This window comes from Ptychodera flava, chromosome 16 (assembly GCF_041260155.1).
Source record: "Ptychodera flava strain L36383 chromosome 16, AS_Pfla_20210202, whole genome shotgun sequence".
NCBI classification, from domain to species: domain Eukaryota; kingdom Metazoa; phylum Hemichordata; class Enteropneusta; family Ptychoderidae; genus Ptychodera; species Ptychodera flava.
The window spans coordinates 22,538,715-22,610,803 of NC_091943.1; the positions used below are offsets into that span (position 1 = coordinate 22,538,715).

General features: G+C 38.2%; 3 protein-coding genes across 4 annotated transcripts in view; all 3 read right to left on the reverse strand.

Annotated features, from left to right (window-relative positions):
- Nucleotides 1–16,124: 16,124 nt before the first annotated feature.
- Nucleotides 16,125–32,213, reverse strand: LOC139114323 (organic cation transporter protein-like). 2 transcript variants are annotated; one of them, XM_070675973.1, is made up of 12 exons: nt 32,075–32,213; nt 31,472–31,563; nt 28,605–29,047; nt 26,811–26,914; nt 25,750–25,904; nt 25,015–25,183; nt 24,402–24,561; nt 20,704–20,798; nt 19,956–20,176; nt 19,642–19,756; nt 18,639–18,848; nt 16,125–18,246 (listed from the first exon to the last, which is right to left on the reverse strand). In XM_070675973.1, the coding sequence occupies exons 3-12, from the start codon at nt 29,040–29,042 to the stop codon at nt 18,156–18,158; spliced, it is 1,758 nt and encodes a 585-aa protein (XP_070532074.1). In that variant the 5' UTR covers nt 29,043–29,047; nt 31,472–31,563; nt 32,075–32,213; the 3' UTR covers nt 16,125–18,155. The 2 variants fall into 2 exon arrangements, with proteins under 2 accessions (XP_070532074.1, XP_070532073.1); XM_070675972.1 differs by having other exon boundaries at nt 31,472–31,755; nt 32,075–32,190.
- Nucleotides 32,214–64,173: 31,960 nt separating this feature from the next.
- On the reverse strand, nt 64,174–69,757 carry LOC139114319 (organic cation transporter protein-like). The gene is made up of 7 exons (XM_070675966.1): nt 69,638–69,757; nt 69,160–69,318; nt 67,338–67,432; nt 66,595–66,815; nt 66,285–66,399; nt 65,324–65,534; nt 64,174–64,939 (listed from the first exon to the last, which is right to left on the reverse strand). Exons 2-7 carry the CDS (start codon nt 69,295–69,297, stop codon nt 64,919–64,921), a joined length of 801 nt encoding a protein of 266 aa, XP_070532067.1. The 5' UTR covers nt 69,298–69,318; nt 69,638–69,757; the 3' UTR covers nt 64,174–64,918.
- Nucleotides 69,758–70,269: 512 nt separating this feature from the next.
- The window catches only part of LOC139152853 (beta-alanine transporter-like), a 3,442-nt gene continuing 1,622 nt past the window's right edge, over nt 70,270–72,089 (reverse strand). Inside the window, exons 2-3 of the mRNA XM_070726205.1 lie at nt 71,454–71,557; nt 70,270–70,534 (exon numbers count right to left, since the gene is read on the reverse strand). Of these exons, the coding sequence (XP_070582306.1) occupies nt 70,270–70,534; nt 71,454–71,557 (369 nt within the window). The remainder of the gene's footprint in view (nt 70,535–71,453; nt 71,558–72,089) is intronic.

Genomic DNA, 72,089 nt, shown 5'->3' on the forward strand with positions numbered 1-72,089 from the left:
TGGTATTTCATAAAAATATGGTGAAAGAAAACGTTTTCTCAAATCAGTGTAAACAGTGCACACCATACAGAAGTGAAACTGATTTTCAACATAACAGACATAGTCTGTCTTCCCTTGGCATGTTCGTAAATCGACCACTTTCTATGCGGAGATAATGGTTTAAAACTCTGAGTTTACAAAGTGCCCTCCTAAATATATCAATATTTACAACACATAAATATTTCTCGACAACAACGTTATTTTTATACATTCGACAAGTATACAGCCTGGCGACACTATCAAGATTCATTTTCCATCTCTAGGAACCAATATCAGGAGATCTTTGTTTGAAAACAGAAAGAAAAGTGACCTCATTACCTACGGTTTGCATTACTCAAACAATACTAAACAGAAACGAAATAAAAGGTCTCTAACGTTTTTAGCCCAGAAACAGTACCCCTTTTCTGCCAAATCAAATGGATAATTATAACATTGTTCAATATTATGTAGCATTGTAACTACGTAACCATTTAAGCCAGTATTTAATAATACGAGGTAATCTCACCAATTGTAATTGCCATCGACCAAGTTCTTCCCAAATAGCTCGAGTTACATGTTCTTGTACTAACTCCAGGGCCGGGTGTAAATAGCTAGCTGCCCCTGTTGGAGTTTGTTCATGCAAAGCGTGGCTTAGGTAGCGTCACGCTCGATCGCTCCGTAAAAACGATGCCAAAATGGTCACAGGCGAAAAAACTTAGGTGTCCATGCACCTATACCTAACTATGAATGTTTAGTGATTGAATGTATCAATAAAATTTTATGATTTGAGCATAAATAAAGCTGATTTTGATCAATGAAGGTATTTCTCTTTGTCTTCAACTAGCGTGGCAAGCGGCCATAACAAAGGTCTGCAAGCTGTCAATCAAAAAAGGACGCGATACAGGTGTGAATTGGTAAACGTTTGCGATGTCAACATGTTAGATACGGCACAGCATTGTAATTAGATTGAGCATGGATGTAAAAACATCTATGGATGGAGCGACTGCAGTGCAGACCCGCAAGCACAGGCGCTCTTTAGCTTGGTAGTCTGCTAAATAGATCGATTTTCGACTAGATCTATCGATCCCGTAGTCGATATGTCCACGACTGCAACCTAAACACTCATTTAGGTTGTAGTGCGGGCATGTCGACTGCGGGATCGATAGATCGAGCCTAGACTTAGTTCAAGTCTGTGATTTGTGAATGTTTGAGTGGAGCGAACGCGATGATTTGTATTTTGTTTTCATGTGAAACGCGTGAGTGGAGTGGACGCGATGAGTGGAGTGAACGCTATACAGCGGAGTTTCACCCGGAATCACAAGTCTGTGATTTGTGAATGTTTGAGTGGAGCGAACGCGATGATTTGTATTTTGTTTTCATGTGAAACGCTTGAGTGGAGTGGACGCGATGAGTGGAGTGAACGCTATACAGCGGAGTTTCACCGGTGAATCCGGCAGAAACTAACTCACTACTGCGCAGACTCAAACGTGACGCATTCAATCGCTGGGAAAACCTGGCGTGAGCTGCCAAATTCCGGATAGGTTTGTACGAAATAGGAGAGACACAAGAGAAACTCTTATAAATGAGTTTTTGGGGTTTTTTTTTTTTTTTTTTGGGTTTTTTTTAAATTCACCGACTTGAACCAAGTCTAGATCGAGCCGAAAAGCGATTTATTTAGCAGACTACCCAGCTCGAGCATCTGTTTATGCTAGTATGTCACTCAAGCCATAGGGCGTTCTTGCGTAGACGCCGTACCAAGACACGCCACTATTTCCAATCTTTTCTTCCACAGAACTGTCACGTAAAGTTCAGATACAATTCTTTTTGATTTTGCTGTCGTGAAAAGTATTATTAACGTCTTGCCGTTTTAAAAGTTTTTTGAGGACCTAAACGACATCGTGTGTTGCTCAATTGCCATGGAATCCGATGTCAAGGAAAAGCGGTGACTTTTTTCAAGTTGAATAAAATTTCCTTTCTGTTTGCATTTGTCAATTAATCGAAATACTTTTGTTCACAATTGATTAAACTATAGACAGTGGCCTGTCTCGATTCTTCTGTCTATGATTCGATATTCACTGACTCATTCTTTCTCTTCTTTGTCGATCGATGAAAGTAATTTCATCTTCAATACTCTGTCCTAATTTGACAGATGTAATATCCAAACCTATATTGTCATTTATTTCTGACCAACGTACAAAAACTTGGTCCGTTCGCTAAAGCACATATCTGACGAGATGTTTTGCGAAACAGTGAATAAATATATTGGATGAACAGCCGTACTCTATGCATTAGGAGATATTCATGTTGCAGTCTCTCCGAAAAAACCGGGGATGTTTAGGCAGTAACAAAGGCGATGACTCAGTTGAATAAAAAAACTTTTCGGACATATTTCATCTAAGCGTACACTTGTCGGTTTGATGTGCGACCGCACGCAGATCGCCCATATTCTCCTTAAAACTAGTCAAAACAATTCTGCGACAATGATGGTGTCTCTTCGTGAACATCCTTGAACCCATAGCCGTGACCATTGTTTTTCTATGTGTTTCGTGGTTGTTGATTGGTAGAATTCATGTATCAAAATTGAAGACACACGTGATTGAATCCTGTAAATGTTAGGCAATCGACGCGGTATGTAGGGACGGCAACAGTCCATGGACCATGGGAGTATCAGCAGTACGCAGTACATTGCATGCTTTCTAAGAATGAACAGCGTGTTTCCATAGCTACCATGCGAAATCCGGCTTTGACCAATGTTACTGTCCTGTCGGAGGATAACTTTCGAGCTGTGTAGCTACTGTTGAGGTTCAGATATCCGAATATTTCGTGTTCGAAAGGCTTATCGATTTACAGAGAATACTAAACTTTTGTTATTAGTTTACATGTACATAACCCAGCACACGGAGCAAAGCTAAATACTTACCAGGTTGGAAAATTTCTGCGAGTCGCTCTCACCCGCGGGCGCGAGGAAAAAATGCGTCGGTATCATTGATCCGCCATGTTTATTGTTGTTTGTACGACTAGTTTGAAAGTCATAGACTTTCTCAAGTATCTTGGCAATGGCACGACGTCTACGCTATCGTTTCGACTGTACAGTTGCAGCCCGCACCCGGGCCACGGGTAGGCCTAATTTGGAACGTAATAATGCCGTCAGTTGCAGCGGCGTCGTGCTGTACCTTTGTCATTACTATTGAAGTACACCTGTTATTGCTACAAGCATCGCAGGCCGCTTCATGAAACGTTTCTCAGTGTACTGGTCTCGCCGTTATATTCAGTTTCGTATAATCTGTTGTTTGCATGTCAACAAATTGGCCTGTTTAAATATTAAAGAGGCACTCCCACTTGGTAACATTTTTAAAACACATTATTTTAATGCCAACGGTCGATATTTGACGCGGCGACTCCGCACGGTTCGCGAGATATCGATAAAACATGTTATTTCCCGAGCGTATTTTTCACATCCCGAAGTTTTACGATCGTTTCTGGTTATGACCCGAAATCCCCCGAAAGTGTGTTGTTGTGCTGATTGACGATATTCTAAGGAGTCCAAAAACGTTCGAATGACGCAATTAATTTACCTCCTACTGCGATGACTTTATATACATCATTATCAATGCCTTTACCTCTGGTAATTCTTTTTTAAAACTTCTCCTTAGTTTTTGTCGTTTTCATTATTCTCAATCAGTTGTATTAAATTTTTAAACAATATCACATAGATATCAGTTTTTACGTGTAAAATATTAGTTGCCTCTGATGACTACATTTTGTCGTCTGCCACACAGTTACGCGTGGTTCGATACACAGCGGCGGCCGCGTGTGGTATGCGCGCATACCACGCGGCGGCCACTATGCATACTATGTATCAACCGCACCTATCTGTGCTAGTCACCTATGCGAATTCTGGTGGAATCAGCAAACTTTGTTTTTCGGGTTTTTTTGCCGAGTCAGTAGGATTCGGCTTTCTCCCATGGGACATGACCGCTCACCGACGAGAGTGGTACTGTGGCATACAGCAACGTCAGCGTAGACTCGTACTCCATAGCTAAGTTGACAATGGCCCCAGTGCCGAACGTTCTATGTTCGGAAGCTGAATTCAGGTGGGCCACCGGAATTCAAATAATCGCAATCATACCAATCCATAATCCAATAACACTAGGTCAAAATTCGCAAGACAATAGTTGTAAACATAGACACAAAACAGCACAGAACAGACAGTAAATAGACGGTACACAAACAAAGTCAAATTCATGAAAGAAAGATATATGGACCTCTGGCCAAAAGACCAAGAAGTGATGTCAGGGTGTTTCGAAAATAGTAAGCGCATCCTGCCCCACATGTGGCACCCGCCATATATCAATCTGTAAGTCAGATAGTAGTGGTCACTAACTAAGGCCCCATGTCACCGATGCCATCAGTGATCATTTGTCGATGAGAGATATCGTATTATCAACCAGCTTGCGATACCTGCCAAAAAAGCGTTTGAATGTAGAGACAAGTCTGCTCTGGTGTAACCTTGATTTAACAGTTTTGAGGACTGTTTTTATCGATATCTCGCGATCCGCGCGCAGTCGCCATGTCAAATATCGACCGTTGGCATTAAAAAAATGTGTTTTAAAAATGTTACCAAGTAGGAGTGCTTCTTTAAACCAAGGTAATTAAAATAAGAAACTAGTAACTTCCACCTGTGTTCCTTCCAAATACCATTTTTCATAATTTTTCAACCTCCCTCCATTTCTAAAAATCATAATTTTTGTCTTGCTTGCATTAATTTTTAACTTCAATTTCTTACAGTAATTGCTAAGTTTATCTAGTTGTCGTTTCAACCCAATTACATTACGGGAAAATAATTAAATCTTCAGCAAATAATAAATACAACAGCTTTAATATTCAACATACACTTCACTATATAGAGACCACTATTCAGGGCTACTCCAATGTCATCAACAAAAAGATTATACAAGAGAGGAGAAAGTACAGAGCCTTGCTTGACTCCAAATGTGTAGTTAATACTATGTTGTGTGCACCAGATACTATCACGTGCGCACGAGATAGTATCTGGTGCGCACGAGATAGTATCTGGTGCGCACGACCAGATAGTATCTGGTGCGCACGAGATAGTATCTGGTGCGCACGAGATAGTATCTGGTGCGCACGACCAAATAGTATCTGGTGCGCACGAGATACTATCTGGTGCGCACCAGATACTATCACGTGCGCACGAGATCCTATCTGGTGCGCACCTGATACTTTCTGGCTCGCACCAAATAGTATCTCATACGTGTCAGTCTGTATCGGCCACCATTTTGGTTCCTACATTAGTACAGAAACTGTCACTGTAGCTTTCATAGCTCTTTCCTTTCCGTGTAATTTCTGAACTTGATTGACAGACATGCTTCTTAACTAATCTTAAAATTGCCTTTTGAACTTTGAGATCATGTTGCTGGGCAATTTTGATGAAACCAGTGAGAAAACATTTATTAGAGCCAGAACACTATACCTTTGAAGTAGTCAAGTCTACTGATGATTCCTGAGACTGACATTTTTTTATCAACAGATTCAAAAGCTCATAAATTTGAACATCTTCTATACGGTATAATATTGGTCGAAAGGTACGTTTTTCTGGATAAAATGTGACATCGGTGATTTCTCTCAGTGTCAAACATTCGATATGAATAACATATATTGCCATAAAGGACGGAGGAAGTATACTTTCATTTAAAAATCCGACATCGGCAATGTGTCGTTTAATGGGGATTGCTCATACAATGTTAACTGAGTCAGAAAGCATAGTTTCAACATGAAATAAAACATGCATCACATCGATAAATTTTTCAGAAACCAGACGTAAATTGAATAGCTTTGTTTTGAATTAAATACACGGATAAAATGAGTTTAAAACTTCAGTACAATTATTCTTGAGCACTAAGGGTGATTGCTACTCATTGAACAAATTGCAAAAGGAGAACAAGAAAGAGGTTTAACCTTCAAATCGGCAAAGTGTGAACAGGTGAATAAATTGAACTGTCAATGAGATGCAAGCTTGATGAGATGCAATTATCAACATCCGATTTGCTCTGGCAAAAATAAACTAATACAAACTCTACAGTTCCCATTGTTTACCGTCTTTACTTTCTTTACTTTGTTTAGCATAAAGGCAGAGCAAACCTTTCAGTGAGATGATAAACAAGCGGTAGAACAAAGTTCAATATTTGCTTCAAAATTTGCTGCCAATGCTTAAGAAACATAGAAGAAAACCAATATGGCCAACGAATGACCAACCAGAAATTTGGACACCTTAGCTAGGATTTAGAAGGTTCAATAACTATCACGTGCGCACCAGATACTATCCCGTGGCCACGAGAAACTTACTATCACGTGCGCACCAGATACTATCTCGTGGCCGCGAGATACTTTCACGTGCGCACCAGATAATATCACGTGCGCACGAGAAACTATCTCGTGGCCACGAGAAAGTATCTGGTGCGCACGAGATACTATCTGGTGCGCACCAGATACTTTCACGTGCGCACAAGATAGTATCTCGTGCGCACGAGATAATAATTTTTTTTTCTCACAAAAAAATGTCCCTTATGGGCTTTCATATATAATACACGAGCTCTGATAGAATTATAAATAGCCTTTCGTTCTACTAACTAAATGAGGTCAGAGTACGGGGTCAGATGACAGCGTTGTCATGATTTTGAATAACGTTGTACGTTGTTTGTTACCCCGAGATGGTGACAGACTCACAAAAACCAGGACGAATTTTCCAAATAACTGGTGAACATAGGCTACTTGGAACATATGGCTAATTTATTTTTTCTGTTGGACATCTCGTGCGTAGGAAAAGTTGAAATATCGGCACCGGAACTCGCCACATAGAGTACGCGTGTAAGTGACACGGAATACTGCAGATGGCCACGAAGTAGGATAGTCGCCTATACAGTGAAACATTCAATGTTTCCAGTATGAATTTAACGCATTTTGTGGTCATGTGAGAAAAAGGATCTCACACAGATTTCTCACACTCGTTTGGGATATTTTGTCTCACACTCGCCTGCGGCTCGCGTGAGACAAAATATCCCCAACTCGTGTCCGAAATCTGATCCCAGGTCCTTGGGGTGAGATTCTATTATTATTCCCTCATATTCCCTCGAAGCGCTCCGAGTCCGTCTAGAGTAGCGCTAATCACATAGAGGGACTGTGCGCTAATATTGTCAATATTTATGAATATGTCAAAAAAGGCAAATTTACATTACAGGGCTCTAAATACCGACAGGGGCACTCCACTATGCACATCCATGGTACGTTGGTGTAGGTAGATTGTCAGACCACAGAAAAATAGAAAACACCGACTGGCAATGAGGCAAGGCTTTTGTTCCATGGTCGTCTCGGTAGACTATGGCCTTTTCATATTTAAATGAGCTTCACAGGTGTTAGATTCTTTTGACAATTTGTCCGTGGTTGATAATTGCACGAGATTATGCAAAAAGTACGACGAGATGGCATCGTGCTGCCAGTCGCGTAGCAACCATACTTACTTTGTGAGCTCTCAGGGCAGAAACACTGCTTCACGCCAATCAAAACATAACACGACTGCAGTTTCATAAACACGTCCTTCAATGACCAACTTTTAATAGACGATATGACTGACCGTAAACCATTGACTAAAACCAGAGAGTATCGATAGAAGATTTTCAGATTTGGTTGAAAGACACTCATTATATATTCATAAAAATGTGAGAGGAATTTTTAAAATGGTAAAATTCACTCTCCCGAAGCTAAAAACTTCCCCGTTTTCGCCAGCACGCCGATTCCGCCAAGCACCACATGACAACAACAACACAAACTTTGCCGAACATACTTTCGCTTAAAAATTAGCGAAAATCCGAAAACTACCGAAGGGTGCATGGTCGGCACTCTTCGGAAAGCGAGGCGAGAGCTACCTGAGGCGAGGCGAACATGGATGGGTTACGTAACCGCTTCACGCCGTGAACAATTCCCGTTGCAAGTCTGTGTCTATTTGTCTGTGGTCAGACCAATGTGCACACTGTGCAAGATAAAAAATGCAGCATTTATTCTGGTCGTTACCAGAACATGTTGAGTCGTGCAGTTAATTTGATCGTTTAAGGAAGAACGTGCATGGAGAACAGACATTCGGACTCTCAAACTTTTATAATATTCTTTTGGCACACCACTTCGTTAGGGCTCATCTTGAAGCTTATTTGTGCTAATTGACTTTTCAACAACTTGGTTTTTGTGAAAATCAGGAATTTTATTTTCACAGGGATGGCGGCCGTTTTGAATGTCATATGTCTATGTAAATGTTGGGTAATTGGTTCATTGAGTACCAACATTTGCACGGTGATCCCCCCCCACGACTTTTATTGATTTTGAAAGAGAATAATTTAAACTTGTTTGCGGGAAGTTTGAGAAAAATTTTCTTTCATTTTCGAGGCGCAGGCTACCTTCAAACGGCAAAATTTACATTATTATTTAAAATCAAAATAACTGACTTAAAGCATGAGGCCAAGTATCATTTCTGATGAAGAAGTCAGCTAAAATGCGGCACTCGTTTAGCGTACCTAGCTAAGATTAATAATCACCCACATTTCATGGTCCATACTGCGCTTCGGGTCTAGTTAAATTGAATTATTTAGGCCTAAAATCTACGGTGCCGGCTGAAGTTTAGTCGGATGAAAAATACTCTTTCTTTCTTTCTGGCAGCACGTTTTGCTGTTACTAATTCATGTCATTTTACATATTGTAAAATAGGTTTTCTCCGTATCTTCTCTTTAAGAGTATGAATCATAAATACACATAAATCATTTTGTTAATTTCAATGGAAATATTAATGAACTGGCTTTGTCATCGATAATCACATGTCTTTTTGTGACGTCGCGTAAAATGGTCAGCTACGCTGTCATGTATTTGTCCGTTGCGTCGAGCGAGAGGTTTGTAGATATGTGCCTCTGTCCATTGCGAGCGTGCATCAGTGCGCTCATCTATGCTTACGTCTGCGCATGCACTCATTTGTCAAACGTAGTTGGTTCAATTTTATTTAATGTAGGCACAAGGGAATGTACTCTCGAGTATATGTGCAAATTTCTTTCAATTACAAAATAATGTGATCGCTTGAGGGTAGTTTGTTAATGTTCATGCCAAATAGTTTGTGAGATATCCCATGATTCATTATGATTTTCACCCATGAAGATTCCTCAGCGAAGTCTAGAAACCCCACAAAAGTGACCAAACCGAAATATATGTAACCGTGACACCTCAAAAGAAGCAATAACCGTTAATGCCGTGCTCTAAATGAGAAAGAAAGTAAGCATATCATCATTATGATCAATCCTTCGCATGATGTTGCTGTTCGGTACTGAGGAAAAGATCTCTTTACCTGCTTACTTGCTTACTTGAAAAAGTTCGAGAATGCACACTTTACACAGAAGAGATACTGTCCTGACATGTCAAAGACCTCTGAAGGTTATATATTTCTGTGAGCATTATGTATCGCTCTAACAAAAGTTTCTGCTGCAGGAAAGGTTGTAAACGGGTTTTCTGATAGGTGTTACTGGTAACCATAAACTCTAAATTGACTTGTACAGTAAGCCCACTGCATCTCACCTGCTGATGTGCAGCGTTGAATAAGCTCTTTCTCTGATTGGTCCATTGTCACTATTCACAGCGACTTAGGGAGTCTATTTGTATTGTTTTAATTATATTGTAAGATTCAGCTACCCAATTGGATAAGAGCTTATTCAACGCTGCACATTAGCCCCATCTCACCGATACCTGCCATCTACAAGGTGCCATTTGCGCCATGTTTTTAGATCTATTGCATACTCAGGTGCACTGCGGATACGGTGAATGTATACAGTAAAGCGGAGTCGTGTGAAAAACGACAATCTGGGAATTCGACAAAAAATTTTAATCCACAGATCGCTCCTGCATAACCCCAGTCTCGTAATAGTCTACTTCAATATGGCAGAAACAAACTTAACAGCGAGTACCCTGTATCTCTACAAATGACCCCCGTCAAAATTCCCCATACGGGCACACATTGAATACATGCCGATTCAAGTTTTCCGAAAGGATAGGCTCGGTAGAAACGAAATGTACGTCAACCTTATTTGATTTACTAACTTCAGTTGTGAAAACCGACCTGATGGTGTGCCTGGTGTTGTTTTGCTCGCAGAGACTTCATTAAACTAGCGTTTACTGGACAACTTGATAGCGTATATATTTTGAATCCACCTATTCGATTATGTAAATATTCTTCTTTGAAAATTGTCAAAACTCCATTGAAGGGGAGCAAACACATTTCTTTGTATTCTTTTACTTTTTCTATGCAATTGTTTATCTGGGGCTATTACCGTGCTCTTATGTTCATTTTGATAGTTAATTTAAGAATTGCTTTGAAGTGTTCAGACTGCTTCTCCTTGTAATCTCCGTAGTTCACCTTAAGGTATAATATTTTTTCCATCGTCTTTATGTGATCTGTCCCATCAGATCACAGAGGCTTTGCTTAACAGCCGATACTGGCATTGGTTTGTGAAGCATTGGCGAGAATACTGGGCACATCCACAGATGTCACATACTCTTGTAGGTTTCTGTGTTAGACGGGATACGAACTTTATTTATTTATTTTTTTATTTATCATTATATTATTTATCCTGTAGTTTGAGTCAATAGACATCAAATCAGGTCCAATAATCGTTATCATTCAAGGTAACTATGAAATTTACCAGGTCCAAGAAATATATCGAAAATGACAAAGACAATGGGGTCATCTTGAACCACGAAGTAGTGGTGGTACCAGGTGTCCGGAATGGGTAAGTGACCCTGCCAGCTAGCCGCACCCGTCAAGATTGACCCAAAGCGACAAATCCATTGTTATTTGGTGAATTCACCAAATTACTTTTGTGAGTCAAAATTTGGGATGCTGTCACTCATCATTCGAGAAACATACAGGTCATATTTTGATACAACATCTCCGTATCTACCGTAGAACTTCTTAAATGATTTCACTAATCTACTTTCTGAGAATCCTTGCCTCACTAACTTTTGAGCTAATAAGCTGGCTAAGGAAGGTCAGCAGTCGTCAAAGTCATTGAAAATTGTCACAGTGATTCAGTATTAATGTCTCAAAACGTTAAAGCTCACAAGTGTTGCAAATAAGTTAAAATATTTCGCATAGATTCGCCTATGCAAAACATCTCCGATCTCTTTTATGAATTTCATTTGAATCGGTAAAGTACATTCTACCTGTAAGTCGTTAATTGCAAAATGTAATTTGCAATACAATCAGGTTGCTTATAGGGCTTTGCTAACCTTATCGTACTGCAATTTGATCTTTTTGAAATTAACACTTTTACAACTTTTCATCAAATGAGGTACAGTGATACTTTATGTAGTCTTTTAGCAAAACGATATTACTTCGATAAGGTTATAAGTTTTTGTCCAGGGAATTTTCGATAATGGCTACTATCAAAGAGCCAAAGGACAACTCCAAGCAGTGCTACTGTCCAAAATGTTTGCTTACCTAGAAAGTACATTATTTTAGAAATTTTAAACCATAGATAAGTCCGATTCCACGCACCACAAATCAGACAAATAGTCCAAAGGCAACCAGCTGGTACATAATCGGTCAGATAAAGCATCTCAACATACGTGAAATTTCAAACTACTTCAGAAACAAACACTTCTAATTTAACTGTGCCTGAAATGCAATTTAAAGACGTCACAACGCCGCCCATCATTCAAGCCAAGTATTAATAATTGGACTGAATTGGATGTGACGGCGTAAACGAATCCTCAGATCCATGATACGAGTGACGTTCACAAGGTGGCACTGTTCTCTTTATAGTTCATTCAAAAGGATGCCAAATTTTGTGAAAACCCTGTAAATTGCCAACCTTTGTACAAATTCTGCGTCCGTGAACAGTTCCAACCTGACAAATCACCGAAAGGCAAAGTTATTTGCAGGGCAATTAGAATTTGCTGGACCGCTACGAAAATAGATTTTACATATTTTCGAGTAAGGAAGATTCGCTTGGAGCAGGCTTCTCGTATGCATATAGCAAATATGGAGATTAAAGGTCTTCGCTGGCGGTAAAACGACAGTATGGCGTATGACCGTCCCGAGGGACTTAGTTTACTTTACTGACATGTGCAGAGAAAAGTTGAAGAGAGAACTCATAAACCATAGCAAAAGAACAGGTAGCTTAACATTTTTTATTGTACCCAGGGCGATTTTTATCCTAACGGTAGCGCTATCTGACAAGAATCAAAATTGATACCTAATTCCTAAACGTGTCGACGTTAGAAAAAAAGTGTAATTGTTTGTTGGTTGATTTGTTGGTTGGTTGGTTGGTTGGTTGGGCTGTCAGTCTATGCCAGATCCGTGATGCACATGTTTATGTGTAAATATGTATTAATTGGTGGTACAAAAGCTGCAGCAATGCATGTAATTCAATCGATGACCATGGTGTAGACATCAACCAACGACGCCCCATTTTCTCGGTGTCCATGATGAACAAACCTAGACCGTAGGCTGGAATCTCGACAGCCCAGGCCAGGAAACAGTTGAAGTAATCATTGCAACCCAAGATGCATGTTTAGAAGGCAAGACCGAAGCAGACGAGGACAATTACTAGTCAGCTCGGAAATTTACGGTCTTTTAAAAAATATTTTCCAGTAATAGAGCAGTACAGGTTTCTTTTGTACGTCTATCGTAGCTCTTTCTCCTTGAGTATTTTTCTTTGTGTCCTATTACTAGTCTGGGTAATATATGTTAGCATTGGAAGAAATATGACACAGAGTGGAGAGAGTCCTAAGAATCTAAATTGAAATGGTTTCCGTTTATTGGAAATCTGTCGACAACGGACATTTTAAGCATGTCTTGCAATGTCATGAACGCCGCGTAACTTGTTTGAATATCAATACATCACGGGAAAGCTCCATGATCTTTGGAATACCCCACTTCTCTACTTTGTTATCAGAGAATAAATTTCACAGACCTGCCTTTCCTACAATGGCAGCAGCTGGATAAGATAAACGTAACAATGGAACATTAACACCTTGGGGGATTAAAAGACTTGTTTGTTACCCGAGTTGGTCAGGCAAGGACCAAGGTTTCAGGTACCATGCAAGTTAATGCAGCCTTTCCCTAATGATGACTCACTTTGACAAGACAGACTTATTGCACTTACAATATAACAGTACAACAAAAAGAATGCCACTGTTGTAGTTTTTTCCATTTTTGTTGGGGTCCAAACTTCATTGAAGATATTGTCTGGAACGGGTACATTTGATTTTTTCACATTTTCGCACGGGCCTCTCGTCCTCTTCGATCTTTCCAACAGAAAGTAGTCACTTGAGACTCTTTGTATCAGCTTATGCGAGCACAGAATAAGGGTTTAAGAACTCAGTTACAAGTTTAAATTGTTGGCAGTTACAATGAGAAATTCTCTAAAAATGACGCCTGATTGTGAATCAGACCTCGACCTTTTATTATCAAATGTATTTTCACAGGCAAGTTTTAAATCGCCAGCTCAACATCAGTAAATAGAAAGAATATTGTCTGGACTGAAATCATCAACTGTAAAGTTCTCCACTCTCGAATCAAATAGCCATACAGCACCAACATCATTGATCCAGCTTCAAAGATTCCTAAAAACCATCTAAGCAATGGTTTTGATGGACCAGTAATTTCTGTATCTGAAGGTTAATGTTTGATATGCAAAATAGGTGTTGGACCATTTTGAACTGAGTAAACATGAATCGAATAAGTAAGTATGTTAATGAGAGACAGCCAGAGAACAGGCACAAAGATAGCTGTGTAACCAGAGACTCAGATTTACAGCTGTGCTAATACATGAACATAGATATCAATATGCCCAGTTATATGATTCAATATAACGCCATCGATCACATTTGTTACGCCAAATTACTGTTAATGGCTATTGCTTCTTTTGAAGTGTCAAGGTTTATAGATTTAAATATCATTTTGGTCACTTTTGTGGGGCTTTCTAGACTTCGCTGTACAATACAAATACTAATGAATCATAGGAGATCTCTAGAGCAATAGGGCATGAATATTCCCGTTGGTACCATTCAATTTAATTACCATTCAATTGAAGTATGTAATGAACAATAAATAAGCTTTGTCAATGCTATCTAGCCGATCAAGAATCCGACAATGTAGATGGACGTTGCCAGAGCATTCAGATACTCATGGTCACAAATGATATCGAACTGTCAAAGTCGAAGAAGAAATTTTTATGAAATCGATACACAACAGCCATAGGTCATAGGTTCTGAAATTTCGAAAGTTTTATGTTGTGCTCAACTTCTTTTCCTCTAACGTTGAGAACAGAACCGGATTGTTGACAATATAGATAGTAACAGCGAAGCAATTCAAATAAGAGCAAATTTTATTTTTCTGACGAGTGCCTATCGACCCGCTGTCGTTAAAATTTAAACTAATTGGCAACAGGCGTAAGTTCGAGTAAACGTGTTTTATCAGTCCTTTTATGGCACCACGAACATTAAACTAAATCCCGGAACGTATAGTGATGTTTTAAGGTTTGGTGCGCCTTTTATTTCTCACCAATAGATTTCAATTAAAATTTCTGGAAGGACCAAAAACCCAACATAGATTAATATTGTCAACAAAAATTAGGTGTCACCATGAAAATTTTTGAGATATCCAATCATTAAAATTAATGATTTTCATATTTATGCATAGGAAAACAATGGACTGAATAATTAAGAAAGAACATGGCAGAATTTAGTATTTCCCGCCAATAAATTTTGATGAAACTTCCTCAATCGAGGGATAAGTGATCAAAAAGTATAGTAATAGAAAAAAAGTGGGGGTCACCACCTTAGTTCTTTAGATATAGCCAAAAGTTCTAAAAAGCCGGAGACTTTGATGTTGAAGTGCGCCCCCTAGAGGCAAGGATGAGAAATTATGTTTCATAATTTATGGCAATATTTCCATGTTATACTCGTAAATTACGAAATTCTTGACAACTCACAACGATTAAATATGTGACATAACAAGTATTTGCATCAATAATGCCTTTAAATCATGTTTACTGCAGCTTTTGAATGTTACTCTCCGGTGACAATCATGCATACAATGTTTTTTTTGTATCAGTGCTGTGAGATTGCTGTAAAATTATTTGGACTGAATAATGGTGACATGTAGGTATCACTTTGCTTTAATATGTTGAATGGAAACATAATTAAATACAATAGGGCATTAGTGAGGGTGTTTTCCTATCTTGAACTCAAAAACTCCTAGACAACATTGTAAGACTGATATACCATCAGTGTATTGGTGAATTAATGGAATTTTATTCATTTTGAAAACTAAACTACTAGACAAGTCTATAATGTGTAAGAAAAAGCTCTCTTTATTCAAAATACACTATTATCATATTAGGTACCACTGAAGTGATCAAACAATGAATCAATATTTTTTTTTTGTTTTTGGCTGGGCCATGGCCACTGACTGTAGCTAGCACGCGACGTCGTAGTTGTATTCGCGGTACATGTTTACATTTTTTCAAATGGATTAGAATTGGATAATGTTTCTTGAATACACGAAACAGGTCAGCTACGAGGCATATAGAACTTCCTAAATTCACTTACATTATTTTGGAATCAATATTATTCGTGGGATTTTAGATTTGGCATCAAATTTGTTCATGTTTATACATAACATACGTACGCTACGTAAATCTCAAACTGTAATAAACGACGTTGTGCTGCTATGCCACTGACAAGAAACAAAGTACCTGTACGCCATTGAATTCGTAACAAAAAGAAACATGAACGGGATAAAGTTCATCATGTACCTTGTTCAATTTTTCCAATTTTTTTTGAGCTTGACTTCGCCTTATTATTGATTTTCTGGAAACAAATTTCCCTGCCGTCGACTCGTCGCGAACGCGGACTGTTCATAACGCTTCCATCTTGACTGACCTCTATAGTGCGCAGAATACGTTGCGCACTATAAAGGGCGCGCCAAACCTTAAGGGGAAGTTATTATTTCAAGTACACTATGTACTGAAAACAATTACATATGAAGCAGAGTATTCAAGAATAGATGCATTTTTATTTAATAAAAAGACATTTGTTTCCATAACGACAAATGGTTTGATAATCAGTGTCTAAGCGAACATAAACAAACATAACTAAAGGTAATTATGGATTACGGTGACCTACGATAAAATTCAGTGCAGGTTATTTGACATATTGCATAATCCCTACAATAAATGAAATATACAGTTTTAGCATTAACAGCATGTCATTCCTATAAAATGTTTGAGCAAAGCTGTAGGTATGAACTCTGCACATCTAAAGTCCCATCAAAATCAAAGTCGTTACTCTCAATATGTATTCAGTTCGTAATCAGTGTGTCAAGTGCACCAAACTTCTATCAGCTTTATGTGACCATTACAATCTTTCATGTAAACCCTTATAAAAGTCTCTTTTGATGTGCGGCCTATGTAGACACACATTTTTTTAAATGTGAGCTAATGATCATGACTAGCACACCTTACCGTAAACATGCAGACGTAGACCTGGAATGTTCATATAACGTTTTCCCGGTGCTAAAATGACATCGATAATACTTCCTGAGGGTTAGCTCACCAGCACATCCTACACTGGTGTGCTGGCATTTGTGGTAACATTTTTAATCGTCTCAGCAGACTTGCCGTGGAAGTTGGCGAGCTAATTTTGTGCGCCGATTTCGGTAGTATAAGGCACTTTGCACCAGGAGTTTGTGATGGGATACAAGGGATACAGGTCCGATTGTACGGTATGCAAAATAATGGATAGAGTCTCCGAGGTTATGCTTCAAAACTTCTACGCATTGCAGCAATAAAAAATATCATTACAATGTATGATATACTTCGAAAATGCAAACGTGCACGTACACGAAATTATTGTAGTTTCGACAATGAATTTCGAAGGTCAGATTAAAAGCGGTCTAAATTTCAATCACTCTCGACAGACCAACTTTATAAGACTTTACGCAGTTTGTCATTTATACGAAGTTAAAGTAATTACAAAAAACTTACTTTGTTCATTGCCGTAAAAATCTACTAATTATTACACGATTTCTACATAACAGAAAAACAAAGTATGCCCTCCGTGGTTGCTCGAGATAATGCCCTACCGACCAATCCTTCTTAATGTCTAGTCGGTGGAATTTCCTCCAAGTTACTAAGTGAGCAAAGAAAGCAACATATCCCGCCTTATGATGCTGACTCACACTCCTTACTTGCTTATATGAGGACATTTGTACTGTTGTCTACCAAAAACCTGCATATACAGACCTATCCCTTTAAGTTTTTTTCATTCCAGAAGAAATTTATTCATAAAGTTAAATGAATCATATTTTTGATTGTAACCTTAAAGAATCCAGCTGACAAAGACAGCTTCACACAAATGTTTATTTTATAAACATACCCTTATTTCAGAAAAAAAGAATAACTTGAGTAAACTGATGCTTCTGCATTCGGGCTGCAGCAATGCTTACTGTTCAATAAGCTCTAACGTCCACAAGTATGGTTAATGTTATGTTTTGGTTTATAAAATATTACAATTTACTCCTTCCGATTTCCCTGGTGCTTATAGGTAACTCAGAGCCGAGGGTTGAACACCTGCGTAGATTAACATTTGAAATCATGGAATTAGGAGGACATTATGGTACATTTGGATTGTGTTTCGTTAGTAATAATTTTGCTCGAAGACATCACACTCATTGTCACGCTTTAACAATCTTCCCTGCGCTTTTCCAACATGTTTAGTTCCCAAAATATGGCTTAAAATATCGGCGGTATACAAAAGGTAGCTTTATCATCAAGACAAAAATATATTATGAGAAAACGTGAATTGAATTCTTTTCCCGAATTAAAAGCACATTAGACGAACACCAAAGTGAATATTTAAAAAGTGCACCACTTATGCATGATACTTGTGCCGATACCTTTTCCCGACTGTTTCATATGTTGCAAATCAAAAACCGTTTGAAATATTATCATGAACTAATTGTGAAGTAAGCCTGACTTTATCCTGTAGCGAAAAGAGAAGATACGAATGAAACTTGACAGAAGTATTCAGTTTTCGACGATCGCCTCCATAGGAAGAGAAGTTTTCTCTTCGAGTTCACTTGTTTTCCCATAAACGTCAGGTCCCTTGTTCGGTTTCCTATGAGAAGACATACAGATATGAGACAAATGCACTGGCTATTATAATGTGCCTGAAGATGATTGCAAGGTCAATTCAAAATGTCACGATGTTGGCAGTTTATTTTTACAGAGTTGATTTAAGACAGAAGATGCACGATTCATGACAATAGACAGAGGTACCATGAACACATATAAGAATATCAGAAAATAACATGTGGGTTTTTATATTCGGTTTGTATCATAAGATCTCGCATCTATGAAAAGAGTGACAAAAAGTTAAATGTAGAAGAACCTAAGCGTTTTCTTAAACCACAGGGTCAGAGCATGTTGATAATTTGATCAATAAATATCAGTGTAGGTAATCATGCTTGCAGACAATATATGAAATATGAAACTTGCAATACGGCTTACTTTCCGAATCTCTCGCCTTCCTCCAAAGACTCTGGTAACTTCTTGCCCCTTGTCTCGGGCAGAGGTAGAATCAATATTCCAGCGAGTATGCACGCGACTCCGAAGACAACAGCAGGGAGTTTTGCCCAGATCTTGGACATCAGCAACAGCTGGGGCGCCAAGATTCCCCCAATACGGGCACACATTGAACACATGCCAACACCAGTCGACCTAAGAGAGAAGCACAATAGATAAATAGATAGATAGATAGCATTTGCGTCTACTGTATTTAATTTATGTACGAAATAGAGTTGCATATACCATATGCTGTATATTGATTGTTTTCCACAGAGAAGTAAATACGCAGGTGTTTACGGGACAGCTTCATATCCCATTAGATGGATTAGCATGCAATGAAACTGCCATTGCAAGTTTACAATTGAAATGGGTGTGAACAATCTTCCTGGTGCACTATGATGACAGTTTCTAATGCAATTGTATAACGATATTTGTTACCTCTGTATGTTGCCCATTTCGATCGATACAAAATCTAAAAGCACTAAAGCTGCCGCATAAGAAAAGAATATCAGTATCGATATGGTTCTTTGTTGACTATTAAGTGCTCATAGAGCCGTTCTAAAGTCAAGTCTTAGTGCATCGCGAGTGAAGAGTAAAAGAAATGCCCTCGTTTAGTAATCTCTAAGGTAAATGAGTGTTTAGCCCATGAAAGCATGCGATGGAGTTCACTCAGTTTAGTATCTTCGAATAGCCCTACAAGATAGATCACATGCGCACAAAGTTAGTAAGCTCAGCTGAGTTGAGTGTAAGGCCTTACAATCCGATACTAGTATTTTATATCAACTTCGTTGATGCAAACTTAAATTATGTTTGCTAGCACGGAAAATTCGTTGCCGGCTAGTACCTCACATTTGTAAAGCGCATTGCTGGACAGGTCGCGGTCTTTATTGCCGTTCAAAAATAAATTTTCGTCACTGGGCGACTGTAGATGACAGCGTACACTCACCTGAGAGGAGTGGGGAAAAGTTCAGCAGAGAACACGTAAACCATACCAAAAGAACAGGTTACTGAAAATTTGCTGATTGTAGCCAGGGTGATTCCTATCCACAGGGTAGCACCACCTTTTAAAGATTAAAATTACAAATAATTATGGCATTTTCATACATCAGTGTAAGATGTCTCTATGATCAAAAAAAAGAGTCAAGATTTGTCTGTTTGTCTGTATCTCTGTATCAATGTCTCTAAGTCCATTTTATTGTCTGATTCAGGATGCACGTTTTTCTATATGAATGTGTATTTTACTTGGTTGTAGGTACTCACATGGTGGTACAAAAGTTGCAGCAACGCATGTGATTCCACCGATGACCATGGTGTAAAACAACGACCAACGACGACCCATTCTCTTGGTGCTCATGATGAACAAACCAAGAGCGTAGGCTGGAATCTCGACAGCCCCGGCCAGGAAACAGTTGAAGTAATCACTGCCACCCAGGTTGGACGTGTTGAATGCAAGACCATAGTAGACAAGTGTATTGACGAACCTTGAATGAACAGAAATACTTCCTTGATTCCAATGTAGATTGCCGTAGGCTTTATATTGATGATATTGCTGTCGCTGTTAGTGTGACCATGTCATGTAAACTAAGACAGGAAAGATCGCACGAACCAGCATTCAACAATGGCTCTCATCCTAATTTCAAATTACTATTGTTCTTCTGTTCCTACACTGTAAAACAGCTTTAAGATCATCCATCGTACATCTGCAGGTAATGTGAAATTTTTACTGTAACCGTTTCGACCCAGTATACATTGCCTGGTTCTTATCTACAATAAAACTTTACATAAATATCATAAAGAAAGACCATAACAAATTATCATATATACAACTGTAACCATTTATGATTTTTAAATTATGTCAAACTACCGAAATCAGAAGGTATACACTACAAAGACACCCAGAGATACAAAAATATTACACAGGAGACATGTCGACAGATGTGACCGGTAATAAGATCAGCTCGGGACTATTAAATAAATGACAGGTTGTTGTCTTTTAAAAAATATTTACCAGTAGTAGAACAATATCAGTGTCTTCTTTCTCATGTTAGGCAGTCGAAATAAGTCTAGCATAGTCCCCTTCACCTCATTATGTTTGATTTTGTCCTATAACCAATCAGAGTAACAAATGTTAGTATTGCAGGAAATTGGACACTGCGCGGAGGAGAGATTCCTGGTAATTAAAATGAAAGATTTCAGTATATTTAAAAGAATTTCCCAAGATACATTTTAAGTATGTCCTGCATCGTCTGTTTGCCTTTCTAGTCTACTTTGTAATTTGTAGTAGGAATAAAGTAGCATCTAAGATCAATAGTACTCGCTAAATTCAATCTTCCTCACACCCAGTCAACATCAGAATATCAGCCTTGGCGGACCGGACACGTTACTTAGCTATATGATCAACTGTGCCAATATAAGCCTTATCATATTACATTAGACTGCCATAAAGAATAGACATCAAATCAGGTCCAATAATCGTTATCATTCAAGGTAACTAAGAAAGTTACCAGGTCCATGGAACATATTGAAAATGACAAAGGCAGTGGGGTCATCTTGAACCACAAAATAGTGGTGGTACCAGGTGTCCGGAATGGGTAAGCGTACCCTGCCAGCTAGCCGCACCCGTCAAGATTGACCCAAAGCGACAAATCCATTGTTATTTGGTGAATTCACCAAATTACTTTTGTGAGTCAAAATTTGGTATGCTGTCACTCATCATTTGAGTAACAGACAGGTCATATTTTGATACAACATCTCCGTATCTACCGTAGAACTTCTTAAATGATTTCACTAATCTACTTTCTGAGAACCCTTGCCTCACTAACTTTTGAGCTAATAGGCTGTGTCTAACTCGAAAGTCTTCATATGAATTGCATGCTCTGCTGTATCTAAGGAGTTGTGAAATATACACACCATAAGCTGGAGATGATGGTATATTGCTCGACAAAAAGGGAAAGTTTATGATTTCAAAATTGAAATCGTCTCTTTTGTCATACAGCTTAGTATATAGTGTATTTTGTCTAATTTCAAACAATACGTCTAGGTATGAAGCCGAGTCCACACTTCCAGTTGTTTCTTTTATTTCTAAATCATCTGAGTAGATGTGGTGTAGATAATGGGATATACCAGGATTGTTTAAACTGATGAGATCATCGATATATCTGTGGGTGTTGTTAAATCGCTTGGCAATCCTCTTACATCCAGATTTCTGAAGTGATTGTATGAACTCTGCTTCATACGAATACAAAAATAAGTCTGCAAGAAGTGGGGCGCACTTTGTGCCCATGGGAATGCCTATGGTTTGCCTGAATGTCATGCCAGCAAACTTGATAAATATGTTGTCAATAAGGAAATATAGCATTTGAATCACCTCAACATCACTGTATTTGAGTTTGGCATCGCTGTTGTTGGTGAAATAGCCAAAGTTGCGCTTGATGGCAATGTATTCATACCTACGACTACCATTCTTGTAAAAGAAGGCTTTCTTCACGAGAGATGATAGCCTGTCTTTAAGTTTGTTATGTGGGATGGTTGTGTACAACGTTGAAAAATCAAATGTGTGGATTGAATTGTACATGTTTTGTTATTTTGTAAAATATGTAACAATTCTTTGGAGTTCTTTAATATCCACATTTGATTGACCCCACTAGTTTCATAAACTTTGTCACAATACCGTACCAAACCAGATTTAATGGTTGATAAAATGATGGTTAAAAGTTGTGACAAGCGTTTTGTTGTACACTTACTGGAACCAGCTATGAAACGTTGTTTATAAGGATTCTTATGGATCTTAGGAATCCAATATAGATTAGGTAATACCTTGTCATCTTGCGCTAACTTGATGCCAAACTCACTCAAAACTGTTGAATGGTTCTGCAATATTTCCTCTTCAGATAAGGTTGAAAGAGAGTATGTTGTGCTACTCTCATCATCTGAGTTAATCTGAAGTTCGTTCTTTAAACATTGAATGTAATATTGCTTGCAGACAAAGATGATGTTGTTTGATGCTTTGTCTGCAGGCACAACAACATATTTATCGTGTAAAGCATCTAGACATTCCCGTACAGAAGGGTCATCAAAGGCAGATGTAGTGTTGATGACAGTATGGGAAGAACGAAGACGTGAAATGCGAGATTTTACCTTATCACGGACTGTGCGAAGCCAGTCCGAAAGACATCCAACGTCTTCGTATTCGAGGGCAGCCCACTTTTAAGCATAAGCCTCAGCAGCATCCATGATTAACTTAAAGTTAAAGTTCCAGTTTACTTTGGGTGGCTCGCGATATTTTGGACCAAATTGAAATTGACTTTAACTGTCAATACGACGTTACCAGTATTTATCCCCTATCATTTACGGCCTGGGGGTCTGAGGAATGTGAGGGAGTCACCCAAAAAATGGAAAGCTACAAGGGGGTTGCTCAAAATGTGGGGAGAAAGAAGGTGGGTTACTCAATTTTTCGTGAGAAATAAATTGAATCACCTCTCAGATTGCCAAATTGCACACATCGATTTCTCAAAATTTTCGATACGGGGGACACCCCTGAGGGTGTTTTAACGGTTTTAATAGTTAAAAAACCTGTTATCACCTCTCAGATTGCACCAGAGTGCACCATTGCGAAAATAAATTTCTCAAATTTTTCACATGATCTAGGACAAACTGAACTGTTGTGAAGTCATCCTTTATAATCACAGAAACATAAATTTTAATTGACTTCAGTTCAATGACCATTTTGATATACCGTATCCAGGCTTTCCATTATAAGCTGGCAGCTGGAGAAATTGCACGGTTGCTTGGCGAGGCTGTAAACAAATAATGAATGGATTTAAAAACTGCTGACTTGAACTGATGGTCTTCTAGCAGCGTTTACAGAAATATAAGATTTTGCAAATGACACAAGAAGATTGCAGATTTCCATTCCTGCATATTCTTTGGTTTTAAATCTCTGGAAAACTGGCAACTGTTTTTAACAAAACGCATTATCATTGTTTAGTTGCTGAATATTGTGACTCAAACACTGATCATGCGAAAAATGTAAGGAAAATATCAGTTCAATGTCATTTTCAAACAGTTTTGCAGTTTTACCAAGTGCAAAATAAATTGAATAAACTCTCAGATTGCACCATTACACACCTCAATTTCTCAATTATTTGTTATGCAAGAGTTGGACCCCTCTCACGCTACCCCCCCCCCTTTGGGCTGTTCTAACAGTTTTTCTTAGTGAAAAAAAAAACATCTTAAAGCACCTCACAGATGGCACCAGACTGCACCATTGCACACATCAATTTCTCAAAATTTCCCATGCAAAATAGGGGACACACCCTCTGACACTTTCCCTTCTGCTCCTGGCGTGTTTTCACCATGTACTTTCAAACTCTGCCTAATCAGATATCCTGATGAAAACCTTGTCATGATGCTCATCAAAATTAAACAAAACTATATAATTGGATACTGGTTATCGCATATATTTCCTTGTGACTTTGAATTTTATTTAGTTGGTTTCACCTTTTTCAACCGTCAGGAGATAACCGACTTTTCCAGAGAGGTCAGTCAAACACGTCTGTGATAGAGAGGGGGTTACTCAAATTCATCATGGTTGACAGGGGAGGTTACTGGAAATTTCGGAGTTTTCAATGACATTCCTCTGCTCCCCCCCCCCGGTCGTAAATTATGACGGTTCCCTAAATTTTATCAGTACTATTAAAAGCATACCATCCTCTCAGTTTCGCCTATTTTCATCGGGTTCCAAGAGTCACCGGATATATCGTCTGGAACAGGTACATTGTTGACACGTCCACACTTCCGTATAATTTTCTCTGCCTCTTCCTTCCTCCCAACGGCAATTAGCCATCTTGGAGACTCTGGTATCAGCCTTTAAGAATAAAGAAATATGTATTAAGACAGCATTGCACATCTGAAGGATTGGCAGTTACAACGTTAAAGCCTTTGAAAATAAATGCCACTCTACCAGAAATGAATATATTATATATATATATATATATATATATATATATATATATATATATATATATATATATATATATATATATTAGATTTATATATATATAACACGATTGGAACTAATTTGGGATAATTGGATGGTGAAGTAATGCCGATTTAATGTACAAATGTTATCCTATCTGCTTTTTTTTGTTGTTGTTGCACATTTGTTTTTATGAGTAATTTGCAAAATATCAAAATCCAATTATTCCAAAATAGTTCCAATCGTGTGTATATATATATATATATATATATATATATATATATATATATATATATATATATATATACAAACAAATTTCCCAATCAAATTTCGATTACTCACCACCAGTAAGACAGGAAAAGTATCGTTGGAACAGAGACCACCAACTGTAAAGTTCTCCAGTCTCGAATCAAATAGCCATACAGCGCCAACATCATGTATCCAACTCCAAAGTATATCATAAAAACCATCGCAGCAATGGTGCGTTTTGATGGACCAGTAATTTCCGTTGCTGAAAGTAAATTTCTGAAAATTGTACCGGAAAGTTGGAGCTCTACAGTTGTCAAAGAAAGTTAAGCCCTGTTTTAGTTCAATCAAATGAGTTGAAGTTAAAAACGGGAAGAAAAAACAGAAACAAATATTTTTTCATGACTATTTAAATATTTCAACAACAACAGGGTGACATTAAACAATCTGTCATGAAATAATGAATAACAATAACTATATTTTTTAAATTTGTACACAGATAGGAAGAAGAATCAATCAAACTATTGAGAATGCGGTAAACAATTTTAAATATAAAATGTAAGCAAGTTATTGTCTAAGGAGGAGGGGGGTTATGTATATCGTCAGAACCAAAGTAACAGAGCAACTGTGCTAAAGTGGTTCAGGTGTAACAAAAAGGCCACCCGAATGAGAAAGAGTATTTCACCACCATGACAAGTCGGTGACGAAATCATTTTTAGATGCAAATTTTCAGGGCAGAGGTCATATCAAATTGTACTGCAAGAAAAATAACTGAGCATATTTGTCACAGTGTTTCTTCTGTGACTACATTAGAGGAATACGGTATCTTACTAAACACAAATGCCGCTAAATAAGTTCCATAGGAGTTCATTCCTGAGAGGAGTCGAAAAATTGCGAACATCCAGAAGTCAGTCGAGAAGGCGGTGATCAATCCGAACACAGTCATACCAGCAACACCTATCAAGAAACCCTTTTTACGACCTATCCTGCAATAGAAATCATAATGAGTGTTATTCAATGTTAGAAAACATACGATACACACACAACTCTGCCATGCTCTCGTGGAAATATTTCTAGGTCCACAGCAAATTGACGGCACATATGTAGACTAAAGCCATCCAGGTTTGTGTTTTTTGTAGCCAAAACCGCTTATCTATTCATCATAGAGAACTACCTGAGATCTTCTCAAAGTAGGTTCCCATTATGTTGACTATAGGGGATTGCTCTCACATGTTAGTCACTTCTGACGTCATGCCATGTAACCAATACGGAAGGAATATGAACTCGGGCGTTTCCTGACAGGGTGAATTTTTCACAACTTTAACAGTGAAATACACTACAATAGAAATAGTTGCCACTAAAACGTTATGGGTTTTTTGAAATAATGAATATTGTTTGATGCAACTTTAAATTTCAAACATACAAAAAATAGGTGAGATATACACTTTAAAGGTATACTGTCACTTGTAATATAAATATGCCCATATATGGTCAATAGGGCGTTCCTTGGTATTCAAAATGCCCCTGTGAGGGCGCTGTTTTTAAAAGCGGCCAGCTGCTTAAAATATGCGATTGGTTTGATTTTCTTTTTCCATGGTATCTATGGCAAAATTGGAACAGGTGACAGTATACCTTTAAGGCCAATGTCGCCATATACGCTGAGCAAATTGGTAGATGCCGCATGTACGTCGACGCATGGTCGAAAAGAAACACAGGAACATCACTTTTTTCGTAAAATTATAGCAGGAATAACAGTGTTAGCTAAAGGTCTAATTTGACTGGGTAAGCAGGTGTCCAGAAGGCGACAATTTCCCATATGTTCCAAATCACACTCATTAATAAAGGCACTTTTAAAAAAATAATTAGCTTTGTATATATACACTTTGTCTTACTTGTCCAATAGGTATCCATAGACGAACGAGCCGATCAATAATCCAGCCATGTAGAAGGACGTCGCCATTGCATTTAGAAACTCACGGTCACACACAAGATCGAACTGTCAAAATCAAAGAAAAAAATTGGTCCTCTGTACTTTAATCATTACATTCAAGAAAACAAGACCTTGGAAAATAGGGTAGGTCAGTCGGGAAATTTAATTATTTTTTATTTCCGCGTGACCCATCCGATAAAGTAGTAAAATTCGGCGAATATTATGCGTGACTTTTGGAAATGAGCAAACACGTTTTGGTTTCCGGAAACACATATTTTTTTTCGGCCTTAAGTATGCATTTAAAAGTTCAATGGTCCTGCCAGCGGCTTACTGAATACGCACGCGCAGTTTCATAATAAACTATGCGAATAACCGGAAGTGCACCGACTAAATTCACGGGCGCCGCCTTGATTTTTTGAGTGCTCGTAAATAAACAAATACGAATCGTGTAAATTGTTATTTTACAACACGCCACTAGTAAAACATATATATCTTTTATTAGCCAGTAAGCATTATTATCCACCTTGTCACTGATACAAAATAGCGTTACTATCACGTCAAAAAAATGGTAAGAGAGAGAGAAAACTGTAGTGCATAATAAGGACATACGCAAGGAATGCTCAATAGTACTGAATTTTAAAAAGTGCCCTCTGTGTTATTAACTTAATGCAAGTTTCTAGACGGAACGCTAGTTTTCAGCTTGCAATTGGAAGTTAAACGGTGCAATTACTATTGCAACGATAATGATGGCACAATATACCCCTTGTTAAACACAATAGGTTGTTATCAGGGTAAAAATTGCCAATTTATGTACAACATTTTTACACATTAAACAGAAAATCTATACGTGCAGAGTCTGACATCGTGTACTTGTGTGAACTTTTTTCATTAGAGGGTAAGCGTGGCATAGAGGTCTTACAAACGTATGCAGCAGGTAACAATTAATTATTATCCTTAACTATTACTGATCATGAATCAATACAAACAAAATTTTTAATCTTAATCCCTGATGCGACACTATTGTAAGAGTAATTTGGAGTCCATTGTGTCACGCACAGTGTGTATTGCAAACAATTACATATGACCCGATGTTTTCAAGAATGTGTCTTGGATTATTGTAAAGTTTCATAGATGGCATTCGATTATTGGTCCCTCAATTGGCAACTTTTAGCTCCGCTAAATCTTGCTATGAAGTACTATGTACATCTGCTGTCCTATAAAAATCACAACAGTCAGTCTCGATATAAGGCCAGTCAGTTGAAAACCTTCATAATCAGATTGTCATTTACATCAAACTATATCTTTATTCGAAAACTTGTATTTGAAACCGATTAAAAATATTTGTAATCAAAGGATGAACAGACCATAGACAAATATTCTATACATGTGAGCAAATGATCGTGACAAGTAACACACAATACATGTACCACTGTGTGAGCCAAGCACTTTCTAAGGCACTTAAATTTTCCTGTCGTAACTCTTAAGATATTGCGAGTTAGCCAGAATCAGAAATTCAAATTTGTCTGAAGTATGCAGGTCGCTACTTTGAGGGAAAACGCTAGATAGAATTATACTCTTTAATATACGTACATTGATCATATTGCAACAAGATTGGCTAAGAATTATTTTACGTCTCAAAGGAACGAAAGAATATTCAAAATTATACGTTGGTCCTTCATCACTATTTAACCATCAAGGGACCATCATGGTGACTTAATATACAGTTTTAATGCAATGATTCTATGTGCCAGCTCACCTGCTGGGGCACCGTAGATTTGTACTTCGATGTGTCGTACTCCCATCCATGGTCGCACTTTATCTTCGTGTAGTTTGCATGTGACGTTTTTCCATTCTCAATGGAGTATAAAATTTCTTTATAGGTAATATTGTATCGATAACACTGGTCGAAAGATAACGTCGTGCCACATCCAACATCTGTGTGCTCACTTGGAATAGTGAGGTTTTTCACCATCTCGACACAGTTGTCTGTGAAGTTGGCGAGACAGATTTGTGCGCTGACTTCAGCGGCATCGGGTACTTTGCACCAGGAGTTAGTGCTGGCGGCAAGGAACACAGGGCTAATAGCATAGTATGCGCCAGGAATTGATATCAGACCTATAAGAACGCACAACACCTTCTGGTATTTGCCAAACTCGCCGAGGATATGCTTCAAAACGTCATCGAATTGCAGCATTTTGACTAAGGAAAAATAAGAATATACTTTGAAATTATACATAGGAAACTGAGGTATAGTTTCCACAATGTCTTGTGTATTTTATGTTAAAACCTATACTATTAGTTGCTCTGATGACCTCTACATAACCTTATATGTACTACTGTCATGCTGTACATGGTCATCTAAGGTCACTGCGCAGGTCGTCATCTAACCCTTTTTCAGTCTTGCTGGAGGGTGCGTTTGTTACCTTGTAATAAAAGGTTTGAACAATCGCACATACTTTGCTGAAGAATTGTTTCAATGTATGATTTTTTGGGAAAAGTAAAGATTCAGACTCACTGGTTTAAAAATATTAAACCAGCAAAGCAATAAAGCAATTAAATGTTTCTACTATTAAGAAAATAGCTCGCTCGTCAGTAAATGTACTGAGATTTCTCCCAAATGAAACAATACTCAGTTTATGCTTGTAACGCGGAGACATTGTAAGATTATGACGGTCAAAATATCTGTCTCAGAGGAGGAATTTCGATTTGATATTTGTTGATTAAGTAATACTATGTTCATTTCTCAGGAATTCTACTCAACACTTTCTTGAGATCTTGACATGACCTATTCACAATATTGCATAAGAATTTTCAATGTTTCTGCCAAAGCATCGAGCAGGATTATTGCCAAATCTTAAATCAAGCGTACCTTGGATTGAGTTTCAGTAAAGCTTGGCATTTAAACTTCACCTAACGGCAAACAACAAAGCTTTGGAAAATGCAGACACGAAGTTTGGTCGATATCGCGTTGTATTCGAGTGATTTGTCCAAAATGCGGACACATTATGTGTAATAACCCCTTTATCATACATTGGTTATGATCATTTTCCTGGCGACGTTCCGATATTTGATACGAAATGGACATAAATGGTCCCTTGCTTATTCGCTATAGCGCGCTGTACTCAATAGAAAGTTGGTTGCTGAGCCAGTCTTAAATTAAGGTCGACACGCTCGCCATTGTACTGAGCTTCGGCGCTAAGCTTCATATAACTTTTGACTAAGCTTTGACCAAGGTACTGCACAATGCGCGTGTACAGCGCGGTCGCCATTTACTGCTGTACATTACTGAGTGAAATCAGATCGATCATTTTTCGTTTCCGTTGATCAACGTTAAAGGCATCAGTAGCCTCGACTCGTCTCCTCTTTCCCAGGCAATATCCGAGGTGACTCGGTATTTGTTATTGATTACGGAAAATCGGATCGGCTGAAAAGTAGAGGGTAGTTGCTCATTCAATTGGGGTCCCCCTAGATGTTTCTGACGAACTCGAAAATCATTGAACAACACTCATTTAGCTACGTTCACAAATAACGATTAGAGGGGCTGGGCGAATCCCTATTGTAATCTTATTTTTGTTCACATTCCCCCCGCAATATCTTAAAAACATTTCAAATCCCTCCCCTCTACATGATCAAAATGTTTCAAGTCCCCCAACTATCACAAGCCCGTATATCAGTAAAGGATGTGCGCGCAGAAAAAATAACACGTATCTCGGCGTTCCACTCGTTTGGGGATGCTGTAGGGAAACAGCAAGAAACTGTAGTTGATATATTGCACAGAAATCAAAAATCATCAACAGTTGCAGCTTCTGCTCTGTTACTTGACTCAAGTAAGTTTTTTACGACAAATCATACATGTTTAGATTTTTCAAGATAAAAGTCTTAAAATGTGACAAAATGGTTCTAGATTTTGTTTAAAAACAATTGGATTACATAAAAATGGGTCATTTTTCATTGAATTACTTACGTACCAAAACTTGGAACCGGAAAATGAAAAAACATAAAAGGGAAGCAAAAAATGTTCAAGTTCCCTCCGCCTACAGGCAGAGCAAACGTTTCAAGTCTCCTCTGTACTACCCAGAAAAATTCGAATCCCCCTGAATTCCTCCAGCCCCCCCCCCCCCCCCAACCTTTTTTTGTGAATGCAGCCGTAGCTAGGTTTAGCTTAGACGTTTGCGTTTTCGCAAACATGGGGTTGTCAGGGGTTACTTGAACGTATTATTCTGTGAAATATCAGTATTTCCAACAGGTCGTTTACCCAAACCCTTTACTTTACTGCTTCGCTTTCTTTTTAAAGCTTACATTTACAGGGTTTAGATCAGTTCAAATCATTTTATCTCTGTGTTTTTCTCTTAGCCCGAATACTCTAGCTTTTCTGGTTTTTCTCTTGGCTTGAAAGTGTGTCATTATTTAGGCTAGAACAAGCCCTGTGGCAGCTCGTGAAACATTTGCGTCAACATGAGCTCCAAGCAATAGCGTTCAAGTCGACAGTGTTCAGCTCTGAACAAAGGTAAGCCGAAGGACAGTGAAAGGCTGTAAAACGAAATCCAAGGTGTGATTATGGCTCAGACACATAAAGTGGGGCGGCGGCTGTATGCGAAAAAAAAATGATTGAAAATTCCTTACCCTTGTGCTTCCTACCAAATTACGGCCTTGACGATTCAACTTCGGCAGTTGGCGAACTGTCAGACACTGGCGTGTGTTCTCTGGAGAATCAACTTAGGAAAGGGAGCAGGATTTTTTTGCGATATTAAGGTAGTAAACGCTCATACAACTGGTAAGAAGCTAAGAGACGCTGACCGATGCTTGCAGCATAAGAATAGAACGAATGTGCATTCAACTGTCTCACAAGGTCTGGCCAATGACCCCAAAGCGGGAACAAAGACATTTATCTGACCTCAGTTGCACTGCTGTAAAAAAAAACATTTACTCTCGGGAAACACTAGAAAGAAAACAAATCTCTCGCCAGGAATATGGAATGATATAATAATTGTATCTTTTCCTTGGATACCAGTGATGTGTGTATGTGGCCGATATGCAGCCAACATGCTACCAGAATATTGTTGCAATACTATTACGTATACCGTATATATGTATTATAAAGTTGCTTCATTACAATGTCCAACATACCCACAATGGTAAATTTCACATAAAACCCTGAACGTGCAAACGCTACTGGATCCTTGGTGGTGGAATGTACGAGAACTATTATATTTTTGAAGACCTTACCCAAAACAGCGTCCAGTGTGGACAAGCTCATTGGACCATAAAAAGCTACGCGGAACGTACTGAATGAACAACAAAATCTACAGTCATTCAGTTCAAGGACATTCTGCAGGTAAGAGTGACCCAAGCTTGCATATGATATGTCACTAGCTAGCAAAGAGGTCATGTTCCCTTTGAAAAATGTCATACGAGCATACAATGCTCAGGTCAGTTGCGAGCCATGGGAACAAGGCAGCATTTGTACTTTACAAGGAGGTCGAATTCAATAGAGCTTACTGTGTCAGTGTTGGAAACGACAATACATTTTATGGCTTAAGTGTTGTCAGTGTGTGACTGGAGTTTGTAGTAAGTTCAGAAGCTAAAAGCGCATGATGTTAACAACTTTATCTCAAACGAACTTGTCAGGTCAGAATCTTTTGACCTATAGGAGGATGAAGGATTTTTTTGAGGTAATATGGTCCCGTAAAGTCTTGAAACTTAAGGGAAAAAATCAGCAGACAGGAGTAAAGAAAAGATTGTCGCAAAATGAATTCAAATTAGCACACTGGAAATCTGATTCTCTCATATTCCCTTGAAGCGCTCCGAGTCCGTCTAGAGTGGCGCTAATATTTTCAATATTTATGAGTATGTTAAAAAAGGCAAATTTACATACACGGCTCGAAATACCCACAGGGGCACTGCACTATGCACGTCCATGGTACGTTGGTGTAGGTAGATTGTCAGACCAATGTGCACACTTTGCATGATAGAAAAATGCAGTATTTACTCTGATCGTTACCAGAACATGTTGAGTCTTGCAGTTAATGTGATCGTTTAAGATATAATGCGCCTCGAGGACAGACATTCGGACTTTCAAACTTTTATAATATTCTTTTGGCATACAATTTAAGGGGCTCATTTTGAAGCTAATTTGAGCTAACTGAATTTTTTTAACTACTTGCTTGTGTGAAAATCAGAAATTTATTTTCGCCCGCTGAGATATCACAGGGATGGCCGCCATTTTGAATTCCAAATATATGTAAATGTTAGGTAAATAGTTCATCGAGTACCAAAATTTGCACGGTGACACACGCCCCCCCCCCGACTTTTATCATTGATTTTGAAAGAGAATGGTTGGTTGAAAACTTGTTTGCGGAAAGAGAGAGCAAAAGTTTCTTTCATTTTCGAGGCGCATGCTACCTTAAAGCGACAAAATTCACATTATAATTGTAGTTTATTTAAAATCGAAATGACTGACTTAATGTATGAGGCTAAGTATCATTCCTGATGAAGAATTCAGCTAAAATGCGACACTCGTTTAGCATACTTAGCCTAGTATTAATAGTCACCCACATTTCATGGTCCATACTACGCTTCGGCTCTCGTTAAATAGAATTTTTTAGGCCTACAATCTACAGTGCCGGCTGAAGTTTAGTCGGATGAAAAATACTCATTTTTCTGGCAGCGCGTTATGCTGTTACTCATTCACGTCATTTTAAATATTTTAAAATACTTTTTCTCCGTATCTGCTCTCTCAGAGTATAAATTTACATATGAGCCAATTTGTTAATTTCAGAGGGAATATTAAGTAACTGGTTTTGTCAGCCATAATCAGATATAAAGAAATAAATTTAGTACATCATTGACAATTTTAGCGCGTCATCAAAGATTAATCATAGAGCATTAACATGGTGATATGTATAATATATACATGAGAGTTTGTAGAAAATGGGTTAAAAATTTACAGGTTTGATATTCGAAGAACAGGTATCTACTATACATTATGTGCATTTTAGTGTGTAATTTATGCAATTTATTAATTATTGTGTAATTTATGATACCAGACCGTGTATCTACAATTTGACACACTCTTATTGGTCCATTAGGGTCACGCGGCTGACCATTTGTTTTCTACAGTAACTCTACAAATGTCACGTGTCAAGCAAATGAATATGTGTAATAATACATGAGAAAAACTGCCGGTAGAGTTTGTCCATTGTTTCAGTCATGCATGCAACAAGTGTTTATGAATGCGCTTATAATGAAAATAATAACGCTAATTTAATTACGTTTTTACTGAACTGAATATAGTCCCATCCCTGTCGCACTCCTTGCTTGCCATGAATATCTCTCAAGCGCGAGTATAAGCTGAATTTAAAAAAGGCTAAGTGGTGCACCTTTTAAATTTCCCTTTAATACATGTGTTGTATGCACTTTGATTGTCGTTGATGACTTCGTTAAAGTTAGAAGGCCTTTACGTACGCGTGTAATGCAATAATCAGTATTAGGTTTATTTTGGCATCACAAAGACACAAAAACTGACACATACTCGCGCGTGCGTTCTGTGTTTTATAGCTTTTAATTCTTCGAGCGCCTATACGCGTGACACTTAGTTACCAAAAGATCAGGTTGTTTAGCAAATGCTTCGCAGACGGTTGTCGGGAACGAACACTGAGTTTGGTCAAAGTATCAAACCATATGTCAATCATTACGTTAGTATTCACCTCCGGTCACAGGACTCCGAGTTTTTAGGCTTTAGAACTTTCTAGTGTTCATGACTTGCAGACGTGTGTGGTCTCGCAGCGTCTCGTTGTACTTGCACTGAGACCAGTCAATAAAGCTTACGTACAACCAGGTTTACGTCTTCCCTCTCTATCCATGTCACGAACCTAATCACCCACATAAACTTTAGTGCCGAGATCAGGATAGAATTGGATTATGATAGGACAGACATAGCGACTGGACGGGAAGAAGCATCCAAGTTACAAAACGAGGGCCAACCTGCAGCCGCATCCTGAGGAGACCCAGTGCCCATCTCACGAGCATCGTCACAAACGTTCAGGGACGCTCACAGTAGACAAACTATGAAGCTCCTTGGGAAGGCAGATTCTGCGATTCGAGACGTCGAATCTAGCGCCTCTGAGGAAACGAAAAACGATAAACTGTTGGATTGACAAGGAATTATCAACAGTCTACATTGAAGGTTGACTATCTGCAACGACTGGATGAAAACCACAGACAAATAGAAACAGACTGGCAACGGGTATTGTTCAAGGCGTGAAGCGGTTACGTAAGTCATCCATGTTCGCCTCGCCTCAGGTAGCTCTCGCCTCGCTTTTCCGAAGAGTGCCGACCATGCACCCTTCGGTAGTTTCCGGATTTTCGCCAATTTTTAAGCGAAAGTATGTTCGGCAAAGTTTGTGTTATTGTTGTCATACGGTACTGAGTGGCATCGGCATGCTGGCGAACACGGGAAAGTTTTGAGCTTCGGGAAAGTGAGTTTTACCTTTTTAAAATTCCTCTCACATTTTTATGAATATATATTGAGTGTGTGTCAACCAAATTTGAAAATCTTCTATCGATACTGTCTGGTTTTACTCAATGGTTTACAGTCAGTCATATCGTCTATTAAAAGCTGGTCATTGAAGGACGTGTTTATGAAACTGCGGGCGTGTTATGTTTTGATTGGCGTGAAGCCCTGAGAGCTCATAAAGTAAGTAAGGTTGCCACGCGACTGGCAGCACGATGCCACCTCGTTGTACTTTTTGTATAATCTCGTGCAATTATCAACCGCGAACACGGGTCTCAACAAAAATCTAACACCTGTGAAGCTCATTTTAATATGAAAAGGCCATAGTCTACCGAGACGACCATGGAGCAAAAGCCATGCCGCGTTACTAGTCTGTTTCTTCTATTTGTCTGTGATGAAAACATACTTGCATTGGAAAGACAAGACGAACTTACAAACCTCATCAAAAAGGCAGACGACTATCTGCATGAAACCCGCGTACAAATTTTGAAAAGGGAAAACTTATTACTTTGAAACAGTTATCCATTTCTGAGTCTTCGTCCGCTACTCCAGCAACGACGCAGCGGGGGAGAACGACTCAGCTTCCAAAGCTACAACTGCCTACTTTCGAAGGTGACGTTCTCAAATGGATTAAATTTCAAGTTCGTTCAAGTCGGCAGTCGAGTAACGATTCAAACTTGACCGGAGTACAAAAGTTCCAGTATCTCAAAGCACAGCTACGCGAAGAAGCGTTGAAGTCGATCGAAGGACTCGTAATAACAGCTGCAAACTACGAAAACGCACTTGATATTCTGATTAAACGGTATGAGCAGAACCATAAGATTATTTACGCACACATGTCAGTTCTTTGGAACTTACAGGCACCGACTACAGAAATTTTCAGCATGCGAAATTTCTATGACACACATGGAGACGCACGTGCTCGGTCTCAAGACTCTTGTTCAGAGCGAAGATTCATACTTGGACTTGTTAGTCTGATCATTATTTGGGAACTACCGGGTGAAACACGTATATACAAATTTCGCGCGACCACGAGGATGAGTGGAATTTGTCGGACTTACGAAACGCTATACTCAAGGAAGTCGAAGCTTTGGAAGACGGTTCAAAGTCTGATTTGTTCATGGGTTCCGAAACCTACAAATCTCGTGACATTGCATCGACTGAAGCTTTCCACACTCAAGGGAAAAAGGCCTGAGGGAAACCGTAATGTACGCTCTGCGATGGAAGTCGTAATCCTAACAACTGTGACGTCATAACGCATTGATAAGCGCAAGCAAATTGTTACACTGAAGAGACTATGCTTTAATTGCCTTGGCAACCACAAAGTGAACGTTTGCAAATCCAAGTCGCGCTGTAGAACGTTGGTAAGAAGCATCATATGTCGATGTGCCAAAACACCTGTTAATGCGAAATCGATCGATCGCGTACAATTTGCAGAAACTGGGACTGACTATCAGTGTGGTTCAGTTATGTTGAATACAGCTGTCGCAGACTTAAGGCATCCAACAAAACCACAAGAACAGACTACAGCGACACATTTTGTTTGATGAAGGGGAAACACGCTCATTTGTCACCCTAGATCTCGCGGGCAAAATCGGCGCAGTTACAACTTCTACGGAGACAATAAATTTAGTTGTGTTTTTTTAACTCACGTAATGTACAGCTTTTTTATGAATTTATTAACACCCCATAGAAGATTACAGCCTAATTGAGAAACTTTCACTCAATTGGTATCTGTGAATGGATTATCCTTTAATGTCAATAAATAAATAAATAAATGAATAAATATATATATATATATATATATATATATATATATATATATATATATATTATATATATATATATATTAATAATACCATATACGGTGTTTTCACTAGGGTTCGAACTCTCAACCAACGGTATCTAGTCCTCTAGCGGACGAAGTTGTTACATTTTTCTGACTGCAACATCTCCACACGTTTTAGAGTTCAGAAGCACTCACACTCGTACACTCACCATCACACATCGCATTCAAACTTAATCGAAGCAATGAATATATCGCTTACACTGGGCGTAAGACAGCCTCGGGGACAATTCTGTTCACCATCAGAGCTATCAACCTAGTTTATGGTTATGATCATTAGCTCACATTTAAAAATGTGTGTCTATATAGGATGAATATCAAAGGAGAATTTTATCAGAGTTTACATGAAAGTTAGTCCTGGCCAGATGAAGCTACTGGAAGTTTGGTGCACTTTGCATACCGATTATGAACTGACTATATCTCGAGAGTAACAGCTTTGATTTTATATTGACTTTAGATGTGCATAGTTCATACCTGTACCTTTGTTAAAACATTTTATAGGCATAAAATGCTGTTTGTGCAAAATTTGCATATATCATATATTAAAGGGATCATGCAATATGTCAAATTACCTGCACTGAATTTTATCGTAGGTCAGATATAAATCAGAGTGACGATTAGTTATGTTCGTTTATGGACCTTAGACACTGATTGCCAAACTATGTGTCTTTAGGTAAACAAATGTCTTTTATGAAATAAACCTCTATCCTGAGACCCATTCCTGAATACTTTGAGTCGTATGTAATTCTTTGCAGTACATCATCATAGTGTACTTGAAATAATGACTTCACCTAAAAACATCACTTTATATTCCGCGAGGCAGTTTGATTTCCGTGATGCCATAAAATGACTTATTCAAATACTGTTTACTTAGATGTAACATTTGTTGCCGATTAGTTAACATCACTTTACGTTCTATCGACCCCCTCTCGTCAAATTTTATTTGACGAGAGCGGGTCGATAGGCAACAGTCAGCAAAATAAACATTTTCTCGTATTTGCTTCGCTGTTACTACCAATATCGTAAACAACCTGGTTCTGTACTCAAAGTATATAAGAAGAATATAAGCAGAGCACATACCATAAAATCCTTTCGAAATTAAGGAGCTATGATAGTCAGGCTGTTGTGTATGGATATCATAAAATTACAAAGTGCAATAGACCCTATCATAAGTCTAGCGCCCTCCTGTGGCCACTGTGAATTTGAAGTCAGAGCGAGGCCACTGGGGAAAACCCTCCAGCCCTGCCCAGTGGCCTCCAGCCCCTACCGAGGGTTTTCCGCAGTGGCCTCGCTTTGACTTCAAATTCACAGTGGACACAGGAGGGCGCTAGACTTATGAAAAGGGTCCATAAATCAACTTTTTCTTCGCTTTCGACAGTTCGATATTGTTTGTTACCAAAACTATGTGAATGCCGGGCAACATGGTCGGATTCTTGATAGGCTGGCTCAATACCATTGACAAAACTTATTTATCAGTCCTTGCATGCTTCAATTGCTTAAATTGAATGGCAACAATGGGAACATTTTTGTACCAAGAACATTGTAGTACCAACTACTCATGATTATATATTCATATGATACCAATGACTGGAAGTAATCTTTATGTTTTATTTCCGAAGCATGTCCAGTTTTTCTCTTCAACTTTACGTCAACTGTATATATCGTCCAAAAACACGATCGGTGGATTGAGTATCAATTGTCTACATGTGACGTTGTGTAAAATGGTCAGCTACGCTGTCATGTATTTGTCCGTCGCGTCGGGCGACAGGTTTGTAGATATGTGCATCAGTGCAATCATTAATGCTTACGTCTGCGCATGCACTCATTTGTCAAATGTACTTTGTTCAATTTTATTTGATGTAGGCACAAGGGAATGTACTCTCGAGTATATGTGCAAATTTCTTTCAAATACAAAATAATGTGATCGCTTGAGGCTAGTTTGTTAATGTTGATGCCCCATAGTTCGTGACATATCCCATGATTCATTATGATTTGCACCAATGAAGATTCCTCGGCGAAGTCTAGAAACGCCACAAAAGTGACCAAACTGAAATATATGTAACCGTGACACCTCAAAAGAAGCAATAGCCGTTAATGCCGTGCTCTAAATGAGAATGAAATTAAGCATATCGTCATTATGATCAATCCTTTGCAAGATCTCTTTACCTGCTCACTTGCTTACTTGAAAAAGTTCGAGAACGCACATTTTAAACAGAAGTGATAGTGTCCTTTACATGTCAAAGACCTCTGAAGGTTATATGTGAGCATTATGTATCTCTATAACAAATGTTTCTGCTGCATGAAAGGTTGTAAACGGGTTTTCTGATAGGTGTTACTGGTAACTATAAACTCTAAATGACTTCTACAGTAAGCCCACTGCATCTCACCGATACCTGCCACCTACAAGGTGCCATGTGCGCCATGTTTTCAGATCGATTGCATACTCGGGTGCACTGCGGATAAGGCGAATATATGCTGTAAAGCGGAGTGGTGTGAAAAACGACAATCTGGGAATTCGACAAAACATTTCAATCCACAGATCGCCCCTGCATTGGCACCATCCCGTAATAGTCTACTTCAATATAAGCAGAAACTAGACTTCACAGCAAGTACCCTGCATCTCTACACATGACCTCCGTGAAAATTCCCACAGTATGGGCACACATTGAACACATACCAACCCTTACGGAAAATTGAGATCTACATCTAGTCCACATTAGATCTACAGTAGACTTTATTTTAATTGGGCAGTAGATGAACTGCTTCATCTACTTTTGTGCATACTAATGAGGTCATAGTTCAGAGAGTAGATGAAATGTAGACAAAATGTGGATGAAAAATTAGACGAAATTTAGATCTCAGGTAGATGAAATGTAGACAAGATGTAGATCTATTGCTTCGTCTACTTTTGTGCATATTAATCATCAGGTCATAGTTTAGAGAGTAGATAAAATGTAGATGAAAGGCAGACAAGATGTAGATGGAATAAATTACGTATAAGATGTAGCTTAGACAAAGAACAAGAAATTAGTGAGGCATGGAGATCTTGCAAAAGTGTTGAAAATGAAAATGTAAGTATGTTAACATGTCAATCAATTTTTAGACTTTAAAAATTGACCGATGGCCATGGTGTAGCACAGGCTAGGGCTGCAGTTCATGATGAGTATCACAATATTGCATATCACAACAACATCCTCTTGATGTAATTTGCTGGCAACTTCACTGAGCACCATGGTATCAATGGACCTTTGCATAACATGAGATATCTCACGCTGGAAAAATCAATCATTCAATGACCGATCATGAGTGGTATTCAGGTCGAAATAGAGAGTAGAACATTGTGCATGCTTAGGCCTACTCAAATTTTTCAAATCTTTCTCAACTGTACATACATCATTACATGATTAACAGAACAAACTGCATACAAAGCATTTCAGTACATTCAACGACGCTTTATTAAAAAATTTAGAACTGAATATATTCTACATGTTACACAATCAAAATTCATATGGTCGTGGTATTAAAACAGGCGATCAACAAACCTTCCCTACCTCACGGGCCTACCTTACAAGTTGCATTACCGCAGTACCAGTACAGCTGTATACTGGCAGTGTAGAGGCACTGCCATCGTCAAGTTATGATGCCAACCTATGTCTCAACCCGATGTAATTCTCGATCGGAACACTTTCTATGCATATCAGAATTGATGTCACATTGTTTCCAAGGTGTACAGATGACGAAAATGTGCTTGAAAAATAAGATTTGTTGAAGTACGAATGGTGAGCAGGCTGGCTTCTCTCTCCGATATGCATTGATATGCTGAACCGTTGAAAACATGGCGCCTTCTGATTGCGCATGCGCATATGGTCAACTCTCACAGTTGACCCGGAAATCGAAGCCAGTTACAAGGTCATTTGCTCTAAAAGAGCAAGAGGTGGAGGCTGAAAGGTGGTGGGGAGATCAGTCCATGCGCGAACTCTCCATGAAAATGCAAGAAAATACGTCGCTCAGGTGAAGAAATTACTTAAAGCATTACTGGTAATTTTTAAAGCTAACTCGTGTTATGCATGTGTACTGAAATGCCATTGCCAAAATAACACTGTAATGTAGTCTTATCTGTTACGTATGTGGCAATGATAACAATGTCAATACAATTATTTGTAAGTTGACTGAGAGATAGGGCCGTGGCTGCTGATTTTCACACGATTCAGAAGTGACTCAATGATACTCAGAAAGTTTTATACGAGGATAGTTTTGATTTTATTTTTTACAATTAAAAGCAGCTGGGATATCAAACAGGTTCGTTTGATTGTTTGTTGGATATGAAGCCGAGGAAATAAAGTTATTAGTGAACAAATAGTTCACTTGCATATTTATGAAGTTTTGTAATTAGTCACATAACTCCAAAAACAAAACTTACAAATTAGATCAGGGTCCAGCCCGTGGTTAGATGCTACTGTGTTGACCCATCTGAAGAAAGTATCAATGAAAACATTGATTTTTTTATTAGATTCACTTAAAGTCACTTTTTCAAAAATTAATTACTGGATAATCTTTACATTTTTAACTTTACCACAAAATTGTAGTTTGATCCCTGTGATATTTTGCATTTGTGTTCCTCGAGTTAAACAGGAGTGCCTTAGGATGAAAAGAAAATTAATTCACTAATTTCTTCTCTCTTGTTGTACAGTATATATTCAAATGTAAGGTAAAATGTCTTGTCTTTTACTGATGCCTTCTCGCATGGAGCCTGCAGTTTGCCAATCATAGAATTTGAAGGGATTGGATTGTTGGACATAGTATACAGCAAGAAACAGTACATTAGATTAAATGTAGACAAGATGGTGATTTTTGAAGTAGAAGTGGATGAGTCTTTGTTTGCCTAAGTGAATTTTGTAGATGAAACTCCCTTAGATTGGATGGTAGATCAGTGTAGATCAAGCGCAGACGAAGTTAGTGCGAAATGTAGACATAGTCATGTCTGGTGTGGACAATATCTGTAGACAAAGCTTCATGTAGACAAACTGCTGTGGCTGTTCATCTACAAAACCCTGATGTAGATCTACATAAAGTCTACTGCAGACGGTCCGTAGATCTACTCTCATCTACTGTGGACATAGGTTTTCCGTAAGGGGATTCACGTTTTCCGAAAGGATAGGCTCGGTGAAACGAAATGTGCGTCAATCTTGTTTGATTTTGTAAAAATCGACCTAATGGTGTGCCTGGTGTTGTTTTGCTCGTAGGGACTTCATTAAACTAGTGTTCACTGGACAACTTGATAGCGTATGTGGCGGATAAATATATTTTGAATCCACCTTTACGATTATGTAAATATTCTTCTTTGAAACTTGTCAAAACTCCATTGAAGGGGAGCAAACACATTTCTTTGTATTCTTTCACCCGTATACTACGATGGAAAGTTTCTATGCAATTGTTTATCTGGAGCTGTTACCATGCTCTGATGTTCATTTTGATAGTTAATTTAAGAATTGCTTTGAATTGTTCGGACTGCTTTTCCTGTTATCTCAGTAGTGAAGTATAATATTTTTGCCATCGTCTTTATGTGATCTGTCACATCATATTCACAGAGGCTTTGCTTAACAGCCGATACTTGTATTGGTTTGTGAAGAATTGGCGAGAATACTGGGCACATCCACAGATGTCACATACTTTTGTAGCATTCTGTGTTAAACGGGATACGAAAGTAGTATATATAACTTCCTTTCTGAGACACAAAATAATATTTACAAGACCCCATTTTAGCTACAGAGGGAAAAAATTCCCCTCCCTGTAGCTGAAGTGTGACCCTGACCTGTATATGAACTCACGTACGCGACAGCTGGTGTGAGTACTGATGTATAATAAACACTGACGTCACTCCGTTTACAAATGACTCACTGTTATATAATAGATATTTAGGTCAGCACTCAGCGGGGGAATTCCCTACAACAGTTGATTTTCCTATGCAGTCATTTGTTTGATAGATTCTGACTGTGCTGCAGCTCTTCCGTTCCAGTGCTGATTTTTGTCTTCTGGATGTAAGTATATACTTGTCTTCTGGTTGTGAATTCACTAGTTTTTTCCTACGCCTATCGGAACGGCTTATGTTAGATTTTAGTCCCTACTGTTCCGATCTTGAACACTGTTGCACAATACCTTTCCAGCAGGGACTTTCCAGTAGGACTTTCTGGTAGGCTTCGAATGTTGCTTAGCAGCCTGTGATGTCATAACACAGGTCTGTCTTATTCTACAGTTTTCATGAAAAATTTCTGCGGAGTTTTTTCTGAACTCGAGAGTTAACTTGTTCACCCGATAGATAAAATTTTAGAAATTTCCTCTGAACTTAAAATATGTCGGAAGACCATTACTTCAAACAAAATGAGATGTTTTAGATAAATGGTACTGATATCTAAAGTGTAAGTAGTTGTATCTTTTTTAACAAATGAAATGTTGCCGGAACGACTTTCTTCCGGAGTACGAGTAAAAATATCTAAATCTTTTTTATCTTTATCTATGGTTATGATAATATTGCAAGGTGTTCTTGAATCTGTTTTTATAGCAATATTTCCAACTAAATCATCAAACTCGTCTCCTGTACCCAATTTTATGCATTTGATAAAAACTGTACCATGTTCAATTATTTTCATATTATCAGTCATCTGTTGATTTGCAGTCTGTAAATTTAATTCAGCTGTCTCCTCTCCCATACTCTTCAGACCCAGTTTCTTTAAAGTTCCGTCCCAAAATAAATTTACTGGAACCCTGCTAGCTGTATATGAACAATAATTCTCCCCATTATTTATCCACCTTCGCAGTGTATTATCTGTCTTCATTATTGTATTAAGAGGACTAATTTTAAGGTGAACAGGTATACCGAGTAGTGTAATGTATGGGTTATTAGGCTTAAGATAAAGGCGAAAATCGGACAATTTATATTTGTTAACATTACTATCAAAATAAATCACATTCGGAGTCCCAGGGAGTTCACAACTCCACCTGCAATTTCACTATCCAATATATCTAAGATGTTACGCGGTACATTATAAGGCCTGAATTTCTGACTAGCCGAATCCCATGTCAGAGCAAAAGGAGTAGGATCATTTGAAGCCTTTGTAGCGTCTATTGTGATTTCATCGACGTCTTTCAGTTCGGAAAATTCTACAGCATGTTCGTGGGTTTGCACCGCGGCAGAGGCTAAAACAAAAAGTTTCCACGGTCCTTGTATCGAAGGACGTAATCCTTATTATGATTACCTGCTATCTTAGTATTATTGTTCACTTTAACATCACTTAAATCTTCAAGCTCAAGATTTTGTCCATGAATTGTATATTATAGTATATACAGTGAAAAATAAATAATACCTTGTAATAATATACAATCATGGCTTCAGCTATAGGAATGACAGTTCTCGGTGCTGTATTAAATGCAACGGCATTCACAGGAGGAAATATTATCGGACAAAAGCTTTCCGGGAATGGTGAGGCTCTTATTGAAGAGAAAATTAGACATGATAAAGCATTAGAAAAATTTGAACATGATCGCAACGTCTGGTCAGAAAAAAGATTACTCCAGGCTGATTGGGAAAGAGAAAATCAGGCTAAAGATATGCATGCTGCGGCTGAATTAAGAGATACAGATACAGAAATCCTGGAAGAAGCAGCAGCGGTGGCGCAAGCCAACTCTGCGTCAGGGCCAGCGCAAGCGTTAGTGCAATTCTCAGATTATTATCAGCCCAGTCCTGAGCAAAAGAAATATGAAATGATTTATATTGCTGGAGGATTGGTCGTGGGATGGTTTATGCTGCGTTAGCTACAATAATTCAATACAAAAGCTAGTTGGCCAGTTATTGAAATTAACTATGTTTCCATCCTGATCTGTTATCCAAATACGCATTGAACTCATCCAATCTGAACCCTTTCTCAATGGCATGGAAATTGAGCCCCCGTTTTTTAAGTCATAGGTGACCTTTTCACTTATTTCTTTTGTATCCTGGACGGTAAGTATTTGTAAACAGTCCGATACTTTCCCCTGTATGTATTCGCCAGAGCCAAATGAAACATAATTTCCAGTAACATCAACGACATCTGAATGAACTATGTATTTAGTGACTGTTAAGAAATCCGCTCTCTTCGGACTCATAGTACTTTTTATCACGGGGTTGTCCTCAGGTTTATATGAAAAACCGACGAGGTTAGCGAAGTTACCTGTAGCATTAAAAAATACTTTAATATCTTTAGCCAAAGTTAGAAGAACGCGGTTTGTCGGCAGATGTTTTTCAAAATTAATTTTCTGTTTCAACCCGATTGCTTTGTTGAGTGTATCGATATTGTAGTTACCTGGACGTATTGATATAGTCTTCTTCGGTTGCCCATTTTCTTGATATTTTAATATACTATTCGCCCCCGTTATGTTATGCCATGAATTATATAGTGAACACTGTAAAAGTCTTATTTGAGTAAACTGTGATATGTCAATGCAAGGGTTAAAATTAACAGTAACCGGTTTGCCTGTTTTGCTTTCAATCCAAATGATCATACTCCGTGTTGTATATACATTACAAAGTATAAGGTTCTGCAGGAATAATATCTTTCTGTTCAAGGAAATCTTTTGTCGCAACCGCGGCAGCAGTCGCTCCACCTAATTTTATCCACCGAGTTAGATTTGGTCGACTTGGATCGCCCATATCTATTTTCAGAAATTTGTTGGAGATCATTAGATATCCCATCACGAGTCCAGCGATTACAATGCCATCATACATTGTGTTTACAACTGTTTTAGTATCCATGATTGCTGACAAGTATATAAAATAGAAAAATAAAATAATTACGGAATTCCTTACGGAGTTAATTGAACTCATACAATGTAGAGGGACCGGGATTTTGTTGTCCTATCGTTTTGGAGGGGGCCGCTACCGTTCCGGCCTCTGTTTTTGTCGCTTTCTGATTTTGCTCATCTTTCCGGAGGGGACAAATATGCCGAGCACGCCCCCAATATAGCCCTAATGCAGTCAATGAAACTCCTATAATTCCTAAAACAAGATAACATTTATTATACCATCCATCACACTGTTCTTTCGTCGTAGACGGTACGTCCCGAAAGGGGCTTATACAGTTTGCCGCTACCGCATCGCTAGTCATTGCTTCCCGCTTTATCTTCTTGTTTTGCCTGTTCCATTCCGCTAGTCGCTTCCCTGCAGCAACTCTCCCTGGATGCTTCGTCGGTAATGTAATTTTCTCTATATTGCGCTGTGGCTCCATTCCGATAGGGTTCCGAATGGTAGTCATCGGAGGGGCCGGTGGTGTCGGAGTCGGCGGAGCCGTTTCCATTTGCTGAGTCGGTGTTGGTGCTTGCGAAGTTGAATCCATTTATTTCGGGTATTATATTAAACCCGATTTTTTTAAAATCTAAATGTTTACCCGTAATTAAACCGGTGGAAACTAGAGCAAGTGTGGGCCCAAAAGTGTGGGCTATCCATCCTGATAATCGTTTTATTTCACTTTTTAGAATAAAATCCTTTTTAAGATCAGTGGCATAGTTTGTTCGATCATCGATTGGAACTACCTGACTTATTGCTCTTGCTCCTAGATCTATGAAACTTTGAGTGATATTATCACTTATAAGAGAACTGTATTTCGCTTCATAGACTTTAAAGGCTCGTGTTATGAATTCATCTTTCCACGTTTCCACTTCTCTAACTGTAATCTCCTTGCCAAAAAATAACTTGCTTTGACCACTTGCGATGACACAGAGTAGTTTTTCACGCTTTGTCTCTATTATGGATTGGGCGTCCGACGCTGCGGTTGGTAGTGCCGCTGTCGTATTTGCCGCTGCCGATGACTTTATTAAATTCTCCATTGTTTGCAGTATGTTATCTATTCTTAGTAAAAAATAAAAAATTCGTTTAAACCTGAATCCGAAATATAGTATTAACATGGTCTGGAATGTTAGTATGATTCCGAAGTATGGAAAATTCTCCTCCATTAAAATCTATCTGTATATAGAAACACGAATCATGAGTACAGACCTATTCCCGGTTGCTTTTCAATTGAATAAAAAACATATACCGACAGTACAACATGCTAATATTCCTTCCAAACCAAACGGGGGAGTAAAACCTATTCTCATGGACTTAGAAATATATGTAACGCCGACAGATAAATTTACTTTTCATCCAAGGGATATATTTAAAGATAACGTAATCACTCATCGATCAGCTAAAGAAAGTAATGTCTGGCTGGGCGCCCGCACATGAAATACTGGGACCAGCAATTAAATTTCGCCGTATGGTGCAGTACCACTGGTTGTGGTATATCATTTGCTCATCTCTTTGATAAGAAATTTCCGCCGCAAATACGATCATTCTGTCGTTTTATGTTTACTTTACAGTACGTCGGATCCTTCATGAAATGGGCGTTGCACTTCCAGACGATACTGTCTTCAAAGCCGGCGACAATCCATACAATCTCGTCCAATATGAACTTCTATGTACAGAATTTGGAAATATAAGTCCAACGAAGTCCCACGTCGACTTTGTTATCATTTCGGTCAAAACTCAGGTCTTGGCTATGGTTATGAATACTATACTAATCATGGTCCCGTTCATCAGCCAAAAGCAATATACAATGGTCATGACTTTTTCCTCTCCGCCGACGGAGGCGTTTATTACACACATACAATTTTTGGAAAGAAAAAACATGTACTGCCCGACAAAGACAGACCACACTTTTATTTCTTCCGAAATGATGGAACGGAGGGACAATACAATAGTTTCATCCCTCTGAAGGGAGACAGGGGACTAACAAAGGCTGGTCTCGCCCGCCTCAATGAAAGCCTTGAAGCCTATGTATATTGCATACTCAGTGCACAAGCAAATATTCGCAGTACCATAGTGGGCGATACTGGCAGTGCACAGCAAGTAAGAAAAGAATTCGGCGTTCTTCTCGAAGATGAAATTCGCAATACCGACAAAGTAATTAGTTATAGGCGATACCAAGACACAATAATGAATACTGGTGTCAAACTTGATATGGCCGTTTCGCCCAATTTACTTCTCTTGCCGTCTGAAATGGTCATTCTTTCAGGCCCAGCAATCTCGGGTTATAATAATGAATTGCAATACGCAACTGAATCTATGGTCTTCGGGGTGAATGGTGATATAAACACGGAAATTCGAGAAAGTGCTATACATGAGATGGAAGGGGAAGAGGATCCCGTGAAGTGGCAGGACGCTGTGCTGCCTCACAATGACACGAGTCAGATTCCCCTATCGCCTTCGGAACGGGAACGGAAGGCAGCATCCGTGACAGTCGCCGGCGCGGATCTTATTCACGAATATAGCAAAATTGGTTTGTTATCTTTAGCCATATTCATTACATTTATGTACAGTATATAGATCCGATGTATGCAACCGTGCCATTCAACATGATTGTAACTGGGCCGACAAATTCTGGCAAAACAGAATATGTGATGGATCTCCTCACCGGTCCGTACCTAGGAAAATTTGAATATATAGTTTTCATTTGTCCGACATTCATGAATAATAAAACGTATAATAAAAGATTCATTTTCACCGATGACAACGTGTTTATATTTCCGGTCGGACTCGATGCTGTGGATGATACACTAGCATTCGTACATAAGGAATTTTCAGGCACGAACACTTTAATAATATTCGACGACTGCGCCTCGTCAAAGATATGAAGAAGCGCAGTGACATTTTAGTCAAACTTGGTTTTAGCGCAAGACACGATGGATTATCTGTCTGGGTTCTGACTCAACAATATACTAGTATTAGTAAACCATTCAGGGAAAACATACAGATGTTAGTACTATTTTGCACACCAAGCAAGACAGACAACAAGACTATTACAAAAGAATATGGAATGGAGGTGTCAGAACGGGAGGTGGGTTCCCAAATCAGACGATTGAAAAATACACCATTCAGTAAACTAGTATTTCATTTACGGCATCCGTACGATATACAATTTTTCGTATAATATATCTAATCATGGAACCTGAAGACAACACCGAAGGTACTCTTAGAGAATTATATTACAACCCGAAAACTGGTTTTGGAGGTGTACAAAAATTATATGAGGCAGCGCGAGGCAGCGGACTAAAAGTTACTAAGAAAGAGGTAGAGGACTAGTTAAAAACTCAGCTAATTTATAATCTACATAAACCTGTCCCTCGTACTCATGGCGGGAGGCGCGTTTTCGTAACATCGATAGACGCCCAGTGGGAGGCAGATCTCGTGGAATTCCCTTCACCATTCGCAAAAGAGAATAAAAACATTCGATACATGCTAACAGTAATCGATGTGCTCAGTAAATATGCATGGGCCAGGCCGATACAGTCAAAAACGGCTGATGATACTCTGAAGGCGCTACAAGACATAATTAAGAAATCCGGAGGGGAACCCTGACAAACTTCAGACAGATGAGGGGCGGGAATTTACTAACCGAAAAATGCAGAAATGGTTGGAGGAGTCAGGCATTCACTGGTTTCACACCTACAGTGACAAAAAAGCTAGTGTTGTGGAACGTTTTAATCGTACTCTTAAGACGATGATGTGGAAATACTTTACATACAGACAGACACGTGAATGGCTCCCCATTCTACCACAACTTCTCGAGAATTACAATAACACCGTACATGGAAGTATCAAAATGAAACCCATCGACGTAACAGAGGACAATGATTGGCAGGCATTTTATACACTTTACCCTGAGTTGGCAGCCATGGGAGCTAACCCTGAATTCAAGCCGGGAGAACGGGTCCGAATTACAAAATACAAGACCACTTTCAGGAAAGGATATTTACCAAATTGGACAGAGGAGATTTTCATAGTTTCAAAAGTGGTGTATGCAGCTGGATGGGGAACACCTCCAGTTTACAAAATAAAAGATCTGAATGGAGAGGAAATACTCGGCACTTTCTATTCTATGAACTTCAGAGCGCTGCTGGTGCCGACGAGCTGTACAGAGTAGAACGAATTTTGAAGACAAAAACAATTAGAGGAAAGAAATACTATCTGATAAAATGAAAGGTTATCCAGAAAGTTTCAATAGTTGGGAGCCAGAGGAAAATGTTATTAGAACTTCGTAAGTCCTCTCTGTAGTTCCTGTTCTGGTACTAACATAAGTACTAATGTAAGTAATTACGAAAGTTATTCAATAAGTACCATGGAAGAAGTCTTAATTTCTTGAAAGCAGAAAGTGTCAGTTTACCACCATTCTTCCAACCACCTGGCCAATATTTATCATGTATTGTCGTAAGTAATGTTCTCTTGTTTTGCTGTATGTGGATGAGGTGGTACCTCGGATCCTTCACATATTAAGTTTGCAAGATCTTCAAAGCGACTGTGCATATTGCCACGAGCTGTTCTTTCGAGTCCCCCTTTTTCAGCTTTATATATAAGTTCTGGTTGAAGTATAATGTACACAACTGACATGAGCCATAGACAAGTAACTTCAAAGTCTTGTACGGTAACCGTATGGCTTCATCATATCAAGTGCCTGTAAGTCATACAAAGCATTATAAGCGTGCACAGATTCACAAGCATTGAGAAGATTGTGTAGGTTCTTGGGTGAGACTCGAGGTTGTTCTAGTTGTTCTTGGTTAGGTGGATAGTAAGCTTTTTCAAGTTCCTCCTCGCCGAAACCGTCTATTAAAAATCCCTGGCTGCCACTATCGCGTGCCGAAGGGCCGCTCCATGCAATTCCAAATTCAAAAGCTCGTGGAAAATCTACTGGCCCGATTGTCTCGGTATCAATTGTTGGATTAAGTATATTCTTGAGAACTTCAGGTGTAAGAGATTGATGAATTACCAAACATGGAAGCCTGTAGTCATTACAAATTTCTAAGAAAACTTTTTTGAACTTATCATGAATCTCTTCTAGTTCTTTTAAGGCGGCTATTTCATATTGTCTGGCTCGAGTTAGAATATTCCGCCTGCAATAATCAAATTTCATATCTTTGAATATGATAATGAAACTATGTAAATGGTCAAATGCTCTAGAAACAATCTTTTTTTTCTTCCGACAAAACGGAAACGCCCCGGATTCTAGAAAAAGTTAGATGTTGAATTATGGAAGAGTCACAAATAATGTAGTTTGTGTTGGCTTTCCCAGCCTGACATTGTAAACTAAGAGTATGTTCTATAAACTGATTCTGAAAATCGGCAATCGAAACTTTCCCATCATAAAAGTCGGCAATGTTGCTAGAAAAACTAGTGTCAAATTCTGGTACGTGAGTCGCCGCCAAATTTACTGCATCGTAACTCTTACCACTTCCAGTTGGCCCATTTATGAATATGTATGACATTTTTGTTCTATATATCATAGAAAAAATTTTTTTTAATTATTTTTCGTAAATATATTTACGATAAGACAATGGCAATCCTTTCTATTTCAGATGCAATAAAAATACTTGAAAGTGGAGAAAACATTCAAATCAGTGACGGCAAACTCATATTTGGTGAATATGTAGATCCTATTATATATGTAGACAGTGAGCTAGAAGTGGTTTTCAACATCGGACCTAAATATGGATCCAAAGATCCAGCTACATGTGATGAAATGTGTGTCCGTTGGCAACAAAGTCTTCAAAAGTTTACTGATTTAATAATATTCCGTACCTTAGGTGAAAGTTTCGATGCAAGCACTGCTAAAAGTTATGCTGCAAGCCTTTCCTCTAAGAATAATTTATTATTTTACAATCCATCTAAAGTGTATCAGAAGCGAGGGAGCGACAAACAGACAAAGTATTTTAAATTTCGGTTTAAAAGAGGAGCCAATTTCGCTACATGTATTGATATAGTTCAAGAAATCGACTGTGGTTTTAAAGCAGTGAGCCGATTGAAAGCCAGAGAAAATCCTGCTATTGTACCTCGTAATATCCGAAAAGGTAGTAAGATAGAATTCTTAGCATTTAAACCGCACTTATTTAAAAGTAATCTTTCTTTCACTATAGAGAGGTTATTTTGTGCCACGCCTAAACCAGAAATTCAAGATGCGGAAGAACTAGTCGACTTAGAAAGATTAGGCGAGATATATAAACAAATAAATGCTGCCAAAAATATTATAGTGGATTTTGATGACCTATCATAGAATATTTTTCTTTTTAAAATTTTTAGGATACTATATATTATAAACATTATTATGGACGTTTCCGCCGCTTACGAAAAGCATTCTACGAGGAAGTTTTACGAAAAGAATTTCCTGAAGTCAAGCGAGTCGTGGATATTGAAACGATCGATATCGAAGGTATGACCAAAGAAAGAAAGATGTACTCTGTTTATACAGATATGGAAGTCAAATTATTGGATCCGAAAAACGGTAATACACAAATTCGTACATTGCATGTTAAATTAAAAGATACATACACAAAAGATGTAAGAGGATCGGATGTGAAACAACAATTAATAGATCGCTACGACCATATGCTTGATACAATTAGCAATGTTGAGGGTTCTGGTCTCGTTCTCGAGGAGATACTTAATTTTGAAGTAATTCTAGTAGAAATTTTACTCGGGGCCGGCCGCCCGATTCAACTTCCAGGATGGTTAAAAAATAAGCATTGTGTGAGCAATCTTATTCTTCCTTTCGGCAGCGAGAATTGTTTTCAATACGCAGTTGTAGCAAGTATAAAGTTAGGTGACATCACGTTTCGTGAAAAGAAATGTGGTCAGACTAGAAAAAAATGGAATACGTACACTCCATTTATGTCCGATTACTGTTTTGATGGAATACCATTTCCTACGCCCGCCGATGAGACTGTATTCAAGCGCTTCGAGCAGCAAAATCCAGGCATCAAACTCCAAGTATTTCAGATCTACGAAAATGATCCCGATCCGTCAGGCATAACTGTGTTATATAGTGGCTGTATTGGAGCCGAAGGCGGAGCCCGTTCCGAAGGCGATAGGGAACAAATAGCAAATATCTTACTGATAATCGGCGAAGACGCGGGTCACTATGTACCAATTAGTAAATTAAACGCCTTCTTAATTCTAACAGTAATCGTAAGAATAAGCACAGGCAGAAGTGTATTTGTATGGTTTGTAAGCGAGGTTTTGCGTCAACAGAAGAATTAGAAATACATCAGGTATACTGTGGAACAGACACTGCTCAGCCAGTTTTTCCTAAGGAAGTGTGTCAGTTCGAAGGATATAAGAAAAAGGTGCCCTGCCCCTACGTCGTGTATGCAGATACTGAGGCAATTATTGAGAAGGACACCGGCCAGCACATTCCAATTTGTATTTCGTATGTTATGATTGAACGCTGGGGGCCGGGCAGTACCCTTCGAACGAGCCAAAAGTGTTTAGTAAAAGAACATTCACAGGTACAGATTGTGTTACAGAATTTCTAAAGGATATGAAGAAAAGGGCTGAGAATTATTCGAATAGTATCATTGGAAAATAAAGCCGATGAAAGATAGATCTAATTACAACAATCCAGTCTGTATTGCATGTAAAGATCAAGCCGGATACCGAATAGTGAAGGATGAAAATACTTTTTATTGTTAAAAGTGCCGCCCGTCGAGAACCATTCCTATCTACTTTCACAATCTCAAGGGATATGATGGTTCTTTTATTCTTTTATTTTACAAAAAATACATGAAATCGAGGATGAGGGTACGAACCAGAGCCAAATATCATAGCTAAGACGGGTAATGGTGGAATTATGTTTCTTATGAAAACATTTATTTTTAGTGCCTCAATGTTGTCGATGGGGGGAGGGAGACAAAGAAACGTTTCTTTTCTATAAACTTTATGGACAGTGCTCAGTTGATGTCTGGGTCACTCGCAAAGTTGGCAAAGACTGTGCCAGAGGATGGATGGACGGCAGTACCACTTTCGTACCCGAACATTCAGCGGGCGAAAGGTTTCTTCCCGTATGAATATTTAGACTCGGTTGACAGACTAGAAGAGGACCAGCTCCCGGAGAGACACAAATTTTATAGCAATTAACGGAAGAGGGGATTTCAGAGTCTGATTATGAACACGCATTGAAGGTGTGGGACGAAGTTGGATGTCGGACGATTAAAGATTATATGGAATTCTATTGTGAGATGGACGTTCTCCTTCTTGCGAATATATTCGAAAATTTCCATGACACATGTTTAGAAGCATATAAGTTAGATCCAGCTCACTATATGTCAGCGCCCGGCTTGACATGGGATGCTATGTTACTTTATACAGGTAATAAATTTAAACTCATTCAAGATGCTGAGCAGATGAATTTCATTCAGAGGGGAATTCGAGGTGGTATCAGCCAGTGTAATATTCATTATTTACAGACAAATCATCCGGCTTACGCTGCCACTGGCGGGAATTACGATCCGGAGAAGCCGTTAACCGAAATAAAATATCTCGATGCTAATAATCTTTACGGATGGGCAATGAGTCAACCAATGCCAGTGGGCGGACTTCATTGGATGACGATGGAAGAATTGTTAGAATGGGAAGGCGGAGCAGGCTTGGATTGGGGACCCGGCGCTAGATTTCCACCAAGTTTTCTAGAAGTAGACTTAGAATATCCGGCTGAATTACATGAAGAACATTCCGATCTACCACTCGCGCCACATCACTACGAATTTCCGAGGCAGGGCAGTCGACTGATTACAAGTCTAATGGACAGAGAGAGATACGTCTTACATTATAAGTTGCTTGAATTCTATCTTCGGATGGGAATGCAGCTGAAAAAGATTCATCGGGCGCTTGCCTTCGAAGAGGCTCCGTGTCTTGCAGAATATATTGACTTTAACACTAAAATGAGGGCAAAGGGAAAGACAGATTTTGAAAAGAATTTCTATAAGCTTATGAATAATGCAATGTTCGGCAAGACAATAGAAGACGTTCGAAAGTACAGAGACTTTAAATTTGTTTCGGGCCGGAACCGTTCCGATAGGGGTACGGATAGTGGTCGTAAAAAGATTCAGAAGTATAATCCAAAGATGAAACATATAACTCTCATAACTTCCGAAGAGGATGGTGATTCCTGCGACAGTGTCCTACTGGAACTGAAAAGGGATCAATATGAATATAAAAAGCCAGTTTTCATTGGCGCGGCGGTGCTTGAACTTTCTAAGCTGCTTATGTATGAGACGCATTACAATTACTTTCGAAAGCAGTTCAAAGGAATACGATTAGCAGTGTACCTCTTCCTTCCCCGGACGTAACTTTCAATGATATAGTCCGAGAAGATGTAGAACAGAATGGTGAGAAGTCTATATATGATACTAGTGGTATGAAAGACGGAATTCCGAAGATTAATAAAAAGGTGATAGGTAAATTTAAAGATGAGTTGAATGGAGAACCTATTCTTGATTTTGTCGGCATACGCTCGAAAGTGTATGCTTTTCAGACTCCAACTTCGGAGACGAAAAAAAATAAAGGGATAAAAGATGTTTGTGTTAGAAAACATTTGAACTTTGAAGACTATAAGGATCTGTTTGAAACTGGGAAGGAGCCCGAGCGGGCACAATTTGTACAGTTTGTACGGAAAAAACCTGGAGAAATCAGTGAAAAGCGTAGTAAAATCATGATGGCGCCAAATGATACCAAAAGTGAAAAATTGGCCGACTAGCGGGAAATACAGTACTCGTTAAAATAAAGAGCAAAGATAAAACAAATACAGTAAATACTAACCGACCAGCGGGAGATAAAACACTTGCAAAACAGAGACTAAAATGTGCAGACGTTTTGGGTGCAACCCTTCGTCAGTACTAAAAAACTCGCTAGAGGAAACGTGAAAACACAAGAAAGAAAAACAGCCAATCAAACAAAGGAACGATCAAATGCGTTAAAAACGCGATTTTTAACGCGTTTGATCGTTCCCTTGTTTGATTGGCTGTTTTTCTTTCTTGTGTTTTCACGTTTCTCTAGCGAGTATTTTAGTACTGACGAAGGGTTGCACCCGAAACGTCTGCACATTTTAGCTCTGTTTTGCAAGTGTTTTATCTCCCGCTGGTTGGTTAGTATTTACTGTATTTGTTTTATCTTTGCTGTTTATTTTAACGAGTACTGTATTTCCCGCTAGTCAGCCAATTTTTTACTGTATTCTTCACACTTGCTGCAGTTTTATCCCTCTTTTGAGGTCTTTTGTAATTTTTATGATATCAAAAGTGTGCAGTTATACAATCCAGACACGGGCGAATGGGTGGCAGAAACATGGCCGTTTGGACGGAGTTCACGGAACTCGGAATAGAAACGGAGTTAACTTTCATATCCATTTAATCCATAATGTCGCATGTATCTTTCAAGCGGTGGACTAAATCCTTCTTGTTTTTGTATTTCTGATGCCTGATGAAATATGTCCTGAATAAGTTCTGAGGCCTCTTTTGTTGAGCCTTTTTCTTGTATTTGTGTAAGCAGCTGTTTATATTGCACGTAATAATGTTTATATTTCTCTCGCCTTTTTGATACTCCTGTTTTTCCTTGTATTACATCAATAATAACACCTGGTATAGGAGTTAAAGCTAAAAGAACTGGAACTGTCGGAATTGCCGCTATTACAGCAGAGCTTACAAGAATTCCCTTAGTCACATTAAGAGCCATATCAATTCGACCCATTAATTTATAACTTCGTCGATATGCGGCGCTAGTTCTTTCGATATAGTCGGCCAATTGTTCAACGCTTTCAACAACTGAGACGTGCATTTTTTTTACTGTATATGTAAGGGATGATAAAAAATAATTGTAGTAATATAGAGACACAATATGGCAGAAGGAGGAAGAGAATATGGTACAGAAATGGAGACTTTAAAAGAAAGTAATGCAGATGATGATGATGCTGCTACTGCTGCTGAAACAACTTTTTCCTATGATGATGCAAACCCCGACCCTTTAGTGTATAGCCCAATGGTGGATCGTTTAACTAAACAGAGAGTAGAACTTGTAAAGCAAATGGCTGAACAATTCTTAAACGAGAATAAAATTACTGATGAAGCAGCACGAATTGAATTGGTTAATAATGCTGAGATTAGGAATGGAAGGCTGTATTATAAAAATCTCAGGCTATCAAAAACTACAGGACGTGGATTTAGATCGCTCGAGACAGTAAAAAGAGAAGAAGGAGGATATGAATTTGTAACTAAAGTATACAGTCGGAGTGGGGGCAGCTATCGCTCTAGCGCAGAGCCTGACTATGTAAGTTCTACATTGTATTCTGAAGATGTGAAAAACGATAAAATACCGGCTGAGAAGATGACACCAGAAGACATGGGTATATACAAAGATGAACTGACATTCTTACGGCAAGATGCTAGCGGTAATGCAGATAAAATACAAGCTTTTGAAAATAAAATCGATGAATGGAATAATCTAAACCCTGAATATAGAGCTATTAATGATGAATTAAGGATTGCGAATATGCGTATTAAAGATCTTAACAATGAAAAAAAGAAAATAACGCTAGAGAAAAGAGAAGTTGAAAAACAGTTAAAGGATCCTGAAACGGACACCCAAGGAAAAGAAAAAGCCGAAAAACTACTAGCTGAACTCATAACAAGCGAAGCTAAAATTGACAATCGAATTAAATATGAACATGATAAGATCAGTGAGGCACGTGAAAGTCTGGCTACTACTAGGTCTCTTCGTGATGTAATTTCCGATCCAGAATTGTCACTCAGGCTGAAGCTGACAGAGTTATTTAAACGGAATGGTATTACAATAGCTGCAATACTGACTGCCCTTGGAATGACAATATCAACAATTGCCCTAGCTGTGACTAAAGGAGGACGAGGGGGAGCAGGAACTGGAGCAAACACAGGGGGTTCAGGTCCGCCCAAAATATACACAAAAGCGAAAGAAATTGTAAAGCAATTTGGCGAATGGTTAAAAACATTGGCTGCAAAAAGTGCTGCTGCAATACCAGGTTTAATCGGCTCACTTGTTAGTTTTCTATTAAAAACAGCAGGATCGGTGGTCGGATTTGTTGGAGAACAGCTATGGATATTTTTAACTGGATTAACATTAGTCATTATAAATAAAATTATGTATTAATATACGGCCAAGCATGTTTGGTGAAAAGAATATTACAAAGTTTGTTTCTAAAATAAAGACCTTTGGTTTCTCTGTCAAATTGGAATGGTGTAAACTCCGACGAGTAAATCGCCATATTCTTCGAGCAAATCCAGGTGTCCGCCTCAAAGATGATAATCTATATCATAACATATTAGCTTTCATTAAGGAATGTCAAAAGACTAACTTCTTTAAGCGACTAGAATTCATAAACGTCTTTCAGGAGGTTGATGATGAAATGGAAGTCCAACATTTACAAGAATATTGGGTTCTTCAATTGACTCGCGACACAGGTAATAGATTTATCTTTCAGTCAGACAGAAATATTTATGTAAAGATGTGATTTATTTTCTTTTTTTCTTCTACACTACTATATACATTACACGAAAATGGGATACGATAGTTCACTATTACCGGATTTCACCAACCGAATAGCGCTGGGAACGAAAGCAGAAAGAACTCATCATGTGATTGCTCATAATCCAAGTGAGGCAGATCCAGGCCAGACACTTATCATACGATGTCCAAAGTCAGAAAGCGGAGTAGTACTAGTTCCAGATACTTTCGACCTGGTTTTTGATCTCGAAGTAACGGGACATGAAGATAACCGAGTAGTACAAAATGTTGCAAAAAATATAATCGAGCGTATGGTTCTCACATTTGAGGGGCAGGCACTTTTCAATTTGAATAAATATAATCTTATTGAATGTTATCGCGATCTCTTCAAACATAAAAAGGTGAGAACAAACATGACGCTTTACGAAATTCAGAACGAAAATCTAAGAAAATTAAGAAGTGGCGCGGTCAATGCAGATCACGCCGTCATGGACGATTGTTTACTTTTTGACACATATAAACATATAAAACAAAATATGCTATTCGTCTGTCTCATCCCCTCATAACAGGTCATGGCGTTGCATATCCAAAAGTGTTAGGGAGTCATATTGAATGGGAAATTACGCTTGCACCCGCCTCCCAATTACTTGTCAGTAATAATGTTGTTACACCCAATTATAAATTAAAAAACATTCAAATGGAATACAAAACAATATCTGATCCCGACCTCGCGAGACAAACTGCTGGTTATTACAACAGTGGAAAAAGTTACCTTTACGAGTATTTACATTATTTTAGAACAATCCCATTCAAAGAATCAACCACGGTTATCAATGAAAATATAAATGTACCACAACGCAGCATGAGAGTTATCGCGATACTCTTCACTAAAAATCAGAATCAGTCAGAACTTAATAGCGAACTTTTCTTTAATCCATCCATTGAATCTGTGTCTGTAATGATTGAGGCATTGCAAATAAAATATATGCTCAGAAGATGTTACCAAGACAATTTTGGAAAGAAACACGACGGTATTTTGCGGAAGATAAAGATTGGTGTGAAATTGATATAGATGAGGTCGATTATTTGAAGAATAATTTTGTCTGTTCATAGATCTGCGTAGTTTTAAAGATATTGAATTTCATGGAAATGGTTTAAAAGTAATTAACACAAAAGATGGCATACAACTTGAAATCCTGAAAAAAGACACTTCAGTTAAGGGTATCGACTCTCGCGATGATAATAAAATTGAAGCTCTCGATGATAATATATTTGCTCATGTTTATGTTATTAGTGATGCTCAGGTCGACGTTAAGAATAGTAGATTAGATTCTTTACAATTTTAGTTAACTCCCGAGTTCAGAAAAAACTCCGCAGAAATTTTTCATGAAAACTGTAGAATAAGACAGACCTGTGTTATGACATCACAGGCTGCTAAGCAACATTCGAAGCCTACCAGAAAGTCCTACTGGAAAGTCCCTGCTGGAAAGGTATTGTGCAACAGTGTTCAAGATCGGAACAGTAGGGACTAAAATCTAACATAAGTCGTTCCGATAGGCGTAGGAAAAAACATATTGAATTCACACAACCAGAAGACGAGTATATACTTACATCCAGAAGACAAAAATCAGCACTGGAACCGTACCGAGCTGCAGCACAGTCAGAATCTATCGAACAAATGACTGCATAGGAAACTCAGCTGTTGTAGGGAATTCCCGTGCTGACCTAAATATATGTCAGTGAGTCATCTGTAAACGGGAGTGACGTCAGTGTTTATTATACATCAGTACTCACACCAGCTGTCGCGTACGTGAGTTCATATACAGGTCAGGGTCACACTTCAGCTACAGGGAGGGGAATTTTTTTCCCTCTGTAGCTAAAATGGGGTCTTGTAAATACTATTTTTGTCTCAGAAAGGAATTATATATACTACTTACGAACTTTATTTATTTATTTATTTATTATTATATTATTTATCCTTAAGTATCATTCAAGGATGTTCAGCAGTTGTCAACGTCATTAAAAATTGTCACAGTGATTTTGTTTTATGTCTCAAAACGTTTAAGCTCACAAGTTTTGCAAATAAGTTAAAATATTTCGCAAAGAGTCGCTTATGCAAAACATCTCCGATCCCTTTATGAGTTTCATTTGAATCGGTAAAGTACATTCTACCTGTAAGTTGTTAATTGCAAACTGTAATTTGCGGTGCAAACAGGTTGCTTATAGGGCTTTGATAGCCTTGTCCTACTGCAATTTGATCTTTTTGAAATTAACACTTTTACAACTTTTAATCAAATAAGGTACAGTGATACTTTATGTAGCCTTTTAGCAAAATGATATTACTACGATAAGGTTGTAAGTTTTTGTCCAGGGGATTTTCGATAATGGCTACTATCAAAGAGCCAAAAGACAACCCCAAGTAGTGCTAAATCCTAAACGTTTGCTTACCTAGAAATTACATTATTTTAGAAATTTTATACCATAGATAGGTCCGATTCCACGCACCAGAAATTGTCCAAAGGCAACAAGCTGGTACATAATCGGTCAGATAAATCATCTCAACATACGTGAAATTTCAAACTACTTCAGAAACAAACACTTTTAATTTAACTATGTCCGAAATGCAATTTCAAGACGTCACAACGCCGCCCATCATTCAAGCCAAGTATTAATAATTGGACTGAATTGGATGTGACGACGTAAACGAATCCTCAGATCCACGATACAGGTGGCCTTCACATGTGGCACTGTTCTCTTCATAGTTCATTCAAAAGGTTGCCAACTTATTTCACTTCCAATATAACAGTACTACAAAAAGAATGCCACTGTTGTAGTTTTTTCCCATTTTCGTTGGGGTCCAAACTTCATTGAAGATATTGTCTTGAACGGGTACATTTGATTTGTTCACATTTTCGCACGGGCCTCTCGTCCTCTTCGATCTTTCCAACAGAAAGTAGTCAATTGAAACTCTTGTATCAGCCCTTGCGAACACAGAATAAGGTTTTAAGAACTCAGTTACAAATTTGAATTGTTGGTAGTTGCAATGGGAAATTCTCTAACAATGACGAATGATTGTGAATCAGACCTCGAACTTTTATGATAAAATGTATTTTCACAGGCAAGTTTTAAAACAATTTTCGACGAAAAGATTAACGCAAACTCACCATCAGTAAATAGAAAGAATATTTTCTGGACTGAAATCATGAACTGTAAAGTTTTCCACTCTAAAATCAAATAACCATACAGCGCCAACATCACGGATCCAACTGCAAAGATTCCTAAAAACCATCTAAGCAATGATGGTTTGATGGACCAGTAATTTCTGTATCTGAAGTTTAATGTTTGATATGCAAAGAAGGCGTTAGACCATTTTGAACTGAGTAAACATGAAACAAATAAGTATGTTAATGAGAGACAGAGATAGAACAGGCACAAAGATATATAGTTGTATAACCAAAGACTCAGATTTACTGCTGTGCTAATACATGAACCATAGACCCTCGAGAGTCTATGCATGAACAGAGATATCAATATGCTCAGTTATATGATTCAATGTAACGCCATCAATCACATTTGTTACTTCTTTTGAAGTGTCAAGGGTTTTAGATTTACATATCATTTTGTCACTTTTGTGGGCTTACAAGACTTCGCTGAGGAATCTTCAATCGTACAAATACTAATGAATCATAGGAGATCTCTAGAGCAATAGGGCATGAATATTCCCGTTGGTACCATTCAATTTAATTACCATTCAATTGAAGTATGTAATGGACAATAAATAAGCTTTTCAATGCTATCAAGCCGATCAAGAATCCGACAATGTAGATGGACGTTGCCAGAGCATTCAGATACTCATGGTCACAAATGATATCGAACTGTCAAAGTCGAAGAAAATAATTGATTTACTGTACTTTTGTAATTTTTATGAAATCGATGCACAACAGCCATAGGTCATAGGTTCTGAATTTCGAAAGTTTTATATTGTGCTCAACTTCTATTACCTAACGTTGAGGACAGACCCGGATTGTTGACGATAAAAATAGTAAGAGCAAATGTTTATTTTTCTGACGAGTGCCTGTCGACCCGCTCTCGTTAAAATTTAAACTAATTGGCAACAGGCGTTAAGTCAGAGTAAACAGTGTTTGCATCAGTCCTTTTATGGCACCACGAACATTAAACTGCATACCGGAACGTATAGTGATGTTCTAAGGGGAAGTTATTATTTCAAGTACACTATGTACTGAAAACAATTACATATGAAGCAGAGTATTCAAGAATAGATGCATTTTTATTTAATAAAAAGACATTTGTTTCCATAACGACAAATGGTTTGATAATCAGTGTCTAAGCGAACATAAACGAACATAACTAAAGGTAATTATGGATTACGGTGACCTACGATAAAATTCAGAGCAGGTTAATTATTTGACATATTGCATATCCCTACAATAAATAAAATATCCATTTTCGCATTAACAGCATGTCATGCCTATGAAATGTTTTAGCAAAGCTGATATGTATGAACTATGCACATCTTAAGTCCCATCAAATCAAAGTCGTTACTCTCGGTAAATATTCAGTTCATAAATAGTGTGCCAAGTGCACCAAACTTCTAGCAGCTTCATGTGATCACTACAATCTTTCTGTAAACCCTGATAAATGTCTCTTTTGATATGCGGCCTATGTAGACACATATTTCTTAAATGTGAATAATGATGATGACTAGTGCACTTTACCGTAAACATGGGAGTAGCCTTGAACATTTTCCCGGAGGTAAAATTATATCGATAATACTTCCTGAGGGTTAACTCACCAGCACATCCTACACTGGTGTGCTGGCATTTGTGGTAACATTTTTAATCGTCTCAGCAGACTTGCCGTGGAAGTTGGCGAGCTAATTTTGTGCGCCGATTTCGGTAGTATAAGGCACTTTGCACCAGGAGTTTGTGATGGGATACAAGGGATACAGGTCCGATTGTACGGTATGCAAAATAATGGATAGAGTCTCCGAGGTTATGCTTCAAAACTTCTACGCATTGCAGCAATAAAAAATAAAACTACAGTGTATGATATACTTCGAAAATGCAAACGTGTACATACGAAATGAATTGTACAATGTAGTTTAACCAATGAATTTGAAGGTCAAATTAAAAACTGTCCAAATTTCAATCACTCTCGACAGACCAACTTTATAAGACTTTACGCAGTTTGTCATTTATACGACTTTAAAGTACTTACAAAAAACCTTCTCTGTTCATTGCCGTACAATTCAACTAATTATTACATGATTTCTACATAACCGAAAAACAAAGTATGCCCTCCGTGGTTGCTCGAGATAATGCCCTACCGACCAATCCTTCTTAATGTCTAGTCGGTGGAATTTCCTCCAAGATACTAAGTGAGCAAAGAGAAAAACATATCCCGCCTTATGATGCTGGGTCACACTCCTTACTTGCTTATATGAGAACATTTGTGCACTTGTCTACCAAAAACCTGCATATAAAGACCTATCCCTTTAAGTTTTTTCATTCCAGAAGAAATTTATTCATAAAGTTAAATGAATCATATTTTTGATTGTAACCTTAAAGAATCCAGCTGACAAAGACAGCTTCACACAAATGTTTATTTTATAAACATACCCTTATTTCAGAAAAAAAGAATAACTTGAGTAAACTGATGCTTCTGCATTCGGGCTGCAGCAATGCTTACTGTTCAATAAGCTCTAACGTCCACAAGTATATTTTAGTTTATAAAATATTACAATTTACTCCTTCCGATTTCCCTGGTGCTTATAGGTAACTCAGAGCCGAGGGTTGAACACCGGCGTAGTTTAACACTTGAAATCGTGGAATTAGGAGGACATTATGGTACATTTGGATTGTGTTTCGTTAGTAATAATTTTGCTCGAAGACATCACACTCACTGTCACGCTTTAAAAATCTTCCCTGCACTTTTCCAACATGTTTTAGTTCCCAAAAGATGGCTTAAAATATCGGCGGTATACAAAAAGTAGCTTTGTCATCAAGACAAAAATATATTATGCGAAAACGTGAATTGAATTCTTTTCCCGAATTAAAAGCAAATTAGACGTACACCAAAGTGAATATTTAAAAAGTGCACCACTTAATAATATGCATAATACTTGTGCTGATACCTTTTTCCGACTGTTTCATATGTTGCAAATCAAAAACCGTTTGAAATATTATCAAGAAGTAATTGTGAAGTAAGCTTGACTTTATCCTGTGGCGAAAAGAGGAGATACGAATGAAACTTGACAGAAGTTTTCAGTTTGTGACGATCGCCTCCATAGGAAGAGAATTTTTCTCTTCGACTTCACTTGTTTTTCCATAAACGTCAGGTCCCTTGTTCGGTTTCCTGTGAGAAGACATACAGATATGTGACAAATGCACTAGCTATTCATAATGTGCCTGAAAAAGATTGTAAGATCAATTCAAAATGTCACGATGTTAGCAGGTTTTTTTTATAGAGTTGATTTAACACAGAAAATGCACGATTCATGACAATAGAAAGAGGTACCATGGATGCAGATAAGAATATCAGAAAATAACATATGATTTTCATATTCGGTGTGTATCATACGATCTCGCATCTATGAAAAGAGTGACAAATGTTAAATGTAGAAAAACCCAAGCGTTTTCCACAGGGTCGGAGCAGTTGATCATTTGATCAATAAATATCACTGTAGGTATTCATGCTTGAAGACAATATATGAAAGATGAAACATGCAACATGGCTTACTTTCCGAATCTCTCGCTTTCCTCTAAAGTTTCTGGTAACTTCTTGCCCCTTGTCTCGGGCAGAGGTAGAATCAATATTCCAGCGAGTATGCATGCTACTCCGAAGACTACAGCAGGGAGTTTTGCCCAGATCTTGGACATCAGCAACAGCTGGTGGCGCCAAGATTCCACCAATACGGGCACACATTGAACACATGCCAACACCAGTCGACCTAAGAGAGAAGCACGTAGATAAATAGATAGATAGATAGCATTTGCGTCTGCTGTACTTAATTTATGTACAAAATGGTGTTGCGTATACCATATGCTGGATATTGAGTGTTTTCCACAGAGAAGTTAAGCAGGAGTTTACGGGAAAGCTTCATATCCCATTAGATGAATTAGCATGTTATAAAACTGGCATTGCAAGTTTACAATTGAGATGGGTGTAAAAACTCTTCCTTGTGCACTATGATGACAGTTTCCAAAGTAATTGTATAACCTTAGTTGCTACCACCCTCTGTATGTGGCCCATTTCGATAGATACAAAATCTAAGTAGAAGCATTGAAGCTGCTGCATAAGAAAAGAATTTCAGTATCGATATGGTTCTTTGGGGACTATAAGTGCTCATAGAGCCGTGCTAAAGTCAAGCCTTAGTGCAGCGCAAATGAAGAGTAAAAGAAATTCCCTCGTTTAGTAATCTGTAAGGTAAATGAGTGTTTAGCCCACGAAAGCATGCGATGGAGTTCACTCAGTTTAGTATCTTCGAATAGCCCTAAAAGATAGATCACATGCGCACAAAGTTAGTAAGCTCAGCTGAGTTGAGTGTAAGGCCTAACAATCCGATACTAGTATTTTATATCAACTTCGTTGATGCAAACTTAAATTATGTTTGCTAGCACGGAAAATTCGTTGCCGGCTAGTACCTCACATTTGTAAAGCGCATTGCTTGACAGGTCTGTAGATGACAGTGTACACTCACCTGAGAGGAGTGGGGAAAAGTTCAGCAGAGAACACGTAAACCATACCAAAAGAACAAGTTACTGAAAATTTGCTGATTGTAGCCAGGGTGATTCCTATCCACAGGGTAGCACCACCTTTTAAAGATTAAAATTACAATATTTATTGCATTTCCATACATCAATGTAAGATGTCTCTATAATCAAAAAAGATTCAAGATTTGTCTGTTTGTCTTTATCTCAGTATCAATGTCTCTAAGTCCATTTTATTGTCTGATTCACGATGCACGTTCTCTATATGATTGTATATTTTACTTGGTTGTAGGTACTCACATGGTGGTACAAAAGCTGCAGCAACGCATGAGACTCCACCGATGACCATGGTGTAAAACATCGACCAACGACGACCCATTCTCTTTGTGCCCATGATGAACAAACCAAGAGCGTAGGCAGGAATCTCGACGGCCCCGGCCAGGAAACAGTTGAAGTAATCACTGCCACCCAGGTTTGACGTGTTGAATGCAAGACCATAGTAGACAAGTGTATTAACCAACCTTGAATGAACAGAAATACTTCCTTGATTCCAATGTAGATTGCCGTAGGTTTTATATGATGATATTGCTATCGCTGTTAGTATGACAATGTCCTCTAAACTAAGACAGGAAATATCGCACGAACCAGCATTCAACAATGGCTCTCATCATAATTTCAAATTACTATTGTTCTTCTCTACCGACACTGTAAAACAGCTTTAAGATCATAACACATCTGCAGGTAATGTGAGTTTTTTACTGTAACCGTTTCGACCCAGTATACATTGCCTTGTTCTTATCTACAATAAAAATTTTCATAAATATCATAAAGAGAGACCATAACAAAGTATCATGTTAACAACTGTAACCATTTATGATTATGAAATTATGTCAAACTACCCGAAACAGAAAGTATACACTACAAAGACACCCAGAGATACAAAAACATTATAAAGGAGACATGTCGACAGATGTGACCGGTGATAAGATCAGCTCGGTACTATCAAATAAATGACAGGTTGTTGTCTTTTAAAAAGTATTTACCAGTTGTAGAACAATATGAGTGTCTTCTTTCTCATGTTAGGCAGTCGAAATAAGTCGAACATGGTCCCCTTCTTCTCATTGGTCTTGTTCGTGTCCTATAACCAATCAGAGTAACATAAGTTAGTATTGGAAGACATTGGACTCTGCGCGGAAGAGAGATTCCTTGGAATTAAATGAAAAGATTTCAGTATATTTGAAAGGATTTCCCAAGATACATTTTAAGTATGTCCTGCATCGTCTGTTTGCCTTCCCAGTCTACTTTGTATCTGTATTAGGAATAAAGTACCATCTAAGATCAATAGTATTCGCTAAATTCAATTTTCCTCACACCCAGTCAACATCAGAATATCAGCCTTGGTGGATTGGACACGTTACTAAGAGATCAACTGTGCCAAAATAACCCTTATTATGTCCCATTAGACTGCCATGAACAAAGTGAAATTGAATGTCAATACGACAATACCAGAATTTATCCCCTATCATTTACGGTCTTGGGGTCTGAGGAAGGTGAGGGAGTCACCAAAAAAAATGAACGCTACAAGGGGGTTGCTCAAAATGAGGGGAGAAAGAAGGTGGGTTACTCAATTTTTGGTGCGAAATAAATTGTAACACTTCTCAGATTGCAAATTGCACACATCAATTTTTAAATTTCCGATGCGACAGGGGGACATCCTTAAGGGTGTTTAAACAGTTTTACTAGTTAAAAAACTGAAATCACCTCTAAGATTGCACCAGAGTGCACCATTGCAAACATCAATTTCTCAATTTTTCCACATGATCTAGGACAAACTGAACTGTTATGAAGTCATCCTTTATAATCACAGAAACATAAATTTTAATTGACTTCAGTTCAATAACCATTTTGATATATGACTATACCGTATCCAGGCTTTTCATTATAAGCTGGCAGCTGGAGAAATTGCTTGGCGAGGTTGTAAACAAATAATGAATGTACTTAAAAACTGCTGACTCGGACTAATGGTCTTCTGGCAGCGTTTACAGAAATGTAAGATTTTGCAAATGACACAAGAAGGTTGCAGATTTTCCACTCCTACATAATCTTTGGTGTTCAATCTCTGAAAAAGTGACAACGTGTTTTAACAAAACGTACTTTCATTGTTTGGTTGTTGAATATAGAGACTCAAACACTGATCATGCCAAAAATGTAATGAAAATATCGGTTCAATGTCATTTTCAAACAGTTTTATAGTTTTACCGAGTGTAAAATAATTGAATCACCTCTCAGATTGCACCATTACATACATCAATTTTCTAGCAAAAACAAAGCGAGAGTGGGACCCCTCTCACGCTCCCCCCTTGGGGTATTCTTACAGTTTTACGTAGTGAAAAAAAATGTTAAAAACACGTCACAGATTGCATCAGACTGCACCATTGCACACATCAATTTCTCAAAATTTCCAATGCAAGATAGAGGACACCCCCTCTGACACTTTCCCCTCTGCCCCTGGCGTCTTTTCCCTATGTACTTTCAAATTCTGCCTAGTCAGATATCCTTGTCATGATGCCCATCTAAATTAAACAAAACTATATGGTTGGATACTGGTTATTGCATATATTTTGTTGTGACTTTGAATTTTATTCCGTTGGTTTCACCTTTTCAATCGTCATGAGATAACCGACTTTCCAGAGAGGTCAGTCAACACGTCTGTGTTAGAGAGGGGGCTACTCAAATTCACCATGGCTGACAGGGGAGGTTACTCGACATTTCGGAGTTATCGATGACATTCCTCCGACATCCCTTCCCCCCCCGTCGTCAATTATGACGATTCCCTAAATTTTATAAGTACTATTAAAAGCATACCATCTTCTTAGTTTCGCCCATTTTCATTGGGTTCCAACAGTCACTTGAGAAATCGTCTGGAACAGGTACATTGTTGACACGTCCACACTTCCGTATAATTTTCTCTGCCTCTTCCTTCCTTCCAACGGCAATAGCCATCTTGGAGACTCTGGTATCAGCCTTTAAGAATAAAGAAATATGTATTAAGACAGCATTGTACATCTGTAGGATTGGCAGTTACAATGTTAAAGCCTTTAAAAATAATGCCACTCTACCAGAAATGGATGATGAATATATATATATATATATATATATATATATATATATATATATATATATATAATATATATATATATATATATATATATACATATATATATATATACATATATATATATGATATATATATATATATATATATATATATATATATATATATATATATATATATATATATATATATAAACAAATTTCCCAATAAATAAATTCGATTACTCACCACCAGTAAGATAGGAAAAGTATCGTAGGAAGTGAGATCACCAACTGTAAAGTTCTCCACTCTCGAATCAAATAGCCATACAGCGCCAAAATCATGTATCCAACTCCAAAGTATATCATAAAAACCATCGCAGCAATGGTGCGTTTTGATGGACCAGTAATTTCCGTTGCTGAAAGTAAATTTTGAAAATTGTGCCGGAGTGTTGGAGCTCAAGACTTGTCACTGAAAGCTAAGCCCTGTTTTAGTTCAATCAAATGAGTTGAATTTGAAAACAGGAAGAAAAACCAGGAACAAATATTTTTTTCATGACTATTTAAATATTTTAACAACAACAGGGTGGCATTAAATAATCTGTCCTGAAATAATGAATAAAGTAACTATTTTTCTAAATTTGTAGAAAACTAGAAGAAGAATCAATCAAATATTGAAAATGTAAACAATTTTAAAAATAAAATGTAAGCAAGTCATTGTCTAAGGAGGGAGAGAAGTGCTTATCGTCAGGACCAAAGTAACAGAGCTACTATGCTAAAGTGGTTTCTTTCAGGTGTAACAAAAAGGCCACCCGAATGCGAAAGTGTATTTCGCCACCATGAAAAGTCGGTGACGATATCATTTTTAAATATTAACAAGCTTCAGATTTTCAGGGCAGAGATCATATCAAACTGTACTGCAAGAAACATAACTGAGCAATATTTGTCACAGCGTTTCTTCTTGACTACATTACAGGAATACGGTATCTTACTAAACACAAATGCCGCTAAATAAGCTCCATGCGAGGTCATTCCAACGAGGAGTCGAAAAATCGCGAACATCCAGAAGTCAGTCGAGAAGGCGGTGATCAATCCGGACACAGTCATTCCAGCAACACCTATCAAGAAACCCTTTTTACGACCTATCCTGCAATAGAAAAAACAAAGAGTGTTATTCAATGTTAGAAAACATACGATACACACACAACTCTGCCATGCTCTCGTGGAAATATTTCTAGGTCCACAGCAAATTGACGGCATATATGTAGACTAAAACCATCCAGGTTTGTGTTTTTTGCAGCCAAAACCGCTTATCTATTCATAATAGAGAACTACCTGAGATCTTCTCGAAGTAGGTTCCCATTATGTTGACTATAGGGGATTGCTCTCACATGTTAGTCACTTCTGACGTCATGCCATGTAACCAATACGGAGGGAATATGAACTCGGGCGTTTCCTGACAGGGTGAATTTTTCACAACTTTAACAGTGAAATACACTACAATAGAAATAGTTGCCACTAAAACGTTATGGATTTTTCGAAATAATGAATATTGTTTTATGCAATTTCAAATTTCAAACATACAAAAAATAGGTGAAATATACACTTTAAAGGTATACAGTCATTGTAATCTAAAATATGCCCATATATGGTCAATAGGGCGTTCCTTGGTATTCAAAATGCCCCTGTGAGGGCGCTGTTTTTAAAAGCGGCCAGCTGCTTAAAATATGCGATTGGTTTGATTTTTTTCCATGGTATCTATGGCAAAATTGGAACAGGTGACAGTATACCTTTAAGGCCAATGTCGCCATATACGCTGAGCAAATTGGTAGATGCCGCATGTACGTCGAAGCATGGTCGAAAAGAAACACAGGAACATCACTTTTTTCGTAAAATTATAGCAGGAATAACAGTGTTAGCTAAAGGTCTAATTTGACTGGGTAGCCAGGGGTGATGGGCCTACAATGTCCAGAAGATGACAATTTCCCATATGTTCCAAATCACACTCATTAATAAAGGCACTTTTAAAAAAATAATTAGCTTTGTATATATACACTTTGTCTTACTTGTCCAATAGGTATCCATAGACGAACGAGCCGATCAATAATCCAACCATGTAGAAGGACGTCGCCATTGCATTTAGAAACTCATGGTCACACACAAGATCAAACTGTCGGAATCAAAGAAAAAAATTAGTCCTCTGTACCGGTCGATTATTTGAGTCAAGAAAAAAATTATGTTGTCCATTAACAAGACCTCGGAAAATAGAATAGGTCGGTCGGGAAATTTTATCATTTTTTTATTTCAGCATGACCCATCGGGAAAAAAGTAGTAAAATTCGGCGAATATTATGCTTGACTTTTTGAAATGAGGAAAATCGTCTTGGTTCCCGGAAACACACATATTTTTCTTTCGGCCTTAAGTATGCATTTTCAAAGTTTAATGGTTGCGCTGGCGGCTTACTGAATACGCATGCGCAGTTTCATGATATACTACGCGAACAACCGGAAGTGCACCGACTAAATTCATGGGCGCCGCCATGTTTTTTGAGTTCTCGTAAATAAACAAATACGAACCGTGCAAATTGTTATTTTATAACATGCCACTAGTAAAACATATATATCTTTTATTAGCCAGTAAGTATTATTATCCACCTTGTCACTGATACAAAATATCGTTACTATCACGTCTAAAAAATAGTA

Coding starts and splice junctions, on each gene's coding strand:
- LOC139114319 (XM_070675966.1), bottom strand. CDS start 69,297: ATGGCTATTGCCGTTGGAAGGAAGGAAGAGGCAGAGAAAATTATACGG. Junction 66,816..67,337: donor CTCATATTGTTCTACAACTG/GTAAATACTTTT, acceptor TGTTCATTCAAG/GTTGGTTAATACACTTGTCT. Junction 66,400..66,594: donor TGCAGCTTTTGTACCACCAT/GTGAGTACCTAC, acceptor AATCTTTAAAAG/GTGGTGCTACCCTGTGGATA.
- LOC139114323 (XM_070675973.1), bottom strand. CDS start 29,042: ATGCTGCAATTCGATGACGTTTTGAAGCATATCCTCGGCGAGTTTGGC. Junction 25,184..25,749: donor TTTAGCGGCATTTGTGTTTA/GTAAGATACCGT, acceptor ATTTACTTTCAG/CAACGGAAATTACTGGTCCA. Junction 18,247..18,638: donor GAAGGCGAGAGATTCGGAAA/GTAAGCCGTATT, acceptor GTCTTCTCATAG/GAAACCGAACAAGGGACCTG.